The 72089-nt window shown below is 40.6% G+C and overlaps 2 protein-coding genes across 5 annotated transcripts; both read left to right on the top strand.

Annotated features, from left to right (window-relative positions):
• The first annotated feature begins 5661 nt into the window (after positions 1-5661).
• LOC122554767 (uncharacterized) lies at positions 5662-15972 on the top strand. Of its 3 annotated transcripts, none has more exons than XR_015758038.1 (3): positions 5662-6420; positions 12833-15657; positions 15766-15972. XR_015758038.1 is itself a non-coding variant. In XM_043700139.2 (2 exons), exons 1-2 carry the CDS (start codon positions 5868-5870, stop codon positions 12997-12999), a joined length of 720 nt encoding a protein of 239 aa, XP_043556074.2. In that variant the 5' UTR covers positions 5662-5867; the 3' UTR covers positions 13000-15672. The 3 variants fall into 3 exon arrangements, 1 of the variants encoding a protein (XP_043556074.2); XR_015758037.1 differs by having other exon boundaries at positions 12833-15662; XM_043700139.2 differs by lacking the exon at positions 15766-15972 and having other exon boundaries at positions 12833-15672.
• A 22365-nt stretch (positions 15973-38337) lies between these two features.
• Positions 38338-49407, top strand: lurap1 (leucine rich adaptor protein 1). 2 transcript variants are annotated; one of them, XM_043699158.2, is made up of 3 exons: positions 38338-38416; positions 38527-38953; positions 45694-49407. In XM_043699158.2, exons 2-3 carry the CDS (start codon positions 38720-38722, stop codon positions 46288-46290), a joined length of 831 nt encoding a protein of 276 aa, XP_043555093.2. In that variant the 5' UTR covers positions 38338-38416; positions 38527-38719; the 3' UTR covers positions 46291-49407. The 2 variants fall into 2 exon arrangements, with proteins under 2 accessions (XP_043555093.2, XP_043555092.2); XM_043699157.2 differs by lacking the exon at positions 38338-38416 and having other exon boundaries at positions 38524-38953.
• Positions 49408-72089: the final 22682 nt, after the last annotated feature.

The following is a 72089-nucleotide window of genomic DNA, read 5'->3' as shown; positions in this document are numbered from 1 at the left end:
GCTCTTTCTGTCTGAGTCAAAAATCACATGACACCAGGTTATAGTCCAACAGGTTTATTTGAAACCACAAACTTTCAGAGCCCCTACTTCTTCCTCAAGCAACAAGCGAGAGAGAATACATTGGACACAGAATTTATAAGTAAAAAAATCCAAGGGTCATACAACTTATTTGAGAGTATTGAACAAATCTAGATGGCTATTAAGTCTTTAATCAGTTAAAATGGAGTTGCAGGTTTCAATTGATTAATATGTAAATCCCAGAGTTTCTTTCAAGTCACTGCCCCAAGATAACTTCAGATTTTATTAGAATAAAGGTGACACCTCTGGTCAGACAACATATTTTAAATGTGAAACCATGTTTCAAGTGTGCTTATATCTGTTAGTCTGGTTTTATTTCCAAAGTAGGAATTCATAAAATGTTACATTGACTGACCATTTACAGATCATGTGTTTTTTGAACAATGTAAAATGTATCTGCAAATACAAATCTGCAAATGTAAATTCACCCCATAGATTTATATGTCTGTGTGTTAGGGAGAGAGAGGGAGAGAGTGTAGGTGTGTTGGTGTGCGTGTGCTTCAGAGGGAGTGTGTGTTTGTGTGTATGTGTATAAATGTGTGCAAGAGCGTGTGTGCTTGACAGAAAATGTGTGCAAGTGTGAGGGAGTATATGCCTGTGAGAGAGTGTGAATGCAAGTTTGTGTGTATGAGGGTCTGAGTGAGAGTGTGTGTGTTTGTGTGAGAGAGTGTGTGTGTCTACATGTCCATGTGCATGAGTGTGTGTGTAAGAATGTATAGTGTGGAGTGACATGAACCTAAGATCCTGGTTAAGGCCGTCTTCATAGGTACCGAACATGGCTATCAGCCTTTGCTCGGCGACTCTATGTTGTTGCGTGTCCTGAAGTCTACCTTGGAGGATGTTTACTTGAAGATCTGAGGCTGAATGTCCTTGTTTAAGTTATATGACCGTTTGATCATATAAATTCTGTGTCTGATGTATTCTTTCTCACTACCTGACTGAGGAAGGAACAGAGGCTCTGAAAACTTGCAGTTTCAAATAAACTTGTTGGACTATAACCCAGTGTTGTGTGATTTTTTTTACTTTCTCCACCCTAGCCCAACACTGGTACCTCCACATATTTCTGTTTACAAAGAACAAAACTCAGAATTTTAAATAGCTGGCTTTCAGTACATACAGCTGCACCACACTATGAGCTGACTGATACACTTAACTTGGTTGTCAGCATAATTTTTAACATGTTTAGTGTTATTTAGCAAATATTGTTCAATTCTGGATTAACATATAATTTTAGTTTTGTAAGCATGGGCTTGTTGGATACAGACAGTACCCCGACTGTTGCAAACAATCAATGGGATTGTTGTTCCTGATGAAGGGCTTTTGCCCGAAACGTCGATTTCGAATCTCCTTGGATGCTGCCTGAACTGCTGTGCTCCTCCAGCACCACTAATCCAGAGTTTAATAGGATCAACCTATCTTTGGGATGTATTTCCTACATTCCTGAATCATACTTGCCTGAAACTCATGTATATACCACATCACTCATTTGTGTGATAGTTGGAATGTTGTTTTGGCTTGTGGCAACATACTATTCATGGCAAACATCACTCATGTTGCTTCTGCATAGTAGCAGCATGAAACAGTTAGCTTCATTCGTTACCTACATTTTTGACATATTTTACCCTTTTAGTGGAATCTGAAGTTTACTGGGCATTTTCATGCACTGGAAACCTTTGGTATATTTCCTTGTTGTGTTAGATGAGAAATCTGTCAAGGTGTTTTCTACTACCTACACAAATCTTCCTTATCTGGTTAATAAACAGAATGCAATTCCTACAGTTTTGTGTGCTTTAAGATCAGCCTTATGGCATCCTCAAAATATGGCCCATACAGAAGAGATACCTGTTAGGAAGGAAGATGTGTTGGACATTTTGAACAACTTGAGAATAGACAAGTCCCCCGGGCCTGACGGGATATATCCTAGGATTATGTGGGTAGCAAGAGAGGAAATTGCAGTACCGTTGGCAATGATCTTCTCGTCTTCACTGGCAACGGGGGTGGTACCAGGGGACTGGAGAGTAGCAAATGTTGTGCCCCTGTTCAAAAAAGGGAATAGGGATAACCCCGGGAATTACAGGCCTGTTAGTCTTACTTCTGTGGTAGGCAAAGTAATGGAAAGGGTACTGAGGGATAGGATTTATGAGTATCTGGAAAGACACTGCTTGATTAGGGACAGCCAGCACAGATTTGTGAAGGGTAGGTCTTGCCTTACAAGTCTTATTGAATTCTTCGAGGAGGTGACCAAGCATGTGGATGAGGGTAGAGCAGTGGATGTAGTGTACATGGATTTTAGTAAGGCATTTGATAAGGTTCCCCATGGTAGGCTTATGCGGAAAGTCAGGAGGCATGGGATAGAGGGAAATTTGGCCAATTGGATAGAAAACTGGCTAACCGGTCGAAGGCAGAGAGTGGTGGTAGATGGTAAATATTCAGCCTGGAGCCCAGTTACAAGTGGAGTTCCGCAGGGATCAGTTCTGGGTCCTTTGCTGTTTGTAATTTTTATTAATGACTTAGATGAGGGAGTCGAAGGGTGGGTCAGTAAATTTGCAGATGATACGAAGATAGGTGGAGTTGTGGACAGTGAGGAGGGCTGTTGTCGGCTGCAGAGGGACTTAGATATGATGCAGAGCTGGGCTGAGGAGTGGCAGATGGAGTTCAACCCTGCCAAGTGTGAGGTTGTCCATTTTGGAAGAACAAATAAGAATGCGGAATACAGGGTTAATGGTAGGGTTCTTAGTTAGGTGGAGGAACAGAGGGATCTTGGGGTCTATGTACATAGATCTTTGAAGGTTGCCACTCAGGTGGATAGAGTTTGTAAGAAGGCCTATGGAGTATTATCGTTCATTAGCAGAGGGATTGAATTCAAGAGTCGTGAAGTGATGTTACAGCTGTACAGGACTTTGGTTCGGCCACAGTTGGAGTACTGTGTGCAGTTCTGGTCGCCTCCCTTTAGGAAAGATGTGGAAGCTTTGGAGAGGGTGCAGAGAAGATTTACCAGGATGTTGCCTGGAATGGAGAGGAAGTCGTACGAGGATAGGTTGAGAGTTCTTGGCCTTTTCTCGTTGGAACGGTGAAGGATGAGGGGTGACTTGATAGAGGTTTATAAGATGATCAGAGGAATAGATAGAGTAGACAGTCAGAAACTTTTTCCCCGGGTACAACAGAGCGTTACAAGGGGACATAAATTTAAGGTGAAGGGTGGAAGGTATAGGGGAGATGTCAGGGGTGGGTTCTTTACCCAGAGAGTGGTGGGGGCATGGAATGCGCTGCCCGTGGGAGTGGTAGAGTCGGAATCATTGGCGACCTTTAAGCGGCATTTGGATAGGTACATGGATGGGTACTTAATCTAGGTTAGAAGTTCGGCACAACATCGTGGGCCGAAGGGCCTGTTCTGTGCTGTATTGTTCTATGTTCTATGTTCTATGTTCTATGTTCTATGTTCTATTTGCCTGTCAAAGCCATCCTGTGAGATAATGGCTACCTTGATCAGATCATTTCTCTCTATATATTGGTCAGACATGAGAATAGGCTTAAGGATGCTACAATTGCTACATGAACGTGTTAAGAATTATGTCGACAATGAAATTAAAATTCTCAGGTGGGATTGCAGTGCAGTGCAACTGTACACACTGGAAGCTATATTTGTTAATACACAGGGCTCTGCTGTGAGCAGACACAAAGAACAGCACATACATTGTACCTGCTTGAACTTAACAAAATAAACAACTATTTTCTGGTTCATACCGCAGTGCAATGTCTTGACCAATTAGAGCCAACCTGTCTAATTTAAATTTAAACAAATCTGTTAGTTAACTGTTAGTCATCATCTAACTAGTGTAACGTCCTCAGTAATGTCTGTACCAACCAAAGCCGACTTGCTAACCGATCAGTATTCTCATCCAGTACAAAATGTTGTTCGCTTTATATTTATATTTCTTATAGGTATTCTGTTGAGTGAAGAAGAAAACTTAAACAAAATGTATCTTTTTCAACAATACTCATTATCTGAAGACTAACTGAATGATTAATGTTGTTCCCTTAATGTGGCAGTATGTTACATCTGTGGGATAGTTCAGCAAAACCTGAACATAAATTATTAGTGCTTCTGTATCACTTTTGTTTTAGATATTCCAGTTTCCTTTAACTGCCTTTCCTGCTTATGATATCACAAATATATTTCACTATGATTTATAAAAAAATTATTTTATTGATCTCTTACTTTTTTTAGTATCTCAAATATTTCCTTCACTCTGTATATTTGTAAACCACTCCCTTCCTCAAAAATAAGAAATTTGCTTGAGAGCTTATTTTTGAGGAAGGATGCTCAAAAAGATAAGATTGCAAAGGTATTGCTTTCAAATGGGCCACGGGTTTTGCTGTCAAGGCCAACATTTGTTGCCCATTCCTAATTGCCATTGAGCTGAAAGGCATGGTTAAGTCATTTCAGACAGCAGTTAAGTGACAACTACATTGGAGGTTATCAGTAATTAGGAATACAAAGGAATGCTGGTTCTGTCTCTGATTGAGATGATGGGGATATGTAAACCATGGGATCACATTACTTATGGACAGCAGCATTTATGTGGAGTGAAAAAAGTTTAAGAGAATCATAGAATTCTTACAGTGTGTAAGCAGACCTTTTAGCCCATATCTATCCTCCAAAGAGCATCCCACTCAGACCCACCCCATCACCCTGCATTCCCCATGGCTAGTCCACCTTGCCCGCATATCCGTGGACACTCTGGTCAATTTAGTATATCCAATCCAACTAATGTGCACGTTTGGATTGTGGGAGGAAACTGGAGCACCAAATTCCACACAGTCATGCAAGGATGGAATCAAACTGGGTCCCTGGCACTCTGAGGCAGCAGGGCTAACCGCTGAGCCACTGTGCAGAAAAGAAATGCAGTCAAGTGAGACAGAACCAACTGAGTTACCACACAGTTTGAAATGAGAGAGGATAAGGACATGTTCAGTGCTGCTGTTGACCAGGCAATAGCAGGAGAGTCAGATCAGGAGCAGAAACTGACTGCATGCCTTCCCCTTGCATTATAACTCATTAACCCCTCAGTCATCGGAGGAGACACACAGTTCAATTGGGATTGAGCAAAGGACACTTCTGGGCTGACATCATTAACATTTCCTAAACAACACCCACTTTACAATAGGTTCTCCGGCCACCTTTTAGTTATTTCGTGGGTCTTGATGCGCCGGTTGCTCTTCAATGTGACAAATCATAGGATTCAAACGACCCTGTGTAAAATTGTCAAGAATAGTTTGATATGCTACTGTGGGCCAACTCCAGGATGGGTAGACCGACTCTGACTTCACATCTGTATTACCCCGTTTCCAATCAGCGTGTAATGAGCATACACAGCAAGGTTATGGCACTCTGAAAGTTGGGCTAACTTTGTTAGTCTCATCTCCCGGTCCTTCCCCCGAATCACTGCAAGGATTTTCTCTTCAGGCCATTACCCTCCTCCCTTTTGAAAACCAACCTGCCTCCAGCACACTGGGATCTAACCGAACAGAGTGAAGGGAATTGCTTCCCCCTGATTAGATCTGAGCTCCAGCATTCCCGAGTCCACTTGGCTGGTGATAGTGGGTTTGTGTTGGAAGTTGTCCCCGCTTGATGTTGTCCTGCTATTGCTACCGGCTTCTGTCTGAAACCCCAGTCAGTACCAAACACTGAGCGGGATAAACACCAAAACGGATCGAAAGGCTCCCCTCGCTGGTAAGCAGCAGGTTAATGCTGACCAGCTCAGAGTCCTGTCTAACACACGCCGCACATGCACAGTCGGTTTCTCGCTGGGTGCCTGTCAGTCCGCGTTCAACACCAACAGGCAGAGAGTGGCCGGGGAGTGCGGCTTTCCCGCTCGGGACTGAGCCCCCAGCGCAGTTGCCTGTTGTTGTGGGGATTGGAAAGCCATGCTGTAAAGCTTGCCTCAGCCGTTTCCGCTCCCTTTGATGGCAGGATGAGCGTGTGTAACGGGACGGCGATGGGCTTTCTGTCTCGGCTTGTTCCCGCCGTGAACAGGACGGCGAGTTTGCTGCAGAAAACCGCGGGGGCGACCACATCGGCGGTGGGTTGGCTGGCTCCAGAGGGGGGCGATTACCATCCCGCTGGGAATGTGACCAACTCCACTGGCGGCACGGAGCACCTCTTCCAGTATTCTTTCTCCGACAACGAATTGCTGTACAAGGAGTACAAGCCCCCGGCTCGGGACGCCATCCCTTTACCAAAGGCTGTGCTTTACCTGTTGATGGCAGCCTTGGTGGTGGTGGCTGTGGCTTACGCTATTGTTGGACATCTTATCAAGGACCTTGTCCACGACTTTGTGGGTGAGTAGTTGGGTTCATGACTAACCGATACAAACGGAGTATTTGTACAAACCAACATCGAGGTGTCTTCCATAGGCGTCCCTTAAACCCACAAATGGATAGGTATCATGTGGAAAGTTTTTGGAGTGAACTTAGACGCGGTTGTTATCTTTATTTGAATGTCTATCCAAACCGACCGTGTGGCTTGTAATAATTGAGGCTGCAGTTAAAGTATCATGAATCCAACTATTGATGCCAACTGCAGTGATCCCTCTTGGTAATGTTAGTGATTTCTGAACGCTCTCAACAATTTACTCGGAACTAAAAAAGGTCATAACAACAAGTGAGACCGTGAATAATATGATGGATAAGATTTATTAACAAACACAGAAAGCTTTAAGGATTAACTAATGTAATCATTTTAAGTTGTTTCATTTGCCTTTGGAATTCAACACATTCTGGTACAAGGAGTTTGATACTTTTTGACTTCATGTTCCTTGCTGTATCGGCGATGATATAACAGCCTTACGAGATTAAATGGACACATTCTCTTTTAGTTATCATCAAACATCGTGCGTCAGAACCTACATTATTTCAGCAGAACACTATCTTCGTTACTTAAAAGCTTACACAGAATAACAAATGTATCATCAAAGTCAGACCACTGAAGAAACATTAGTTACATTAAAATAAATCTAAATACACTTCTGTCCATCTGAAATAAAGATCAAATATCATTTGCAAGCATCAGGGAGGACCCGGAAACACTGAACAGCTCAAACGAAAGGAGTTAACTTGGTAACGAAATATATTCTATAAACCTCTGTTCTCCAATAATATAAGCAACGCAATGTGTTATTTTACCCACTAATATGTACATTGTCAAGAAAGCTGAGTGTTTGGATCCGGTTGACATTATTAGAAAAAAAAACCCAAAGACCTGCGGATGCTGGAAACCAGAAACAAAAACAAAAACAGACAACACAATAGGTCTGGCAGTATCTGTGGAGTGAGTAAGGGTCACTGGGCGCGAAATGTTAACTCTGATTTCTCTCTCACCGATCTGCTGAGTTTCTCCAGCAATTTCTGTTTTTGGTTTTTATTTTGACACCATGAGGAATAATATATTTGAAACTTGAAATATACGTTCTAGAACAAGGTTCTTAACATGATTTAAAAACACAATGTAGAAAAGAGGCAGCAAGCGAAATGCTAGCCACGTTGTAGTTGCCATTTGACAAGTCAAATATTGTGGGTAAATATTAAGGAGATACAATTCAGATTGTTCATAGTTAAAGAAATATAGCTTTTAAGGGGGGGGGGGGGGGTTATGTCATTTGAGGAGAGAAAAGTCATTATGATGCCATGAGAACAGATCATATCTTTTAGATTTGGCACATTAGCTCTGAATTTTAAAATTCCACTTCCACTTGTAACACATTCCTTACAAAGTATGGTGCACTCACCAGAGCAAGAAATGTTCAGAGCTGTTTTATTTTATTGAATTTGGAGGCATTTGTTGAACATTTTTAACTCCAGTCAAGTCAAGAAGAATATATTTTAAAACACATTTTGTGGTGAAATATAGCCAACTTTATCAGAGTTTGTTCTAAGTTCAAGCTACAATAAATTCAAGTACTTGACCCATTTTGCCTTTAAAAAGTAGAACAATTCCATTACTGACTTCATCAACACACAATCCACTTGACCTCCCATCTGTTAGCATTATTGCTTAAAGTCATTAGATAGTTGCTGGGAGAGATTGTGTCTTATACATTTAGTACAACACTAAAAATAACTTGAAAATTCTCTGACCACATAATGATGGGAGGGAGAGATGCTTACCTATTCTCCATTGTTTTTGAGGACTGACTCTTTTGAAAAAAACAAACAAATTGCTTAGTACTGTTTAAACTCAATCTAGCCTCCAGTGAAAGTCTGTAAAACCTGTATTTTCTCCAATATAGAACATGTTTGGATTTGGTAGTTTAGTAAATATTGTGTTGCACTCATTTAAATCTGTTGTGCCAATTCCAGAATTGATATGTTTCTGAAAAGTGACAGTAAAATATTTAAGTTTGAAATGTAACTACTAGAGTCATCCAGTACGGAAACAGACCCTTCAGTCCAATCAGTTCATACCAACCATAAACATTGAATCTCTACAGTCTGAATACAGGCCACTCGACCCATTGAGTCCCAGATCAATCCTCCAAGAGCATCCCACTCATACCCACCTCATCCCTTTAACCCTACATTTCCCATGGCCAATTCAGCTAGCCGGTACATCCCTGGATACTATGGGCAAATTAGCATGGCCAATCCACCTAATCTGCACATCTTTGGACTGTGGGAGGAAACTGGAGCACCTAGAGGAAATCCATGCAGACACGGGGAGAATATGAAAACTTCACAGACGGTCACCCGAGGCTGCAATCAAACTGGGGTCCCTGGTGCTGGAGCAGCATGATAAACGCTGAGCCACCATCTCACCGTAAACCTAAACCCTACTCCCAAACTAAACTAGTCTCACGTGCCTGTGCTAGGCCCATATCCCTCCAAACATTTCTTATTCATGTACATATCCAAATATCTTTTAAATGTTGTAACTACCCACTCCCTCTGGCAGTTCATTCTATGCATGAACCACCCTTTGTGTAAAACAAATTGCCCCCATATCTTTTTAAAATCTTTCTCCTCTCACAATCCCTCACCTAGAGAAAACACATTTGCTATTCACCTTATCTAAACCCCTCATGACTATATAAACCTCGAAATGGTCACCTCTCGATCTGCTATGCTCCAGTTTGAAAAATTACTAAGTAGTTATCACTCCTCAAATTCAAACAGTTTCTTTTTAAAAATATTGAAATGGGCTATTTTTTAAAGTAAGGCATATTTGTTTGAGTCTATTTGCCAGTAAGATGTATTATGATGGACATTAATGGCCAGTGCAATCCTTGTAGTCAAAAGAAAATCAACCATTACAAACAGTTCGTGGATATATTCACATTGATAATCTGCAAATGATTTATAATGAAGAACAAGTTTAGATCCAATTTTCAGAGCTTATTTGTCAACAAGGGAGTGACTTGATTGACTAAAATTTTGCTCAGCTTCTCATTGGTTTTAACTGTATGATTCAGTATTTAATACTGTGCACAGCTAGTTGCAGTTATTATTTGTGCAAATAAGACACAGATTAGGACATGGTTAGTAAACAGGGTGAATGATGAGATGATCTGTTATTTTGAAGAAGTACCAATAGAATTTTTACATTTCTTAATTCAACATGAATAGGAAGACAGGTACTAGTTTTTAACAAACTATCTGAAATTTGGCAACTCCCTTCAGGCTGCACTAAAATGTCAGACAGATTATGTTCTTAACTCCATAAAAAGACATTACTTAGGATAAGCAATGCTTTATGTTAATCGGTATAAATAGAATGCCTTGAATCTGCTGGTAAGTCATAGTCTAAAATTAAACAATAATGAAGATAATCATGCAATACCATCAATAACAGATCCTCCAGATTTGTATAGTATGGAAAGAATCCTTAAAATCGTGCAGTGGTATCATCCATGGACTGGTAATCTTGAGGCTCAGATTAATTTTCTGGGGATTTGGTATGTTTAAATCCCACTATGAAACATTAATAAATTTTGAATTAAAAGCTAGCCTCAGTAATGGTAATCATGCAATTATCATTGATTGTTATTAAAATCCATTTGATTCAATAATATCCATTAGGGATGGAAGTTTGCCATCCTTACCCAGTCTGATCTACCCATAACTCCAGGCCAATAAGAATACAGCTGACTCTTCTCTGTCTCTTGAGATAGTCTAACAAGCCACTCCGCTCCAGACAGTGACATCTACATCTCATCAAAAGAGCAAAAAATGCAAGACCCTTGATGAGATGTACCCTTGAAACACTGTATTTTAAGATACTTCAAAATGAGTAAAAATTAGCAAATTGATTCTTTAATGGTACAAAATTGGAAAAAAATACACATCTCTACTGAAATACAAACATTTAGAGAAAGCTGGTTATTTGGCAAATCAAACTTTTTAATAGATATTTTAACCTACAAAAAGTGAAAGGTGACTAACAGAAAGACCACATAATTCCGCATTTGCAGCTTTGCCCACCTTTGCCCTTATGTCTCCTTCATAGCTACTAAATTAGTTATTTATGCCTTCATTATCAGTTTCGCCAATGTTCTCCATTGGACTTTTGAACTTTATCTATAAAAGCTTCAACTGATCTAAAATTTCCCACCAAACCACTGATATGCCATTCCAGACAATGTATTACTCCTATATTCCCTCTGTTCTTGTCAATTTCAGTTGGCATTCACTTCCTAATGTCTTGAATTTAGAATCCTTATTTATAATTCCCTGTACATTCTTGCCCCCAGCTTGACTCTGCAATCATTAAACATGGATTTTATGGTTTGCTCCAGGTAATCAAGCCAATCTATTAGCTTGGCTCAGTTGTAGCAGTCTTGGTTTTGATTCAGAAGGCTTTGAGTTTAACCCCCTTTCCATGTGCTTGATTAAGAAGAAAGTCTGTGCAGTTACATGTGCCATTTCTTTGGCTGAATCACTAACGTAAGGCCCCATCTATCAATTTAAGCAGCTGTTTAACGTCAATGGCACTACCAAAAGAAGAGTTGGTCAACCTTTCTAGTGGCCTGGCCAAGATTCTTACCTTGACTTGCACATTTTAGGAATTATTCATTTTCTCTCCAGCATTGTGTTACATTTAAATGCTGTCATTAAGTGCCAAATCAATTTTTATATATTTAAAGACAAATGTCTCTTCATAGGTTTCAGGTATTGAGATATTTATTACATCAAGGATATTTGTGTTAACTTCCGGTTCTTCTTAAAAATAGAATAATGAAATATTTTATATAACAGTAAATGGGCCTCAGCTAAATATCTGACAGCCAGTGCCTGTGATAATTTTGCACTGGAAATGAAACCTAGATTTTTGTCCTTAGGTCTTTAAACTAAGATTGAATGCAGAACCATCAAACTCTCAGAGATGAGAGCACTGCCAAATGAGCCATAGTTAATAAGTGGAGGAAGAGAGACAAAAGAATGGAGAGAGGAGCAGTCAGGTTCTAGCGAAGAGCAACAAAGAAAGAGAAATAGTGAGAATAGGGAATTGTAGCAAGAGAGAAGAGAGATTGAAGAAACAAGACAACAGGACAAGCAAAGGAGAATAGCAGAAATGATCACGTGGACATTCCAGAAAGGAGGGAGAATGAAGAATAAAATGTGGGCAAAGGATTTATGCTGGACAAGTAAAACATAGCAAATTCAGTTCAACAAACCTGGTATTTTGTGGGGTTAGCATCAAAGAAAATTATTGTGAAAGGTTTTGAATTGTTGTAAAGACCTCCTGTTTCACTGTTGAAGCCCACTACCCCTATTAGTTCATTTGTTTAAGACTTACCTTCCAGATGATGTGGCTGACTGTATTATTTCTTATTTTCTATTCAATCAGATTAACTTGTCTATTATTTTCAGTGTATTCAATTTTATTCAATTATTATCTCTAATTAACCAGTCCAATCAGTATCTCTTATTCGTCATGTAATCAATAATATATATCAGCTATTATCTGTGATCAGTCCCCTGTACTTTGTATTACATGACATCAGATCAGTATATCTGTCATATTCCATGGAATGAATCCTAGGATATCTGTTAATCCCCATATAATTAGACCATTTCATTGATTATCAACCATCTAATTAGTTTCACACATCTATTATCCTCTGTAATCAACTCTGCAGATGTGTTTTTCTATGTGAGCATTATTATGGATTTGTCGTTTTCCATCTAATTGCTGCCATTATGTGTCTGTTTTCAGAGCAATGTGGCACTGAATTGAAATTAATATTTGAATAGGAATTTTAAGATATATAGTATGTGCAACATAAATGTTTAAGGTGAAACTTACAGGAAAATGTATTCTGTTAGTTGGCCTTAGAAATTAAGTTAGAGGCTGAACAATTTCTGAATGTTATTTTCTGATCGATTTGATTTGCTCCCAACATTCCTGTTAATATTTGTGTTGGTTTTCTTCAGGTGCAACATGTCATCTGGAAAACTGTCATTCATTAATTTTCTAATTTAGATGGTAATTAGTTGCAGGGGAATGAATTGATTATGTCAGTTATTTAATGATTACTATTCTGTAACTGCTATCACATCAGGTCTTGCAGATACTGTATGTGAATGCGCTGCCTTAGTACAAATTATTGCTATTCTACTGGTATAGAAGAACCATGATAAGAAATATGTTTCTGCTGGTAACATGTTCATGCTGGGGTTGAATCGTTATTACTGACACTGTCCTTTTATTCTTCCTTCTGGTTTCCTTTCTATACAATGTTCTTTCTTTCTTAAACAGATTGGTTATTTGGACCAACTCCAGATGACAGCAGCAATAAAAGCGATCTGAAATGCATTTCCAGTAGCTTGAATGACGTAAATAGCCAGAACCATGGAGGAGGTGAAAAACCAGATGAACTGGTGATTTTCATAGAAGATCATTTATATTTACCTCAGGACACATAAAAAGTGACTGAACTATCAAAGCAAGAACACCATGTCATAGGAATACAGATTATTCTTCTTTAATTAACTAAATCATCAAGATAAACTGAATTCAGCTTTCTGTATCCCTCCGCATCTCAAATACGGAACAAACTTGGACATGGTAATGACAAGAGAAATGTTAATTTCTGCATGGCTGCCATCAGAATGTTAATTATGATTAATGATATCCGTAGCTTTGGACTTGGTAATTGAGGATTTTTTTATATTCAAACATTTTCTTGTCGTTGCTCTTTTTCCCACATTCATGTGATATACAAAAGCAATGTAATTTACTTTCACAATTAACAAGGGGCCTCCTCCCAAAGGAGTTGCCATCTCAGGGACTAATGTCCCTTCAAAATTTCAACAGGAACATGAACTGTGTAAAAAATTATTCTAATTGAATTAGAATATAGTTGGTGATTCACAGGAATATGAAATATGCTGTCATATTTTCATTTGAACCATTCTGTAGAATCTTTTTATTTACAGGTTTCAGCTGAATTATTTTTGAGATAAGAATGTATAGAAATGAACATTGATCTAGCTTTTTTTTCAAGTTTTGTCAAAGTAACTTGTATTGTTACTGGATATACTGTTTATGTGGTCATTATAATGTCTGTCTTCAAATTCTGAAATGAGCAATTGATAGAAAAAGATTCCTTCTCATTCACTATGTTACTTATTTCTCAACATATCCCTAGGCAGCAGGAAACATTTTCACCCGCTCTACTGTGAACAGAGAGCTTGCAGTCAGAACAATGTGAACTGCAATGTGAACCTGGATCAAATTTCTGGTAGATTTAATAGCAAGATTCCAATATTAACTAACTACAGCTGTCTCTATACTTGGCTAATCTTTTGGTAAAGTGCTTTCTGTTACTGAATATTTTGACAGTGAATATAAGGAGTTTACCTTGTGCTTGATAACAGTGTTTGTGATGTTTAACGTACCTTCTATCCCAATTCTACATTGAAGAAGTCAAGAAAGGCTGCATCAGTGCCTGAAAACATTGAGCATAAAACATATATTTTACTTATGAGCTGATTCAAAGATGTTGTGCTTTTACATCTCATTAGTAGTTTGTTGTAAGTTTAAAATATTAAAATAGATCTATTTATGGCATAATCGTAAACTAGAAAACCATGACAACAAATTAAAATATATTTTGCATTTATATTTCCTATTGGAGAAATGTTTACAGAGAAAATCCAGACCCTGAAATTAAAGGATGTGTCCTGTCTTTATTCACAAAAATTAGCCATTTTCATAAAGTACAAGAAATAGGATTTCACTATAAAAATACATTTGTTCACTGTGATGAGTGAGCAGTGGCTGCTCAATAAAAAGAGACAAGCATGATGTGTTGTACGGTTCTGTGTGATGTGGGCTATGGTGATATTTGTAGCAGAATTGGGTGCAAAGTGGTAAGGCCCATCGTGACATTGGGGGCAGCTTGCTCTGGCTCTTATATTTTTGACAAGCCACAAGGTGAGTTTCTTGCGAGGCTGTGATGAGTTGCAAATTCAGGGGGAATTATTGATTGTTATACGTCTTGCTAATGGACCAACTTACTTCATTAATATTCAGCTTCCTATCTTACCAAATGTGCCAAACAAGCTAGACATTGAAAAGTCTCAAAAACTGGAAACTAGAGCAGGTACCTGATAACTTCATCTCACTGCATGTAACAAAGTGCCTCCACGATGCATGTGACTAAACTGCATCATGGGACATGATCCACAGAGAAATGTACAGCCACTGGTCAGAAGACTGGGCACTTCTCACTGTGCGGTTAGGTCACTCAAGCTCAGTACATTGGATCTCTCCACTGAACCTAAGAGAAGAGAACATTGGGCGTGAAAAGTGGGGCAAGGTCAGCCACTGATCTGGGTAGGAGACTCACAAGCTATCCTTTGAGGTTCTGGCTTGGATGGGAATGGGAAGGGGGATGACAATTGTGGTGGGGGACAACAGTATCTTCAGGACAGTAAAGCATAGATGAGATGGGAGTCATATGGGGAGGCGTGGGAATTGGGGGAAGTGTATGACCTCACTCAGTATGGTTGTCTCCTTTGCTAGAGCCTGTGTGGGATTGGTGGGCAGGTTCATGTAGACAGTCTGGGTAAGGACCTGAGGAGGGGGAAAGCATATGGAGTTTATGGTAAGTTCTAGCAGGAAGTGGATTTGGATGTCTTGGGCCGCAATAATATTTAGAGACAGAGGCTGCAAGCCCATTGCCAAGGAGCACTCACTATCACCTTCTATTGTGCTGGAAATTGAAAATGCACAATGGGGGAGAAAATGGCTGAGACCGCACTGGGAGTGGGCAGGGTACTTAACTTGGCCTGTGAGCAATGGGCTATCGGACGCATTGATGTCAGGACTTTTAAAAGGAAAGAATATTGAAACAGACTGTTTCACTATACAGGACACAGAGCTACAGGGACCCTACTCATTGGGCAGTTAATGCAATGCCCCATTTGTGCACTTCTCCTTGTTACCCTTTTTGCTAGATGGTGCAGGAGGCTCTCACCAGAGACATCAATCCATGAAACATCATGTGTGCTGATCAAGTTGTACCTCATGTTGGAAGAATGACATTCAGGACTACACAGAGAGATGGACAGCCAGATGTAAGGTGAAAGCAGTGACATTCATAAATAAGAGCAAAATAAGATATAGTACATTGTTACTCGTGCTTCAATAAGTTTTTCTCTATCTTTCCCTCCACCATGCCTTAGCATACTCCCTGGTTTTGCAGCTGGGGTGAAGGGAGCGTGCTCAGTAGTGGAGTTCATTGATCCTGGACATTTGATGGGCTAACCCCCAGGGATCTTCCATCTGGATGGCCTGACATGCTGAAGGTCTTCTTATCAGATGCAAGCTGACCCTAAAACAAACACAGAAAATGCTGGAGAATCGCAACAGATCTGGCAGCATCAATGGAGAGAGAAACAGAGGTAATGTATCAAGTCCAATGTAGTTTCCTAGTTTCATAGTAATAGAAGCAGGAGAAGGCCATTTGGCCCATTGAACCTGCTCTGCCATTCATTAAGATCATGACTAATCTATCCATCGTCTCAGCTCCTCCTACCTGCATTATCCTCATAACCCTTAATTCCCCTATCATGCAAAAGCACATCCAACTGTGTCTTCAATATATTTAATGAAGCTGCCTCTACTGCTTCCTTGGACAGAGAATTCCATATATCCTCTATTCTTTGGGAAAAGCAGTTCCTCCTTATCTTTGTCCTACATCTACTCCCCCTAATCTTGAGACCATGGCCCCTAGTCCTAGTCTCATCCATCAGCAAAAACAACTTGCCTGCCTCTATATTATCTATCCCTTTCATAATTATATATGTTTCTACAAGATCCTCTCTCATTCTTTTAAATTCTGGTGAGTACAGTCCCAGACGGCTCAACCTCTCCTCATAGGGTAACCCTCTCATCTCCGGAATCAACCTGGTGAACGTCCTCTGCACCACCTCCAAAGCATGAATATCCTTCCTCAAGTAAGGACACCAGAACTGTGCACAATACTCCAGGTGCGGCCTCACCAACACCTTGTACAATTGCAGGAGAACCTCCCTCCTCTTAAATTCAATCCCTCTAGCAATGAAAGCCAATATTTCATTTGCCTTCCTGATTACCTGTTGCACCTGTAAATCGACTTTTAGTGATTCATGTACGAGCATTCCTAAGTCCCTGTGCAAAACAACATGCTGTAATCTTTCACCACCTACTATTTTTACTTCCAAAGTGGTAACCTCACATTTACCAACACTGTACTCCATCTGCCAGATCCTTACCCACTCACTTAACCTGTCTAAATCCCCCTGCAGACCCTCCACATCCTCTGCACAGTTTACCTTTCCACTTGATTTAGTGTCATCAGTAAATTTGGATACATTACACTCGGTGTCCTCTTCCAAATCATTTGTACATATCATAAACAGTTGCAGGTCCACCCCTGTGGCAACCTGCTCACCACTGATCTCCAACCAGAGAAACACCCATTTGTCCCAATTCTCTACTTTCTATAAGTTAATCAGTCTTCTATCCATGCTGGTACATTCCCTGCAACCCCATGCATTCATATCGTATGATTTGGAGATGCCGGTGTTGGACTGGGGTGTACAAAGTTAAAAATCACACAACACCAGGTTATAGTCCAACAGGTTTAATTGGAAGCACACTAGCTTTTGGAGCAACGCTCCTGATGAAGGAGCGTTGCTCCAAAAGCTAGTGTGCTTCCAATTAAACCTGTTGGACTATAACCTGGTGTTGTGTGATTTTTAACTTCATATCTTATGGATGAGTCTCTTATGCAGCACCTTGTCAAATGCCTTCTGAAATCCACATATACAACATCCACCTGTTCCCCTCCATCCACCGCGCTTGTTCCTTCCTCAAGAAATCTAGTAAGTTTGTAAAACACAACCTTCCCTTCCTGAATCCATGCTGTGTCTGCCTGATGGAATCCTTTCCATCCAGATGTCTCACTATTTCTTCTTTAATGATAGCCTCCAGCATTTTTCCAACTACAGATGTTAGCTAACTGACCTATAGTTACCTGCCTTTTGCGTACATCCATTTTTAAATAGCAGCAAGACATTCGCTATCTTCCAGTCTGCTGAGATTTGTCCGGAGTCAAGTGAATTTTGGTAAATTACCACTAATACATCTACTATAACTTCTGTCATTTCTTTCAGCGCCCTCGGATGCATTCCATCAGGACCAGCGGACTTATCTATAATTAGACACTCATGTATGCTCGAACATACCAATATGACTTCTTCAAAACTAAACCTTCCTCAGCATGAATGTACAACAGTCAGAGGTCAGCAGTGAGGATGGAGGTGGAGGGCTGGACCATCTCTGGAGTGTCCCAATAGGAGACTTCTGAGGGGTGGCTCCTCCTCTGTCTGGGTGTCTCATGCCATTGCATTATCTTCATGTAAGGAAGGGGCACATAAGGTGTATGCCAGGTTTCCTGTTCTCTTGTTGCCATGACTTCAATCTTGAGGACCAATGACTGGAGTGGTGGAGTCCATGGTGGGCTCCTCCTTCGCAGGTCCTGAGGGCTCTGGACCTGGCTCTCTATAGCAGCCACCAACATATTCAGGCAGACAGGCAGTCTCAAAACTTGCTAAACTACTACATTCTTTGGAGGTCATTATGTCCCAGATACCCTGTCTGCTGCTTCTGCTTAGCCCATGTGCCTGACTGCTGACACTATAGGGTCCTCTCCTGCCTGGTGTTGAGAAGGTGCCTGGACTCCAGCAATCCTCTGAGTGCCAGGAGCCTATGGTGTTTCCCTCATTCAGCTGCAGAGCAATCACCGTGAGATGATTATCAGAATGTGCCCCCACACCTTAACTGAGACAGTGTTGTGGAAATCAAGATTTGCTATTCGTGGAGTCATCACAAAAGTTAAAAATTTTATAAAAGTTTGCAAAATTTCCCAATTTACCTGTCTTTTAGACCTGTCATTTAGACCTGAGCTGACAGAAAGCATGAACCAGTTTTCTGTACTTATTTATTACAAACAAATGCATTCCAGTTACAAATAAGCAATTGTGAACTCCCTCTCCCCACACATAACACAGAGACACAAAAAAGAGGGTGTCCAGGGTGGAGGGAAAGACTGAGAAGACAATTCATCACAGAAACGATCCTTTTGGCTTGTCAGGCCTTGCTGCTCCTCAATGTTTATTATTGAGGTATTTTGACTTGTTTGCAGAAGGCACAGGGTGGCTGGTTCACAGTTAGCAAGGCTCTGACTTATTGTCCAAGGGCCATGGCTTATATTAACTGAAGAGGGAAATAAACTTTTTTTTTCCAAATTTTAAGTGTTTCTTAGTGCAGAAAAAGCTCCTTCCTTGTCGGAGATTCGATAACTTCTGAACAAACATTTTTACCCACAAGTTGTTCAGTCACCTGGGGGTCAATCTCACAGCTATTGGCAGGCAGAAGACCCTTTGCCATTGATAACTGGCCACCACTCACAGATTGTCCGGCTCCTTATTGCTGGCGGAATCTCCCTTCGTACATTACCCTTGGCTCCAGCTCGTCTGTAGTAACCTCCTCCATTGCATGAACAAGCAGCAGTGTAAACAGCACTTATAATGAGTGTCAGGGAACTTGATTGTAAAAAATGCAGTAAATATTTCTACAATCCTTGGTTTCTAAATCAGTCCATTTCCCATTTCAGTCCTAATCAAAAATACAAAACAATAAAAAGGTATGGTCTTTAAATTCTAAAGAGTAAGCATCCCACTTTAGATCAACATAGACTGCTGTTTTTCTGCTGATTAGTCCTGACTGCTTAATAAAATATGGCAATTCAAAAAGAAAATTGCTATATTGTGGCCTCCTCCATTAGGAGCTACTGGTTAGATGACAAATTGGGAGAGATGGGTGTGCAGCGGGGCCTGGGTGTTCTTGTACACCAGTCGCTGAAGGTGAGCATGCAGGTACACCAGTTAGTAAAGAAGGCAAATGGTATGTTGGCTTATTCAGACGAATAAACAGGGGGGAATCTCATAAAGACTTGTAAAATTCTAACAGGATTATACAGGGCAGATGCAGGGAGGATATTCCCGATGGTGGGTGTGTGCAGAACCAGGGGTTACAGTCTTAGGATTCAGGGTAGACCATTTAGGATGGAGACGAGGAGACATTTCTTCATCTAAAGAGCAGTGAGCCTGTGGAGTTCATTACCGCAGGAAATAGTTGATGCCAAAACATTGAATGTCATCAAGAGTGGCTAGATGTAGCACTTGGGACAAATCAGATCAAAGGTTATGGGGAGAAAGCAGGATTAGGTTATTGAGTTGAATGATCAGCCATGATCGTGATGAAAGGGCTGAAAGGCCTCCTCCTGCTCTTATCTTCTACGTTTCTATGTTAAAATAACAGAATCTAAGCAGAGCATTCCATGCCTGCGGCATCCATGCCTTATTACACATTGCCCTGCCAGTTAGCGTTTTGGTAGTTCGGTCACAGCCAAAAACTATCAGTCTTACTGTATTGATGAGCTCCTTTGTGCAGACATACAGACAGGGGTGGCACAATGGATAGCACTGCTACCTCACAGCACTAGGGACCTGGGTTCAATTCCAACCTCGGACAACAGTCTGTGTGGAGTTTGCATATCCTCTTGTATCTGTGTGGGTTTCCTCCCACAGTTCAAAGATGTGTGGGTTAAGTGAATTGATGATGCTAACTTGCCCATAGTGAAAAGGGATGTGTAGGTTAGGTGCATTAGTCAGGGGAAATGTAGAGGAATGGGTCAGAGTGGTTAGTGTGGACTTTTTTGGGCCAAGTGGCCTGTTTCCACACTATAGGGATTCTGTAAGAAAGATGTGTGCTTGTGCTGCTTGTGTATACTTGTCACCCTCATCAGGGAGATGGGTAGTACATCAAGACATCAGTTTAACATCTCCAGTGTGCCAGCTAACTGCACAGCAAACACTGCATGCTTATTCAACCAAATGGCTGTGTCAGAAACTGGGTGAGGGCTCGTCCTCAGTCAAGTCAAGGGGGGAGATTGTTGTCTGTCAGGGGAGTCTTTTACCATCAGTCATGGGCACAGTCTGGACAACTGTCAGTCATCAACTTGGAATATTCACTGTCAGGGTTCTGCCCAAATGTAGACTAGGGAATGGGCAACAGTCAGTCATGTAGAGCCAGCAGTCAGGAGCATTGCATCTTGTCTGTCAGGAGCTGCAAGGATATGGAGGTGCTGGTGTTGGGCTGGGGTGAACAATGTTAAAAATCACACAATACCAGGTTATAATCCAACAGTTTTATTTGGAAGCACTAGCTTTTGGAGCGCTGCTTTTTCCTCAGGTGGTTGTGGAAAGACAAAGTTAGGTGTCAGTTCTGTCGAGGGCCTGCTTGTTGAAGTCGTTCTAAGGTTTGGGAGCAATATAGTCCTGAGGGCATGTCTTTTGGTCATTAAGGAGAATTAAAGTGGGGGGGCTATAGGGAAAAGGGAGGAATTACTACCAAAGGAGTGGGTTATAAAGTCTGGGAAAGGGGTAGCAGAGGTATTTGTGGAAATGGGAACACAGCTGATCATGGCGGGGGGGGGGGGGGTGGGTGAAAACTCAAGGGAAATGGTGACGATATGTGGAACAACATAAATGTTTCACAAATCCAAGAACCTATACTTTCTAAGGTCTTGTTACCTGCAGATTTCTATCCAAATTTCCCTATTTGGAAAAGTCACAAGCTAACCTCTTGAGCTGAGATGACTGCTTCCTGAAGCCCTTCTAGGAAAGAAACTAAGCTTGCTCTTGAACTCAATTCTGGCACATTATGATTTTGAAATACGTTCCATTCTAGATTCTTCTGAATTTAAGCAGACCTAATTGCCTTCAGTACTTACCTCTCATAAGCCAAACAGTATAAACATCTTACCATTAACACCACGGGTCAACAATTACCTGCTTTCTGACCAACACTGGATGTCGGTCACTTCCTGGACCTTTCGTTGAGAACCCTCACAGAAGTAACCAACACCCATCTGCTCTATTTTGAAATTCAAACTTCCAAAACTGGTATTAATAAATATAGAGTATAAACCTTTCATTTTGATGTGAAACATTTACTAAAATGAGAGATCTTAATGCTACACAATGGAGTTTTCTTTTAAATGTTCAAATTATGTACTTACTGTCAACACAAAGAATTCAATGGCCAGAAAAATCATGGATTCATTAATAAAGGGTGTGAACCCCAGCACACTGAATCATAGTTTGCTGATTTTAGTGTTAAACCCAATTTCACCGGTAAACAATGGTCCACTATCTGCCAAGAGAAGTTTGAAATATTAGAGTTAAACATGATCAAATATATCAATAGCAGACATTAGCAACTGTATCAGAAATTTCTATACCTTTCTTTATATTAGCAGATTATCCTGGGCATGGCTTGCACTGAGCCAAAGATGTTATAAGGACAAAGGTGCTTCACTGAGCTGTATTACCAAGAAAACTAATCCATCGTCATCAGAACGGCTTCATACCTGACAGTACCGAGACAGGTCACTGGGAGGAATAGTTTATTCCCCACCCCCCAACCCCCAACAGTAGCTACATTGTAGGACAGAATATAAATCTAGAAACAATGGGGGCTTGTGGGAAAGGTACTGCAATATTTGTGAACAATTTTAATCTTCAGATTGTAGTCAACTCATATTGTCAAAGACAATCTTGAGGACAAATCCGTACACTCTTATTTTGAACTATTTGTTAAACAACACACAGTGAAACCAACAAAGGAACAGATTATTTCAAATCTTGCAGGAAAAAGTGATAGCAACATGAAAAAGTTTGAACTCAGTCTTAAGTTGATAAGCTTGGTTCTGAAAGTAACTTTTTAAATGTAAACAAAGACAATTTAATAGGTTTACAACCAGAGTTGGCTAAAGTAGTCTGGGAAAATAGATTAGAAGTTAAAATTGTCACGAAGCAGAAGCAGACAGAAAAGGAGAGATTAAATAACTTTCACCAAAGATACATTTCATTGAAAAAGAAAGACATCATGAGATGAATGCACCATTTGTGGCTAACTAAGGAAGTGAAGGATGATATCAAATTGAAAGAAGAGTGCACAATACTGTGAAGATTAGTGATAGGAAAAAAGGTTGGGAAAATTTTAGAATGCTGGGATCAATTATTGTAGGATGCTTAGAAAATGATGGCATAATCAAGCAGAGGCAACATAGTTTCATGAAATGGAAATCTTGCCAGACAGATCCATTCTTTAAGGATGTAACCAGCAGAATGGATAAAGTGGAACCACAGATATGGTGAAATCATATTTCAAAAACAAATTTAATAAGGTGCTACGTAAGATCATAAAACTACAAGATATGAGAACGGAAATAGGCCAATCTGCCCTTTGAGCCTGCTCTATGATTTGATCATGGCTGAAATGTTTCTCAATCCCAACCTCCTGCCTCTTCCCTGCAACCATTGACCCCCTTACTACTCAAGAACGTATCTATTTCTGTCTGAAATACACTCAATAACTTGGCCTTCACAGCCTTCTATGGCATTGAGTTGCACAGATTAACTACTGTCTGGGTGAAGAAATTTCTTCACATCCCCATCTCAGTGTCTTCACTCTGACGCTGTGCCCTTGGGTCCTAGTTTCTCATGCTAGTGGAAATATCTTCTCCATGTCCACTCTATCCAGGCCTCTCAGTATTATGTAAGTTTCAATCTGATCCCCCTCATTCTTACAAACTCCACTGAAGACAGACCAAGAATCCTCAACTGCTCCTCATATGATAAACCCTTCATCCCTGGGATCATTTATGTAATCTCCTTTGGATCCTCTCCAAGGCCAGAACATTTTTCTTCAGATATGGGGCCCAAAATTGCTCACAATATTCAAAATGCAGTCTAACCAAAGCTTAATCCAGCCCCAGCAGTACATCCCTGCTCTTGTATTCTAGCCCTCTCAAAATGACATGCTAACATTGCATTTAGCTTCCTACTGCCAACTGAACTTGGATGTTATCCTTCAGAGAATCCTGAACTAGGATTTCTAAACCCCTCTGTGCTTCAGATTTCCGAATCCTTTCCCCATTTAGTATGTAGTCTATGACTCTATTCTTCCTACTAAAGTGTATAATCTTACACTTTTCCACATTATATTCCATCTACCACTTCTTTACCAACTTTCCCAGCTTGTCGAGCTCTTTCAGATGACTCCTTGCCTCCTCAACACTACCTGTCCCTCCACCTATCTTTGAGTCATCTGCAAACCGACCAACAAGGCCCTCAGTTCCTTCGTTCATATCATTAATGTATAATGTGAATAGTTGTGGTCCCAACACTGATCCCTGCAGAACTCCACTAGTTACTAGCTGCTGTCCTGAAAAATACCCTTTTATCCACACTCTCTACCTTCAGCCAGTCAGCCAATCCTCTATCCATGCCAGTATCTTGCCCCTAACACCATGGGCTCTTATTTGCATCACCTTGTCAATGGACTTCTAGAAATCAAAATAGATCACATCTACTGGCTTTCATTTGTCTAACCTGCTCATTACCACCTCCAAGAATTCTAACATATTTGTCAGGCATGATGTTGCCTTGATGATGTTGTGTTGACTTAGCCCTATTTCACCATGCATTTCCAAGTACTCTGCAATCTCATCCTTAAAAAGGACTGTAAAATTTTAAAAACGACTGAGGCCGAGCTAACTGGCTCCCTGATTCCAGTCTTCTGCCTCCCTCCCTTCTTATACAGGCATATTACATTAGCTACTGCTCATTCCTCTTGTTCCCTCCCTGAGTCCAGTGATTCATGAACGATCACCACCAATGCCTCCATAATCTCCTTAGCTGTCTCCTTAAGAACCCTGGGTGTAGCCCATCTAGTCCAGGTGATTTATCCACCTTCAGATCTTTCAGCATCCCCAGGATCTCCTTAGTAATGGCCACTACACTCACCTCTTCCCCCAACTCTCTTGACGTTCTGGTATGCTGCTGGTGTCTTCCACTGTGGAAACTGGTGCACGTTGGCACCAACGACATAGGTAGGAAGAGGGGTGGGGAGGTCATTCAGGGGCTCAGGGAGTTAGGCTGGAAGCTAAAAGCTAGGACGGACAGAGTCGCCATCTCTGGGTTGTTGCCGGTGCCACGTGACAGTGAGGCAAGGAATAGGGAGAGAGTGCAGTTGAACACGTGGCTGCAAGGATGGTGTAGGAGGGAGGGCTTCAGGTATTTGGACAATTGGACTGCATTCTGGGGAAGGTGGGACCTGTACAAGCAGGACGGGTTGCACCTGAACCAGAAGGGCACCAATATCCTGGGAGGTAGGTTTGCTAGCACTCTTCGAGGGGGTTTAAACTAATTTGGCAGGGGGATGGGATCCGGACTTGTAGTCCAGCAAGTAGGCTAGCTGTTTGTCAGGATGTCCAAGAATGTAGGGAGGCTGTGGAGAAGGTAGCACTGACAGGGAGTACTTGCAGACACAGAGATGGGCTCAAGTGTGTATACTTCAACGCAAGAAGTATCAGAAATAAGGTGGGTGAACTTAAGGCGTGGATCGGTACCTGGGACTACGATGTTGTGGCCATCACGGAAATGTGGATAGAAGAGGGACAGGAATGGTTGTTGGAGGTTCCTTGTTACAGATGTTTCAGTAAGATTAGGGAGGGTGGTAAAAAAGGAGGGGGGGGGGTGGCGTTGCTAATTAGAAATGGTATAACGGCTGCAGAAAGGCAGTTCGAGGGGGATCTGCCTTTGGAGGTAGTATGGGCTGAAGTCAGAAATAGGAAAGGTGCAGTCACCTTGTTGGGTGTTTACTATAGGCCCCCCAATAGCAGCAGAGATGTGGAGAAACAGATTGGGAAACAGATTTTGGAAAGGTACAGAAGCCATAGGGTAGTAGTCATGGGCGATTTCAATTTCCAAAATATTGATTGGAAGCTCTTTAGATCAAGTAGATTGGACGGGGTGGTTTTTGTGCAGTGTGTACAGGAAGCTTTTCTAACTCAGTGTGTAGATTGCCCGACCAGAGGGGAGGCCATATTGGATTTGGTACTTGGTAACGAACCGGGACAAGTGATGGGCTTGTTAGTGGGTGAACATTTTGGTGACCACAATTCTGTGACTTTCACCTTGGTTATGGAGAGAGAGATAGGTGCGTGCAACAGGATAGGTTTTACAATTGGGGGAAGGGTAAATACGATGCTGTAAGACAGGATCCGAGGAGCATAAGTTGGGAGCATAGGCTGTCAGGGAAGGATGTCGTGGAAATGTGGAACTTTTTCAAGGAACAGATACGACGTGTCCTTGATATGTATGTACCTGTCAGACAGGAAAGAGATGGTCGTTTGAGGGAACCTTGGTTGACGAGGGAGGTTGAATGTCTTGTAAAGAGGAAGAAGGGGGCTTACATAAGGTTGAGGAAACAAGGTTCAGACAGAGCATTGGAGGGATACAGGATTGCCAGAAGGGAGCTGAAGAAAGGGATTAGGAGAGCTAAGAGAGGGCATGAAAAATCTTTGGCGGATAGGATCAAGGATAACCCCAAGGCAATTTATGCGTTTGTGAGAAACATGAGAATGACGAGAACGAGGGTAGGTCCGATCAAGGACAGTAGTGGGAGACTGTGTGTTGAATCGGAAGAGATAAGTGAGGTCTTGAATGAGTACTTTTCTTCAGTATTTACAAAGGAGAAGGACCGTATTGTTGAAGAGGAAAGTGTGAAATGGACTGGTAAGCTAGAGGAGATACTTGTTAGGAAGGAAGATGTGTTGGACATTTTGAATAACTTGAGGATAGACAAGTCCCCCGGGCCTGACGGGATATATCCTAGGATTATGTGGGAAGCAAGAGAGGAAATTGCAGAGCCGTTGGCAATGATCTTTTTGTCTTCACTGTCAACAGGGGTGGTACCAGGGGACTGGAGAGTGGCGAATGTTGTGCCCCTGTTCAAAAAAGGGAATAGGGATAACCCCGGGAATTACAGACCAGTTAGTCTTACTTTGGTGGTAGGCAAAGTAATAGAAAGGGTACTGAGGGATAGGATTTATGAGTATCTGGAAAGACACTGCTTGATTAGGGACAGCCAGCACGGATTTGTGAAGGGTAGGTCTTGCCTTACAAGTCTTATTGAATTCTTTGAGGAGGTGACCAAGCATGTGGATGAGGGTAGAGCAGTGGATGTCGTATACATGGATTTTAGTAAGGCATTTGATAAGGTTCCCCATGGTAGGCTTATGGGGAAAGTCAGGAAGCATGGGATAGTGGGAAGTTTGGCCAGTTGGATAGAAAACTGGCTACCGGTCAAAGTCAGAGAGTGGTGGTAGATGGTAAATATTCAGCCTGGAGCCCAGTTACAAGTGGAGTTCCGCAGGGATCAGTTCTGGGTCCTCTGCTGTTTGTAATTTTTATTAATGACTTGGAAGAGGGAGTCGAAGGATGGCTCAGTAAATTTGCAGATGATACAAAGATTGATGGAGTTGTGGATAGTGAGGAGGGCTGTTGTCGGCTGCAAAGGGACTTTGATATGATGCAGAGCTGAGGAGTGGCAGATGGAGTTCAACCCTGCCAAGTGTGAGGTTGTCCATTTTGGAAGGACAAATAAGAATGCGGAATACAGGGTTAACGATAGGGTTCTTTGTAAGGTGGAGGAGCAGAGGGATCTTGGGGTCTGTGTTCATAGATCTTTGAAAGTTGCCACTCAGGTGGATAGAGCTTGTAAGAAGGCCTATGGTGTATTAGCGTTCATTAGCAGAGGGATTGAATTCAAGAGTCGTGAAGTGATGTTACAGCTGTACAGGACTTTGGTTAGGCCACATTTGGAGTACTGTGTGCAGTTCTGGTCGCCTCACTTTAGGAAAGATGTGGAAGCTTTGGAGAGGGTGCAGAGAAGATTTACCAGGATGTTGCCTGGAATGGAGAATAGGTCGTACGAGGATAGGTTGAGCGTGCTAGGCCTTTTCTCATTGGAACGGAGAAGGATGAGGGGTGACTTGATAGAGGTGTATAAGATGATCAGGGGAATAGATAGAGTAGACAATCAGAAACTTTTTCCCCGGGTACAACAGAGTGTTACAAGGGGACATAAATTTAAGGTGAAGGGTGGAAGGTATAGGGGAGATGTCAGGGGCAGGTTCTTTACCGAGAGAGTGGTGGGGGCATGGAATGCGCTGCCTGTGGGAGTGGCAGAGTCAGAATCATTGGCGAACTTTAAGTGGCAATTGGATAGGTACATGGATGGGTGCTTAAGCTAGGACAAATGTTCGGCACAACATCGTGGGCCGAAGGGCCTGTTCTGTGCTGTATTGTTCTATGTTCTATGTTCTAAAGTACCAATTCAGTTCCTGCGCCACCTTTTATACATTTTTTAAAAGCTCATGCAATCTTTGAGTCATAGAGATATACAGCACAGAAACAGACTTTTCGGTTCAACTCGTCCATGCCGACCAGGTATCCCAAACTAATCTATTCCCATTTGCCAGCACTTGGCCCATATCCCTCTAACCCTTCCTATTCATATACCCATTCAGATGCCTTTTAAATGTTGTAATTGTGCCAAACCACCACTTCCCCTGGCAACTCATTCAACCCTCTGTGTGAAAAAGTTGCCCCTTGGGTCTCTTTTATATCTTTCCCGTCTCACCCCAAAACTATGCCCTCTAGTTCTGGACTACCCCAGCCCAGGGAAAAGACCTTGTCTATTTCACCTATCCATGTCCCTCATGATTTTATATTATATTACTAGCTAGCTTACCCTGATATTTCATCTTCTCCCCCCCTTATTACTTTTTAAATTATCCTCCATTGCTTTTAAAGGCATCTAAATCCTCTAGCTTTTCACTGATCCTCACCACATGGTGTGTACTTTTTGTTTTTATAATGTCCCTCTCTTTCCTTGTCAGCCATGGTTGCCTCATCCTCCCCATAGCATGTTTTTTTTCCCTGGGACAATTTTCTGCTGTGCCTCCTAAATGACCTCAGAAACTCCTGCCAATACTGTTCTACCATCTTCCCTGCTAGGCTTCCTTTTGAATCACCTCTGGCCAGTTCCTCCTTCTGTCCTTATAGTTACCTTTACTCAACTGTAATACCATTACATCTGATTCCATCTTCTCCTCTTGACCTGCTGCATGAATTCTATCATATTATGGTCATTGGCCCCTAGGGGGTTCCTTCATTTTAAGCTCTCTAATCAAGTCTGCCTCATTATGCATCTCCTATCCAGAACTGACTTTTACCTTCTGGGCTGTACCACTAGCTGGTCAAAAAAACATCTTGTAGGCATTTCACAAATTCATTTTCTGGGGATCTGCAACCAACTTGATTTTCCCAGTCTACCTGCATATTGAAGTCCTGATGAAGAGCTTATGCTCAAAACATCGACTCTCCTGCTTCTCAGCTGTGCTTTTCCAGCACCACAGTTTTTGACTCTGATCTCCACATCTGCAGCTCTCACTCTCTGTTGCATATTGAAATCCTCTACTGTTATTGTAACAGTGCCTTTCCTACATTCCTTTTCTATGTCCTGATTTATTTTCTGCCACACATCCTGACTACTGCTAGGAGGTATGTATATAGCATAAATAAATTTCCACACAAGGTAAGAGTTCATTGTGTTGGGGGTAATATATACGCATGGCATACCAAATAGGAAACAGAAAGCTGGGCTAAGTAGGTTATTTTCAGGTTGGTAGGCTGTAAATAGTGGAGTGCTGGGTGCCTGAACTATTTACAATCTATATTAATGACATGGATCAAGAAACAGAGTGTATGGTAACCGAATCTGCTGCTAATACAAAAATACAAGGGGAATCAAGTCATGAGAAGACACAGAGAGTCGCAAAGGTTTACAAATAGGTTAATTAGCTGGGTTAAAATTTAAGTAATGGAGTATGATGTGGGAAATCATAGAGTTCTCCATTTTGCTGGGAAGAATAGAAAAGCAGAATATTTTATAAGTATACTTAGCCAAATGCTCAGTACACAGAGATCTGGAAGTATTCATAATGAATCATTAAGTTTTGGCATACAGATACATCAAGTAACTAGGAAAGCAAACAGGATGCTAGTTTTTATTGCAAAGGGGTGGACTATGAAAGTCTTGTTATAACTGTATAGGGTATTGTCGAGACCACCCCTGGAATATTGAATACAGTTTTGCCAGGAATATATTTACATTACTGGCAATTCAGAGAAGGTGCACCAGGATGATTCCTGGGATGAAGGGGTTAGCTTATGAAGAATGGTTGAATCTGTACTTATTGGAACTTAAAGGAAATGGAAGGTAAACCTATTGAAAATTTAAGATTCAGAGGATGCTTGATAAGGCAGATACAGAAAGAATGTTTTCCCTCATGAGGGAATCTAAAATTAAGGGTACAGTTTAAAAATAAGGTGTCTCTCATTTAAAAACAGATTATAGAAATTTCTTCTCTCATGGCTATTAATATATGGCATTCTCTATCACAGAGTGATTTGGAGACTGTGTCATTGAATATGCGAGATCACAGTTTGTGCAGGAAGATGGAATTCAAAGCAGATTAGATCAGCTACGATCGGATTGCATGGTAGAGTAGGCTCAGGGAGTCAAATGCCCTTTTCTCAATTTCATTTCTGATTTTAGTTTGAAATTGGTGACAGGTGCAAACATATAACCATTGACTACAAATCCTGGACCTGTGTATAGTCATTCTTCAATCGTTAAATATTGTCTCAAGTGTTAAAGGGTGCCATCTTGTGGAAGACATCAATGCTTTTCACAAAAGCTCACTGGGGGTCAGTATTGTATTGGCAAAGTACTGTAAAATGTGCATCTTGATGACACACACAATTAACAGAGTCTTTGGGAGCAATAAATAATTTTCTATGCGTCAATGACTTCATAGGTATAAAACCACATTGGGAGCTAAACATCATAGGTATCAGATCTCAGTTTTAAAAATTCAGATGTTTGGATTAACTGATTTAACAAACACAATTAAAATGCTAGATTTTAAGAAAGCTGTATTTCATAAAATCAATATACACAATATATAATTGAAAGCCCTCTAACACAATCAATTACATTCATAAGGAATGTAAGGTTGTAATGAATAGAGGAGATCTGATAAATAAGGAAATGGGACTGAGTAAGAACAGTGTTTCATCTTACAGATACATAGCCTTGTCTATGAAAGTAGTAACAACCATTTAGGAAGATATTCCACCATTTTTGAGGCAGGTTTTGTCTCTTACAGGAAAAAGTTATTATTAATAGCACAAAGGAAATAAGAATATGAAAATAAATTATTTCCTCCTTTTCACATTTTATCAAAGTAATTATAAATTTCTTGGTAGAATGACGTCATGCATCATCTTTCAGTAGTCCTCAGGAGACCCAACATATGTGTTTCAAAGGATTTTGATGTGTCGTTTGGCTGACACCAGCAAGAGATTTCTGTCAGTGAATAGCTCCATTAAGTTACTGATGCATCAGTGCAAATATTTTAGGTTATGCAGTAAAGCTTTAGAATTGTGCAATTTAATCATTTTAAGACTAAAAATTAATCACTTGACCATCAGCACTAAATTAAAATTTATCCCCATTGGTCAAACAGTTTTAAAGCAAACTGTTATGAATGTTACTTTTGAACATAATCTATATTTTAGAAAGGAATATTTGATGTTTCAAATTGTGAAATTACGGAAAAAAATTAGAAGCTCAAAAATAATTTGCATTGACTAAAGTTAAATACTAGTGAAAGGTTACACAAAAATTAAATATAATTTGTACAATAAGATGCAAAATCAATGTTATTAAAAAAGAGTGCAGCAGAAATATGCTCAATTTTTTTAAAACAGAAAACATGGCACTGTGAAATCCAGCAACAAGCCAAATGTTTATTGAAGTGAAGATTCTGAATAGAGTTTGATAACATTTTTGGATAATAAATTCATGGATGTCAATGGCAATCTGAGTCAAAAGTCACCAAGTCATTTTTGTGTGTCATTCCATAAACAAATGTTGATGATCCATTTCGGGCTCCTCCCATGATTCCCAGCATCATAGATACCAATCATCAGCCAACTTGATTCATCCTATATGACATCAAATTACAACTGAAGGTGCTGTATACTGCAAAGGTAATGGGCCCTGAAAATATTCCAGTGATCATACTGAAGATTTATGCCCAAACTGGCCATGCCCTTAGCCAAATTGTTTCAGTACGTTTGCAATACTGACATTTACCTGCAGTGTGGGAAATTGTCCAGATATATCTTGTAGACAAAAAGCAGGACAATTCCAACCTGGTCAGTTACCACCTCATTGATCTGCTCTCAAACATCAATAAAATGATGAGGGTGTAGTTGACAGTACTATCAAGTGCCAGTTAATCAACAATAGATCGCTCAGTGGTTGGACTCATATTGGTTTTGGCCAGACCCCACTCAACTCCTGCCCTTGGTCCAAACATGGTTTAAAGCCCTGAACTCAACAGGGGTAGGGAGGGTGACAGCCCTTGATATCAAGTCAGTCCCTGTGTGGCATCAATGCACCCTAGAGAAACTGGAGTCAACTGGAATTAGGGGGGAAACTTTCCACTGATTGAAGACATATGTAGCACAAAAGAAGATGGTTGTGGTTGTTGAAGATTAGTCATCTCAGCTACAGGTTATTGCAGCAGGAATTCCTCAAGGTAGTGTCCTAGGCCCATCCATCTTCAGTTGCTTCATCGATGACTTTTCCTCTAACATAAGGGAGGTTCACCAGTGATTGCACAATGTTCAACATGACTTGTGACTACCCCAGATACTGAAATAGTTGTGCCCGAATGCAGCAAGATCCGAATAATATCCAGACTTGAGCTGATGTGTTGCAAGTAACATTTGTGTTACATAGTGCCAGGCAAGACAAGAGAGAATTTAATCATTGCCTCTTGACATCCAATGCCACTACTATCACTGAATTTGTTACTATCAACATTGTGGGGTTACCATTGACCAGACATTGAACTGAACCAGCTGTATAAATATTGTGATAAAGGCCAAGTATTCTGCAGTGAATACCTCACATCTTGAGTTCCCAAAGTTCCTCTTCAGCTGACACATTATCTTGAGTTGAAACTATATTGCTGCTCCATCTCTGTTGCTGGGTCAAAATCCTATAACATCCCCCTTATAAGTGTTGTGGGTGTCTCTACACCAAATAGGCCACCACTTGGTTAGCTGCATCAAGCTGAACCAAACTATCCACAACCTTAGCATCATACCTGAGCCCACCTGAGCTGATTTATGCTATATTTCATACTATACAACCCCTATGTTATTCATCGATTAGACTGCAAGCTTCCATCTCCATAACGTTGCTCATCTCTGTCTTGCCTCAGCCCATCTGCTTCTGAAATCTCCATTCATGTTTTCATTACTTCTGGATCCAACCATTCATGGCTGTTCTAGCTAGCATCTCAGCCTCCATAAATGTGAGATCACACAAAACTATGTGGTCTAACCACTAACTTAATTTACATCCAGTCCTGTTCATCCAACATGCCAGTGGATGCAGACTTACATTAGCTCCCAATCCTCTGACATCTCAAATAGCTAATTCTCATTTTGTGTTCTTTGGCATTGGTGTGCAGGATTTTGTGGTGTTATCATTGGTGAAATTTCTCCCGGGATTTGAGATGTATTTTGTGTCTTGTCTGTCTCTCTGAAGCACATAGGAATGTAGATAACTACTGCCTCATACAATGGACTCAATGCCAGGTTTGAAGTCTTTATTAGCAAACCCTTGGTTATTCAGATAACGAAAGGCTGTGCTGGCACACTGGAGGTGATACTGAATTTCATTCTTAATGTATGTTCCGGTGAAAGAAGGCTCCCAAGGCACTGTATAAAAATTGATTCTTGTTGTCTAGAGGCTTGCCATGGGTCTTGATAGTCGCATTAAGGTCAGGTCTAGGTCTAGGTCTAGTGACAGTCCCGTACAATGGGAACACGTTGGCAGAGGACCTTCGGATATTTAGCCTAAGGCCCATTCTCTTATATACTTCTGTGAATGCATTGACAATGGTTTGGGGTTCAATATTTACACAACATTAAGAGAGGTTGTGTAAAACCTGCATTCAGTGAATAGTACTTTGAGGTTAGTTAAACTATATATTAATATTAGGAGCTGTAATACTTGACAATAGCCTTTGTGTCATAGTGTCAGCTCCATTGCCTGTCTCAGGCATCACATAGCTTCACTCACTGGATTGCAACTCCTATTAATTGTTAAGCATTGGTCCTAACTGAGGAGTGCTCTGGAATGTATCACCTGAAAGAATAATGGAAATTAATTCAGTACAAAACTTTCAAAAAGATATTGGCTGAATATTTTGAAGTGAAAATATTTGGAAAAGAGCAGAGAAATTAGATAACCTGAACAGCTTTACTCTGGCACATGCATGATGGAAGTTCCATTGTGGAGCATGAAACTTATCACAGAGGCTCCTCATTGAAAGACATCCTGTGCCCATTTGAGAGAACTGAAATTGGGAAGAGCGTACCCATAAGAAACCACCACCCAGTCACTGTCAACCTCTTCCTGCCCCCAGCTGGTGCTTTCCCGGACAATCTCATCCCAACCCTCTAACCTGGCTGAACAGAATCTATTGTCAATCCTCTGGGATAAGCCGACTGCAATACTGGCTGCAACCACTGTTCTCAGTGGCACTTTTTAAAGAGAATTTCTGTAGAGCACATCATGTCTGGATTTTTAATAAGGTAACAGAGGGTTCTTGAGGGCAGTGCAGTGTATGTGATGTGCATACACTTCTGAAGAGACAGTTCAATACAACAGATTTGTGAACAAAGTTAGTTCTCAAAGAATGAAACTGCATCAACATGGATACAATACTTGTCGGTAATATAAAGCAAAGAGAAATGGTTAATGGATGAGTTTCAGGCTGGCTGTAGTTTGTACTGTTGAATCCCTGGTTTTCCTGATATATATTAATGATGTTGACCTTCATGCAAAGGGCACACTTTCAAAGTTTGGTGATGACATGGAACTCAAATGTATGGTTCATTGTGAGGAGGATTATATTGAAGCTCAAAAGGACATACACACATTGATAGAATGCAAAGAGAGGTGGCAGATGAAGTCCAATGCAGAGATATTAAAGATGAAGTAACAAGAGTCCAGAGGTAGTATATGCCTGTTAGTGTGAAAGGAAAGGCTGGTAGATGTTGGGAATGCTGGATGACTAAAGAAATTGAGGGTTTGGTTAAGACAAAAAGGAAGCATGTGTAAGATATAGACAAGATAGATCGAGTGAATCCTTAGAAGAGTATAAAGGCAGTAGGAGTATATTTAAGAGGGAAATCAGGAGGGCAAAAAGGGGACATGAGATAGCTTTGGCAAATAGAGTTAAGGAGAATCCAAAGGGTTTTTACAAATATATAAGGACAAAAAGGTAACTAGGGAGAGAATAGGGCCCCTCAAAGATCAGAGCTGAAAATGTGTTGCTGGAAAAGCGCAGCAGGTCAGGCAGCATCCAAGGAACAGGAGAATCGACGTTTCAGGCATAAGCCCTTCTTCAGGCTTATGCCCGAAACGTCGATTCTCCTGTTCCTTGGATGCTGCCTGACCTGCTGCGCTTTTCCAGCAACACATTTTCAGCTCTGATCTCCAGCATCTGCAGTCCTCACTTTCTCCCCTCAAAGGTGGCCTTTGTGTGGAGCTGCAGGAGATTGGGGAGATACTAAATGAGTATTTTGCATCAATGTTTACTGTGGAAAAGGATATGGAAGGTATAGAATGTAGGGAGATAGATGGTGACATCTTGAAAAATGTCCATATTACAGAGGAGGAACTGCTGGATATCTTCAAAAGCATAAAAGTGGATAAATCCCCAGGACCTGATCAGGTGTACCCTAGAACTCTGTGGGAAGCTAGGGAAGTGATTCCTGGCGCCCTTGCTGAAATATTTGTATCATCGATAGTCACAGGCGAGGTGCCAGAAGACTGGAGGCTGGCTAACATGGTGCCACTATTTAAGAAGGGTGATAAGGACAAGCCAGGGAACTATAGACCAGTGAGCCTGATGTCGGTAGTGGGCAAGTTGTTGGAGGGAATCCTGAGGGACATGATGTACATGTATTTGGAAAGGCAAGGACTGATTAGGCATAGTCAACATGGCTTTGTGTGTGGGAAATCATGTCTCACAAACTTGATTGAGTTTTTTGAAGAAGTAACAAAGAGGATTAATGAGGGCAGAGTGGTGGACATGATCTATATGGACTTCAGTAAGGCGTTCGACAGGTTCCCCATGAGAGACTGAGCAAGGTTAGATCTCATGGAATACAGGGAGAACTAGCCATTTGGATGCAAAACTGGCTCAAAAGTAGAAGACAGAGGGTGGTGGTGGAGGGTTGTTTTTCAGACTGGAGGCTTGTGCCCAGTGGAGTGCCAAAAGGATCGGTGCTGGGTCCACTACTTTTCATCATTTATATAAATGATTTGAATGAGAGCATAAGAGATATAGTTAGTAAGTTTGCAGATGACACCAAAATTGAAGGTGTAATGGACAGCAAAGAAGGTTATCTCAGATTACCATGGGCTCTTGATCAGGTGGGCCAATGGGCTGAGAAGTGGCAGATGGAATTTAATTTAGATAAATACGAAGTGCTGCATTTTGGGAAAGCAAATCTTAGCAGGACTTATACACTTAATGGTAAGGTTCTAGGCATAGAACATAGAACAATACAGCGCAGAACAGGCCCTTCAGCCCTTGATGTTGCGCCGACCTGTGAACTATTCTCGGCTCGTCCCCCTAAACTATCCCATCATCATCCATGTGCTTATCCAAGGATTGTTTAAATCTCACTAATGTGGCTGAGTTAACTACATTAGCAGGTAGGGCATTCCACGCCCTTACCACTCTGAGTAAAGAACCTACCTCTGACATCTGTCTTAAATCTCTCACCCCTCAATTTGTAGTTATGTCCCCTTGTACACGCTGACATCATCATCCTAGGAAAAATACTTTCACTGTCTACCCTATCTAATCCTCTGATCATCTTGTATGTCTCTATCAAATCCCCTCTGAGTCTTCTTCTTTCCAATGAGAACAGACCCAAGCCTCTCAATCTTTCCTCATAAGACCTTCTCTCCAGAACAGGCAACATCCTGGTAAATCTCCTCTGCACCTTTTCCAATGCTTCCACATCCTTCCCGAAATATGGTGATTAGAACTGTACTCAATATTCCAAGTATGGCCGCACCAGTGCTTTGTATAGTTGCAGCATGATATTGCGGCTTCGGAACTCAATCCCTCTACGAATGAAACCTAACACACCATATGCCTTATTATCAGGCAGTGTTGCTGAACAAAGGGACCTTGGAGTGCAGGTTCAGAGCTCCTTGAAAGTAGAGTCACAGGTAGATAGGATAGTGAGGGAGGCATTTGGTATGCTTTCCTTTATTGGTCAGAGTATTGAGTACAGGAGTTGGGAGGTCATGTTGCGGCTGTACAGGACATTGGTTAGGCCACTTTTGGAATATTGTGTGCAATTCTGGTCTCCGTCCTATCGGAAAGATGTTGTGAAACTTGAAAGAGTTGAGAAAAGATTGACAAGGACGTTGACAGGATTGGAGGATTTGAGCGATAGGGAGAGGTTGAATAGGCTGGGGCTGTTTTCCCTGCAGTGTCGCAGGCTGAGGGGTGACCTTATAGAGGTTTAAAAAATCATGAGGGGCATGGATAGGATAAATAGACAAAGTCTTTTCTCTGGAGTGGGGATGTCCAGAACTAAAGGGCATAGGTTTTGGGTGAGAGGGGAAAGATATAAAAGAGACCTAAGGGGCAACTTTTACACGCAGAGGGTGGTATGTGTATAGAATGAGCTGCCAGAGGAAGTGGTGGAGGCTAGCACAATTGCAATATTTAAAAGGTAACTGGATGGGTATATGAACAGGATGGGTTTGGAAGGATATGGGCCAGGTGCTGGCAGGTGGGACTAGATTGAGTTGAGATATCTGGTCAGCATGGACTGAAGGGTCTGTTTCCGTGCTGTACATCTCTATGACTCTATTTTGGCAGGAAGAGGATGAAGAGAAAATATAAAGAGTTCAACTCCAAAGGGAGTGTGTATGTTCATTAAGGGTAGTAGGACAGATTGAGAGGACAGATAATAAAGCAGACAGAATCGTGAGTTTTATTCATAGGGGCCTAGAGTACAACAACAAGGTTAAACCTATACGAGATGGTTTTTCAGACTCAGCTGGAGTCTTGTGTACAAATCTGGACGCCAGACATTAGAAAGGATGTGGAGGTACTGGACAGTGAGCAGAAAAGTTTGAGGTTGTAAAAGTAGGAACTGTTTTCTTTGAAGAGACATTGAGAGGAGATTTGATTGGAAGTATTCAAAATTATGAGAGATTTTGGACAGAGTAAGCAGAGAAAAAATGTTCCCACTTGTGAAGAGACAAAATAATTGGAAAAAGCTAAAGTGCTCACTGCTTGAGAATGTGATGAGGGTAGGTTCAATCAAGTTATTCATAACTGAATCAGACAGCTACTTGAAAAGCAATAATATGCAGGATTACGGGGAGAAGGCAAGAGGTTGGCACTATGAGACGTCCTTTGGAACATCTGGGGTACCCATGATGGGCTGAATGGCGCTGTAACCCGAAATCTGCGAATTGCTGTTGTTGGTGGTGTCCTTTTCCTACCTCCTTGAGCTGCAGTTACTCAAGTGGAAAGGAAGAAGAATCGGTGGTGACGCTGGGAATGGAACTGTGGGCAGATTGACGGCGGTGCTCGGTCTTGGTCTCCTGCAAACATTAATCCCGGGGAATAAACCTAGGTTGTTGCACTGCCAGGACAGCATGAGTGTTATTCCGGGGGAGGTTGGTATTGAATGGCGCTTTGTTTCAGTGTATTACGGTGGGGGCGGGTGGCTGAGCCAGAGCTGGTTTCGCCGCAGTCTCTTCATTCATTCATTCATTAATGCCTGCAGGTGGAAATTGGTGAGAAGCGACCCCGGGGCCAGGAAATACAGAGCACCCGTTTCGTTCCGAGTCCCTGCGAGGAAATGTAAAGCCTGCAGAGGGTGTCTAGCGGGGAACACCACTAATCTGCTCGGGTTTTTAAGCCGGACTGTGAATCCCTTTGGAACAACACATCCATTTATATATTTAGCTGCTCTTGCCATGGAAGAAAGTGCGAGCGAATTACTGCCGGATCTGAAGGATTTGGAGAATAAGGTGGGACGCAAGACGCCCGAAGGCTTGCTGCGGTGGTTGCGGGAGGACACGGCGCGGCTCGCCGGGGAGAAGGTGGACACGGCCGGGGCGAGCGGGGACCAGGCAGCGCTGTTCCCCGGGCAGAACAAGAGGCTGCCCCAGGGGCTGGCCGAGAAGATCCGAGTGCTTCGGCTGGAAATGGTGAGCGGCGGGAGGGGGTGGTGAATTTAAAAGGGTTGCCGCCTGATGTCTGCAGGTAAATTCTGGGCCAGTCGGTTGCAGAGTAAGTCTCATTTCCGCTGGCAACACCGTTCACAAGGGGATTGCAGTGAGTGGATATTCCGGATTTACTGTCGGTAGCACTGTCTTAAACCTATGGAGGTGCTCCCTCATTGACTGGCTGGTGTTTGTAAACAATTAAAACCCCAGGCGGATGTCACCTGAGAAATCTTCACATTTACCCCTTCATTCATTACAGGACTGTTGCTAAGTAACTTCACACCCGCTTTTTTCATTGGTAAAACTAATTTCACTTAGACTGATTTAAAGAAAATGTTTATCAGGTTAAAGTATCACTTTAAAAGGAAATACTTCATGACTGGGGACAGTATCTGGACCCGAAGTAACCAAGTCCTAGGTGGTGGGGGCTTCTGTCCTTAACTGGGTCTCTGTGCAGTAGTTTGAACACTTGTTGAGATAATGGGACTTGCTTGCTATTCGAAATTTTCCACAGTATGAGTTTATTATTAACTACTTTGAATGCGACGTTTATCTATTTTTGTTGAAATATTGTGTAAGGTTATGACGTTTGAAGAGGTCTTCGGGTTAAATCTTCATTCAAGCAAATTTATGGTGCAGACTGATGTAAAATAAAAGGTCAGGTGCACGGATAAGTGATCTGAATCAGCTTTAAGAATACATACTGTATTAAGTTGGCGAGGATCTCTGTCAGTTATCAACTCGCGACTTTTGAAGCTAAACCACGCCCTAATCTGAGTTAACCCTCGACTCTCGGGTCAACTTCCACCCAAGGTCTGAACTAACGCCAGCACTGGAGACTACTATTTTGTACATAAATTACTTGGCTTTCCCATTGCGATTTGTAAAGTTAGAAAATCCTACTCCACCTGTTTTGTTTCATTTTCCTTCCAACTGGTCCCTCCCTCTATAAATTTCATTGAAGAATTATGCTAACATTTCGAATAAAGACCTAACTGCAGGCGTAGACCATTTTGGCCTTGTGAACCTTTAACCGTAAGATTATGCCTGATTTTTGATCCACTCCGGATCTTCCCCTCCCCCACACCGTTTATAACCCTGACTTTTTTTGAGGATCAAAAGTATTTCTAACAACCATGAATAAATTTAACAACTTGGTCTCCACTTCCTGTTTTCCAAAGATTAAGACCCTCAGAGAGAAGAAATTCCTCATCTCTCTTGAAACCCCTTTTAATCCAAAGTGCCTATTTTAAAACAGATTTTAAATTCTTTAGATTCTTCCCACAAAGGGAAACATCCTCCTGGTATTTATCTTATCAAACACCCTTTGAATCCTGTATGTTTCAATAAGGTTCTCAGTTTCCAAACTGTAAGTCTAACCTGTTCATCTTGCTGCATAAAGCACTCGTTCTTATTCCAGGTGTCAGTGAACCTTCTCTGAACTTCATCCAACGTAAAGTTAAATCTCCCTTCAAAAGGAAAGCAAACCTGTGTGTGGTATTTTTAAATGTTCTTACCAATGCTAGTTGTTCAAACCAAATGCATTGTTTTTGGAGAAGACTGGTAGTGTCTGATGTGCAGGAGGACAGGATATATCTGAAGTTATTGTAAATGAATGTTGGAGGAGGGACTGGGGTGGACAAAGCTGTAGTCCAACAGGTTTATTTGGAATCAGCTTTCGAAGCGCTGCTTCTTCATTGGGTGGTTGTGGAGCAGAATCACAAGACACAGACTTTATAGCAACAGGATTGCAGTGTCATGGAATGTAATAAGCTAAATATGTTTAACATCTTTCCATTGGTAGGAAAGGCTAGGACCTGGGGGCACAGCCTTAGAGTGGTGAAAAGGAGAAAACTCTTCAGCTAGAGAGTGGTGAATCGGTGGAATTCACTGCTACAGAAGGGTGTGGAGGCCAGGTCATTGAGTGTATCTAAGATGGAGATAGGTTCTTGATTGTCAAGGGTTACAGGGAGAAAGTGGGAGAATGTGATTGAGAAATGTATCAGTCATGATTGAATGGCGGAGCAGACTTGTTGGGCTGAATGGTCTAATTTCTGCTCCTATGTCTAATGGTCTTAAATGAAAGAATTTACAGATTTAGAAACAATGGGTTTTGGAGGTTGATAGATACAAAATTATTGGGAGATATAGGAGAACTAAAGTGAGATATTTACCCATTCCTTATCCCTGCTCCCACCCCTGGAACACCACCCTCCCTTACTGTTAGAAGTTTAATGTTTCTATTACTATAAAATACCATTTTATAGGGATATTTGAACAGGAGTAGGCCATTTACCTGTGCAATGCCAATACCCCTTGAAAATTATGCAAGTATTACGAGTATAATATACTCCTAAATTATTGCATGTAATGCTGTGAGAGCTATGTATGATTGCATAGATCTGTATGCTAGGGTATTAAAACTGGTGGCATTCCGTGTCAGGATATCCTAATGAATTGTGGGGAGGTGATGGGCTGTAAGAGCGCAGTATTATTAAGAATCTATTAACATGGCAGGGTGCAGGTAATGCTAACATAATTTGGTTGTCAGTGGGTGAATGACCTGCAGGAAGGTGCAAAGTATCTTCTTGTGTTTTTCCAGATCTGTTGCCACTGTTGGTAATATTCTGATTGTTTGGTGTCTTACATACTTAGTCTGTATTAATTGTATTTGATTTTAATCAACAGGAGATGCAATATTTTGCTTCATAGAGGGAGATCTATGAGAGCTTGAAAGGGGCAGTGTTTAATTTTCCAGGTTCTAGTCAGAGTATGTAAAAGTTTGAGTTCGTAGGGGTGGTTATTGAATCTTATCTTCCAGGGGTGGGTGAAATGTATTAACTTCAGACAATGTGAGGTTTTATGGTGGAGAAGACCAGCTCCAAGGGAGCTATGCACTGGATTATAGCTTCCTAGATGAAATGATAGACTGGAAGAGACTGTCAAGTTGTGTTAGGTGATATAAAACTGGCTGACCAGCCCGTGCCAAAAAAAACTATTCCATTGGATTCAGATGGTATTCTATCCACGGGATTCAATCACATGGAGCAATTTGAATATTTTCCCCCAAGTAATGTGTATCATACAGTTTCATAGCCCTGCTTCTTAAATTGCCAACTGAAATACGTTACAAATAAGCTGTTAGCAAAAGCAAGAAGTAATCAAAGCATGACCTTATGTTCTAGTGACCTTAATGCTCAGGGAAGTGTTGCCTTTAAAAATGTTCATGTCTTTAGGTCTAAACAGAAACTGCTTAACAGAATCGTTATTATTCAATACATATGCAAATAGTGTGTGATACAATATGTTACAAATAGCCTGGTTAAGACTTCATTTTTGACATTAAACATCAACTATCTTTAAGAGATAGAAAGTTGGGAAATTGCTAGGTAGATGAACAGTGAACCAGATCTGTGGGTGTACGTATTTCGATGTTAGAACCATGTAACACTTGTATTCACATTCAAAGGTGCTTACTAAATGGACTGTGACATGAGACCAGTAATGGCAAGTAAAAGTAGCTTCCCCTTCACAAGGGTAAGAAGGGTAAAAAGCAACCTGGGTTCTCATGATCCAACTTGTTTATACTTGAATAGCCAATTAAATGAGTTGCCAGAGAGCGACTGGTGTCAGTGAAATTGTAATTTTAAGCTTTGATCTCTTTTGAAAAGGAATCTTTAATTTTCTATCAGCAAACTAGAGATTTCATGGACAGGTGTATTTCAATCCTGTGAATTCCTGCAGTATGATCCAACAGTTTGTTCAAAGTGCAGTGTGATTGTTGGGTCTCTTTACATCAGAAGAAGTTTACCACATGGTGGAGCTACCTCATGTACCACTGATTGAGTAGTAAGTGCATACTCTGAATCATTTTCTGTTTTGAAAGGCATAAAACAAGAATGTGAAATGGGCCTGGTTATGCTCCGCTGTGACAAGAAAAAACCCTGCATTTGTGTAGCAATTTTATAATGGTGAAATGTAAAATGGAGCTTCATTGGAGCATTATCAAACAATTTTATGAGCCACATAAAGAAATATTAGGTCTGATGACCAAATGCTCTATCAAAAATCATTCTTGAGGAAGGAGACAGGAAAAGGAAAAGGAAGAGATTATGGAAAGAATTCTAGAGTTTAGGACCTTTACCAGCTGAAGGTGTGGCGGGATGTGCAAGAGGGTAGAATTGGAAGAGCACAGCTATCTTATATTCAATTCCCACTATGGCCTTGTCTCTAAGGATGAGAACCATTAAGTGGGTGCTATTGTAGGTCAGTGAACATGTGACTGGGTAAATGGGCACCGTTACAGCTGGAAAATATTCAGCTGAAAGACAAGGGCATTAACAACAGTGAGGCTGTTATCCATGCTTGTGTTCCATTGAGTTGGAATGTTGTTAGAATAGAGAGCAGATAGTTGAAATTATGGTGGTTACAGCAAATTAGCTAACGAAGACATTATGGGACACTGAAGATTCACAAAGAAGTACAGCCTGCCCTTGGGGAAAGTCCTGATCATGCCCAGATACTGGTGGCTTGTAGGAGCAAAGCATTTTGTGTATCACCATGGTAGTCAGATGTAAAAGTTGGAGCAGTTAGCAACATCAGAGGGATCAACACATGATCCCAAAGGAGCTGAAAAATGTGTTGCTGGAAAAGTGCGGCAGGTCAGGCAGCATCCAAGGAGCAGGAGAATTGACGTTTCAGGCATAAGCCCTTCTTCAGGATCCCAAAGGAACCTTGATATGTGACTCTTGTAGCAGAAAACGTGTTTTCTACATTAGCTTAAATGGTAATCAACACGTCATCCACCATGATCTCGTTCTCCTCTTGGCTGATGCCACCATATTTGTCAACTAGGGACCCACCACCATAATCATTGGTCAATGTATGGGTGATAGTGACGAAGCATTATGGAGATACATTGCTACTATTTTTCAGGAAGACAATCCCTTGAGTCTTTTAATAGGTCTGTGGCTCAGTTCTAGAGTCAGAGGGCTAGATTTCACAGGGAACCGCAGTTCCCATCCTCACCTGAAGCTTAAGTTGCGGGGAGCCAGCTCATTGTGCCAAAGGTAACTCCACAGCAACCTGGGAGTGACATCAAACACTTTAGGCTGAGACCTTCATCTTTGTCTTGGGAGGAAGTCCTGCTTTGGAAAGCTTCTAGCTGATTGGATTAACCAGCAAATCTGTCATTTCACCAACACCAATGGGAACAGTGGCAGAAGCTATGACCACTGGTGGTCGAACATACCAAGCATCTGAGGTAAGGAAGTGGTTTCAGATAGGCATGTGAAAGGGTTGGGGTTGGTTCAAGAGGCCAGATAATGGGTATAGATTGGTGGGAGGTTGCAGGGGGTGGGGAAGATGATGTGTGTGCCTCCAATGGGCATGGGCTCGAAGAAGGCAAGTCCCCTGCTTCCTCCCCTCCCCCAGCACCTTGTGCAGCAACAGCACTTGTTGCTATATCCTGCATTGCCCACCCCCTGTTGCTGGTTAAGTACCACCAGAGGAGGGATTAGTTGTCAATCAATGTGACTTAAGGATCTCAATAGGCCCAAGGATGGGCTAGTTGTCCAATACTGCCTCTGCTTGTAACATTTCAAACAGACTTGGAGCAGCAGACTGGCTGCAGAAAGGCCACTTTAGTCACCCCTGCCCCTGCCAGCAATAGCCTTCAAAGCTGACCAAAGCTGGTTGTTTAGTGGTTACATTACTGGAGTAATAATCCAGAATATGAATAAGTTCCAAAATGGTAGTTGACCATTTTGAAATCAGTTTATTTTTAAATTCCAGATTTTTCAGAGAAACTGATTATAGGTTAAGATTGTCATAAAACCCAACTGGCTTGCAGATATCTTTACACGAACAAAAGAATTGGTTGGAAGGGGGAGTTTTTCAGCAACCAGAGCAAAAATCTGTAACTGCTGATTTAATTAAAGGTTTTACAAATTGCCCTATTTAAGAAAATAGTTTACAGGATATTTCAGGCTGTAGGAAGCAAATTCTTCACATCACCTGGACTCCTGGGTTTGTAATGATCTCCCTAAAGTAATTATTACTGTCAGATCAGTGGAAACCAGTCTCTTTGAGTCCTTGGTTAAAATGCAGATAAATTACAATGCTGAAATAAATTCATTAAACTGGAAGTATGTTCTCTTTAATAAATGTAGGTTATTTGGGGCTTTGGGATTTCTTTTTAACCCCTTAATCACAAGGACCATAAATGCAGGTGCAGTCAGTTTGAATAACAGATTTATTTCCCAGCAGCACAACATGCTAACTGTTGTTGCTGTGGCACAGAGCCTGTCTCAAGATTCAGAACTTTGTGCTCTCCAACAGAGGAGAAAAGAAGCAGTGAGCAAAATGTATTCATTTCTAATGAATACATTTCAACAGTAGCAAATTTAGACTTGGTAAGTAAATGAGGTAATGCAGGAATATAAATGAAGAGAGAATACTTGGAATGTTAATTTTCTAATTTGAATGTTTCTTAGGGTTGATGTATACCAGAAGTAAATGTGTGTCATGAACGACTGTCATTTAACATGAAGCTATTAGACTAGATATTACTGTATAAAGAATGTTGCAATATGGAGTTGAAAGCATACACTATTCATAGGATTTTTACTTGACAATAACCTGATTTTATTTATTGAAAATAATATTGGTCTGAAAGGTATTAAATCTGACTGAAAACAGTTTTTTTTCACTTTTACCATTAGGCATATCTAAGAACGATTGATATCAAGATTATGCACCAACTGATGGCTGTTAATGAAGGGATTGAGGCAGTGAAGTGGATTTTGGAAGAAAAAGGCACTCTTGCCAGCAGGTGCAGTAGTCTGACCAGCAGCATGTACAGCCTTGTGGAAAGCCAGGAGACTTCAAGGAGAGGTAGCTGGAACAGCCTACAGGATCCAAATGATAAATTGGATGGCATCTCTATTGGAAGTTTTTTGGATACTTTGGCTGATGATATGGATGAATATTGTCAGACCTCCACTGATCCTTTGTCTTCTACACCCTCAAACCATGGAGGCTCATTCACTACAATGGAGAAGGAAATATATACCAATGAGATGCATTATCAACAAACCAACTTGGCTAATGGCTTTTCAGAAAAGGAAGGAAAAAATGCTTCTGATTGCAATGTGGAAAGTAAATTCTGTCATGATAAACCATGTAAAGATATTGGGAAACTGAAGATCCAAAAAAATGGGAAAATAGATCATGATGGTTGCAAACGAAATAAAATGCATATTGAGTATGATGCCCATTGGCATTGGGTACAGTCACAAGATGATGTAACGTTCCTGTGAGGGCTGATACTGTTAATGATCAATGCAGTAGTACTCAACTCCCCCACAATCGAATCCATTACAATCCAAATCTGAATTAATAATATTAGCACTAGATGAGTACATGTGGGCTATTTGGAGCTTTAAGATTTTTTTTTTAATCCTTGATCAAAAATTTTTAGCAGTAACCGAGCGTGCAAGTTTCAAAAGATATTTGGTCCTCAAAAAGGTTATTCTGCTCTGTTTCATTTCAGTGATGCGTGACAGTAACAAGCCATTTGCTTTGGCTGCTTTTTTTTTATTGCAGACTGAAACTGTCAGGTTCATACATGTGGGTGGTTAATATGACAAAATGTAGAAAAAACACATTGGAGGTATTATAATAAAAGCCAAATGTTTCAAGTGTCAGAACAGAGCAGTAATGTGAGAGACTTGACAGTTTTAAAGATTTGGAGAATGAGTTGGTTTTTAATTGCTGAGATTACATTTAGATGGGAATCATAGTTGGTACAAACAGTTTGTAACTCTGTTCTTTTGTTGTAGTATAAATGCAGCCTTAATCAGGAGACCAACCTGACATTGGAGCAGAGCACAATTACGTTGGATCACAGTTCTGGATTTACACCACAGACAGATAGCACTGATATGAAATAGAAACTATTTCACACTGTAAATGCATTCTAGATAAAGCAAGCTATTGCTATTATAAAAATTAGAATTCTAAAATATATTTTGGTTATGACAAGTAATGGGGAAAATAAAAGTCTGTATTCTGGCTCTGACTAGCTAAATATGTTTTGAGCTGCAGGTTGAGTACCACATAATGCAAAGGATTAGGATGATCCTTCAGTAAATAGTATTCTTACACGCCACATCAATAATTATACTGTTTTCCAACTATTGCAAAAATTAGGTAGCATGATAATTGTAGTGTAATGAAAATTAATTGAGTGTATTTTCATTTGCAATATTAATGAGGTTTGGTCTAGCAGATGAAAGATTATACTTTTGTATGTGGGAGTAAGCACTTAAATTAGTAAATTTTGATTTATCTGGGAAGAGAAACATTCCAAGGTTCAACGGGTTTAAATATTTGCAGAGACTTAAAATATTTGAGCCATTCATGAGTTAGTCATTTCTTGTGTGGATAGTTTTGAGATGCTAATTTCTACTGGGGTTACCTGCTTCATGGGCCCTGTCTTCATCCTCTATGTAGCTTTTAACATGGAATATGTTCGTGCACACATTCATTTTTTCTTTTGGTAGAGAGAAATTCTGATTCATGTTTAAATGGCAGGGCAGCAGTAAGCTAGTTAACCTCTCACTATGGCTGGGAAACCTTTTATCAAATGTCATTCAGTTCAACACATACTTTTCGTTTTATGAGGGAAGATATTAGGTCACAAAGATTTTTTAAATCTAGCAAAAGGGAGGCATCATTATTGTATATCTGAAATGTGTGCAGAAATAATCACTTTATGTAGTTATTCAAAGAAATGTTTTAAGATATGATGCAGGATTCTTTTGATGCAAACACAATTGCCTTTGGGAAGGTATCACATTTTCTTTCCCCCCCAAGAGAATGTTGAATGACAAACCAGCAGGGATGTTTGAAAACCGCAGAGAATGTTTCTTGTTAAAATACCTAGTGTTCTGCAATTTTGGAGTTGTAGTTTTGACCTGGTTTATTCAAACTCTTCTGGAGTACATTTAGTTATTAGACTTCAAATCAAAGGCCAACTCTGCTATTCATTCGAAAACGTGTAAAATGTTAAAACTGACTGTTGAAGCTGCTGTAGAATGGAGGAAAAGAAAGCCTTTTTATTGTTTTGCCGTTAATGCTGAACCACCTTTGCTATTCCTAAATTTAGCATTAAGTCATGTGTACAACTTCAGATAGTGAAGGTCATCAGGAGTTTTCAGAGGTTCAGGGAACCAAAGTTCATCCTCTAATAAGGTTAAAGTTTGCCTTAATCCTGACCCTAACCACCTAGTTTTGAATTTTTAAGCATTTCTTTCTGTGGGCATGCATCCAGCCAAAGGAGTGTGCTGTTTAATTGAACCACTTCTTTCTGATTCTCTAAGTAGGAAGCCATTTTAATTGAAAAACATCTGATCAAAGTTGGACTGTGCTGATGTATTTTTTTTTAATTCAGGTGATTTGGCATGCAGTTACAGGAGATCTAGTGAGCAAACATTAGCTTGTGTTGAGGTAGGCATGTCTTCTAAAAAATTGAATTTTAAAAGCCAGGCCAACCATTGGTGATTGAAGTGTTGAATTCATGTGTTTATATTAATGTTGTTTTGCAACTTCAAGGTTATAATGCATTTTTCAGAAAGTAACAATATATGAGAACAGACATGAACCAGAAAAATGAAAATCATATCATTAGCAGTGAATCAGTCTAATGGGCAGTTTTGGAATTAAAAGGGTCATCTAGTTTGGATTCACCATGTAAAACCTTTTTGATTATCTAGTTTGCTTATGGTGGAAGATAGGTCTAGGGAGAAAGCATATTTGGCTTAATAAGTTATGGATAAACCAAGTCTCTCTCTTTTTATGCGGTACTCAAAATGGTTCTTATAGACCGGAGATATTGATATTTTTGCTGAAATATAAAGGTTTTAAACAAAGGTTTGAAGGTGATTGAAGCACCTGCCAATAATGAAAACAGGAAAAGAAATATTCTTTAATAAAGCAACACAGTGCACTAAAGTCTTGAAGTAAGGTGATTGCCAAACGATGAACATTTCTATTTGTGTAACATGTATATGTGTATAGTATGATGTGTCTGGATATTATAGAATTTGTCAAATTTAACTTGTTCATTGATAAATCCTGGAATCGATCCCGTGTGTTTGGGACTTCCACTCTCATCCTAACTGGACTAAGATTTGAAGTAAGCTGCTTCATTCCATTAACTGTATTTAATACATTCCTTGGTTATACATTTTGTATTTTACTATAAAACTTAGTTTTATGAATAAAATATAATCATGATAATATGCTTGTGAATGTTACAGCTATCTAAATTACAGATTGATGCAGTGACAGCAATATTAAACCCTTCTGTATACAAAGTTAAATTGTGTGTAAATATTTTGAATAATGTCTGGTAAAATATTACTGGAATCAGACTCATTTGTGCTTTTCCTGTTTAAATGACCTGTGTCTTTGCCTTAGCAATTTGTTCATTTATGATGCTGGAGGTTTTAACATATCTTATAAACTAATGAAGACTACTAGTTGAGGTGCACTGCAATCTGAACTGTTGATCAGTGATCTAGCATTTTTGGGATTGTTCTTTTTAATACTTGCCTTATGGGGACACTTTCTGCACCACAGTAGGCCTTCAGCTTCCAGTTTTTATGTATATACAATGAAAAGATTTTGTAGACCTTTTGGCACCTTTTTTAAATGGAGTTCCTGACCTTTGTATATCAATTTATTTGCTGTTTTATTCCACAAGGAGGGTTGAGTTGTGTTTTGTTGTGTTGTTACATGGATAGGATGCTATTTTGTGTTTAAGCCCAATTAATATTATGTTCTTGTTTTGTTTAAGGAAACTTTGAACTCCAAATTTCAAACACTTTTTCTCCTGTAGAATCCTCCCACAATTGCATTCCAATCTTACCCTCCTCTAACCCCCAGGAACTATCTAAATTATACAAAGTATTTCTAAATCCAGATTATCCATACATTTAGTGTGCTGCACTTTGTCTATTTTGGGCATCAATGTAACAAGAATGTTAATCTGTTTATTAATTTCAACAATTGCATTCATTTCATCTCTGCAAAGCATTATTGAAGAATGCATTTGAGTAGTCATTTATGAACATTAGACTAACAAGCACAACAGGAGATAATTACAAACAGGGTAAAAACAGTTATGCAAAAGCAGAGAGTCATCTGATTGCTACACTCCAAGCTCAGGTTGTGGACAAAAGAATCAAGGGCACCTTGGCTGCTTCATGCTCGAAATGTTTCCCACTTGACTTTAAGGTAGCTTTTTGTAGTAATTGTACTTCCTCCAAGAATAGAGACACAAGAGGCACTTGCATTTGTCATCTTTCCGCTTGAAGTTACAAATCTGAATTTTATTAAAGCAACATTACATGTGCAGGCCGCAATTTATAAAATGACGTCTATGAAATTATCAATCTGGTACAAGCTGATGTGAATAAATTTAAAAGATAAGTCATAAGATGTCTAACATCAATTCCTTTCCATCAATCCATTGTGTAATCCTGTGCAGACTGAATAAAACTGATTTTGATATTTAATAATTATATAATAAAAAGATGTATTGCTGCCAAATGATGTACAAACAGCAGTGTCATAGCATCTTTGTTAACACACCACAAAGTTAGTTTTAAAAAAAACAAGTCGTAATAGTAAAAGATTACGACTTGGCAGGAAATGGTTAATGTTACTATAAGAAAACCATAGAATTAGAAACAAGTGAAACCTGGCAACTTTTTAATAAAAATGTAAAAATATGGATCAGATCTGAATTGAATTGTCATAAAGGCTAATGAAAGTTATCCCAATGCTGTTTATCTTGAATTGGTTCCTTTATTGTCTTTATTCCCATTTTTAAAAGGGTCCTTTCAAGTCCACCAAAGCAATTTTTATAGTCAAACCTTGCACACATTAAATCATTTCAAATACCTAACAGATGCATTAGCTGAAAGGATGCAACCACAAAAGAAAAACTAGAAAAGTCAAATTTCTCTCCATTTCAAAATCTCAGTGATATCAGTCTTTATCACAACAATATATTAATTGTGCCCTGATTAGTTCATTCTCATTGCATCTTTTCCTCTGGTTCCATATGCATTTCATAGAGTATACAAGTATCTGTAGATGCAGATCCTTCTAATTTTGAATCACATTGATCTACTTCATAAAGAGATAAAGTCCTTTTATCTCTTGTCCATAAAAACCCACAATATGCCATCAGTCTGAGGAAAGATGTTCTAATATCTAATCCCGTGTGGAATTCTTCAGTATTTTAACCTTTATCAAAGCTGCAGATTTCTTCTTTTCACAGAAATTTGAAGGTATTGTGCATCACAATTACCATAGCATCGATATTAACTCTGGAATCTTGCCATAAAACTTGGTTTGCTTCTGCCATCATTGTTTGTCACTTTCTCACTGACAATCAGAAATCAAAAGACTAGATAATATTACATTTGCTGATGTTGGGCTGGAGATGGACAAAGTCAGGAATCACATGACACCAGGTTATAGTCCAACATGTTTATTTGAAATCACAAGCTTGTGCAGCACTGCTCCTTCATCAGGTGATGTGACCCTTTCCAACTTAATATCCTTCCTATAGCAGGGAAACCAGAATTATACAGAATACTCAGTGGCATCACCTGTATGACTTCAACCTGATGTCCCAACTCCTGTACTCAATGGTCTGCGCAATGAAGGTAAGCGTGCTAAATGCTGCCTTTAACTATCCTGTCTACCTGTGACTCCACTTTCAAAGGACTATGAACCTGAACTGCTAGGTCTCTGTTCTACAACACTACTTGAGGCACTGCCATGAACTGTATAAGTCCTGCTCTTGTTTTTTAATCAAAATGCAATATCTAGTATTTAAATTAAACTCCATCTACCATGAGGAGGTTTGGAAGACAATGAAGAGCTATTTCTTAAAAGAAAAAAATGACAGTTTTACTTATCCACGTGTGGAGGTTGTATATGAAATTTAAGGTGGAGAGAGTTTTATAAAGTTTTGAATATCTGCATTATCAAAAAGATAGACTGGCTGAGAAATGCTTATGGTGAATTGTTTTTTGCTGTTATCCAGGATTGATTCTTTTTTCTTTGTTTTTGCCATTGAAGAGAGAGATTACTGACTGGCCTGGTTCTTGTTGATGTAGTGGAGTCAGTCAGTGGATGTTTTTAAAACATTGCTCCAATATAGTTAGAGGCATATTGACCTTGCAAGTATGAGTAGGGCATATAGCCCTTCTCATATTCAGTAAGATCATGGCTGATCTGGTTGTTGCAATTCCTGTATGTCCCTCATAATCCATGATGTTAAGATTGTAAAGGACAATTACATAATGTTAGTGATAGGGCAACATTGGCATATAAACAAAGGAATTAAAAATTCAAATATTGAATTGTGTTTAGCACTGTCATTTGGACAAGTTTCAAATAGAAACCAGATTATCTGTAATTACTTTTGAACTTTACCAATTGCATGTGAAGATGGCATCTGGGGTGAGCTATTGCATTGCAGTTTAAATACTTCCATTTAAAAAAAAAATCAAGGATTTCTGAATTACATTCAGGCATCTTATACAATGTGAAGCAATGAGAAATGGAGACTGGGGGTGGAATAGAATTGCCAGTGAAGTAGCGTTTTTGAGTTGAGGACCAGCTTTGGTATGCCTTTTAGCTGAAGGGAATAGTGGTTTATCTTGGCCTGCAAGTCAGTCTAGCTCCAATAACCAGAAACAAGTGTAAGAGACTAGTTAAGACAGGCACTATAGGCTCACACTTGTATGTAAATGGTGCAGCCTTATTAAAAATTATAAATATTATTTAAGCACTTTCTTGTAGTTGCTGATAATGTTAAAATATTATCCAATGTAAATCTCTTGATTTTTGGGCAGATACATTTGTTGGATGATAGAGGGATTCGACCGCTGTTGTTCATGAAGGGAGTACTGTTTGTTCGGCTGAGTTGCTGCTTACTGGGCTGTATGGGGGAGAAATCATCAGAATTGACCAAAGAATGGAGTTACTACTTAACAATTCAAAGTTTGTGCAAAGAGTTGTAGCTCGGGTGCTCGTTGTTGTGGTTCTGTTCGCCGAGCTGGGAATTTGTGTTGCAGACATTTCGTCCCCTGTCTAGGTGACATCCTCAGTGCTTGGGAGCCTCCTGTGAAGCGCTTCTGTGGTGTTTCCTCTGGCATTTATAGTGGTTTGAATCTGCCACTTCCAGTTGTCAGTTCCAGCTATCCGCTGCAGTGGCCGATATATTGGGTCCAGGTCGATGTGCTTATTGATTGAATCAGTGGATGAGTGCCATGCCTCTAGGAATTCCCTGGCTGTTCTCTGTTGGGCTTGTCCTACAATAGTAGTGTTGTCCCAATCAAACTCATGTTGCTTGTCATCTGCGTGTGTGGCTACTAAGGATAGCTGGTCGTGTCGTTTCGTGGCTAGTTGGTGTTCTTAGATGCGGATCGTTAGCTGTCTTCCTGTTTGTCCTATGTAGTGTTTTGTGCAGTCCTTGCATGGGATTTTGTACACGACATTGGTTTTGCTCATGCTGGGTATCGGGTCCTTTGTCCTGGTGAGTTGTTGTCTGAGAGTGGCTGTTGGTTTGTGTGCTGTTATGAGTCCTAGTGGTCGTAGTAGTCTGGCTGTCAGTTCAGAAATGCTCTTGATGTATGGTAGTGTGGCTAGTCCTTTGGGTTGCGGCATGTCCTCATTCCGTTGTCTTTCCCTTAGGCATCTGTTGATGAAATTGTGGGGGTATCCGTTTTTGGCGAATACATTGTAGAGGTGTTCTTCTTCCCCTTGTTGCAGTTCTGGTGTACTGCAGTATGTTGTGGCCCTTTTGAATAGTGTCATGATGCAACTTCTTGTGTGTGTGTTGGGGTGGTTGCTTTTGTAATTCAGGACTTGGTCTGTGTGTGTTCTTTCCTGTATACCTTTGTGGTGAATTCTCCATTCGGTATTCTCTGTACCATCACGTCTAGGAATGGGAATTGGTTGTCCTTTTCTTCCTCTCTCGTGAACCTGATTCCTGTGAGTGTGGCGTTGATGATCCGGTGTGTGTTCTCTATTTCTGTGTTTTTAATGATTTACAAAGGTGTCGTCCACATATCTGACCCAGAGTTTGGGTTGAATTTGCGGTAAGACTGTTTGTTCTAATCTTTGCATACAGCTTCTGCTACGTGTCGAGAGATGGGTGAGCCCATGGGTGTGCCGTTGATTTGTTCATATATATATTGTCCACTCTCAGACAACAACTCACCAGGACAAAGGACCCAATACCCAGCATGAGCAAAACCAACGTAGTATACAAAATCCCATGCAAGGACTGCACAAAACACTACATAGGACAAACAGGAAGACAGCTAACGATCTGCACCTAAGAACACCAACTAGCCACGAAACGACACGAGCAGCTATCCTTAGTAGCCACACACACAGATGACAAGCAACATGAGTTTGATTGGGACAACACTACTATTATAGGACAAGCCAAACAGAGAACAGTCAGGGAATTCCTAGAGGCATGGCACTCATCCACTGATTCAATCAACAAGCACCCAATATACCGGCCACTGCAGCGGACAGCTGGAACTGACAACTGGAAGTGGCAGATTCAAACCACTATAAATGCCAGAGGAAAGATCAAAGAAGCGCTTCACAGGAGGCACCCAAGCACTGAGGATGTCACCTAGACAGGGGATGAAAAGTCTGCAACACAAATTCCCAGCTCGCCGAACAGAACCACAACAACTACTTGACAATCCCAAAAAGCTGCTTGGTGGAACTTGTTGATCTAATGACAGCACCATTTAATTCCAGACCACAGCATGGAGCCTGGACTGAATCATGAGCCTTTCCACAATCAGCCACCTCTTATGTGTAAGCAGAGAGTTGCGAGAGGTGATGGTGGCTTGTTACAATGTTAAAGTACCATAGCAACTGCTGGTGAACATACACCAGCTGCAAGTTAATGGAGTGATCAGACAAGGGGGGGTTGCTATTGTGGCATAATGGTCAAGTCCCTGCCTGAGCCAGGAGGCTTGGGTTATGGTCCCACCTGCTTCAGAGGTATGTAATAACATGGCTGAACAGGTTGATTAGAAAAGTAAAATACAGGGGGATTGTCAGTGCTGTCAATATCAATGGATCTGGGTGATGTATAAATTGTGTAGGAAACCAAGAGCACCCAGGTTTCTGCTCTTCTTTGGGGAGGTAATGGAAGAGTTTTCTCTTTGTCTGCCTAATACAGGTGTGGGCTGCTGCTGGTGATATCTCTTTTTTTTAGCTGGAAAGATTGTGGGGAAGGTGACCTTCTTTGCAACATTTGATGCTGTCATTAGCCGTTTTTGGTTGCTCTGACAGCATCCTAAAGAAGTGTAACCTGATGCATTACTGCTCAGAAGTGCCGGTGTGCCGTTCTGAACATATGTATGCTTGAAGCAAGCTTGCTTCTTTACATCTGGTCACCTTGCAACTGAAGTTGTCTTTCTCCAGTTATGGCTGCTCACCGCCAATAACAGCAATTTACATTTATTTGGCACCTTTTAACATATTCCTTTTGAAGCACAGTAAAATTGGCACCAGACCAAAGCAGAGACATAAAAAGGAGGAATGACTGAACAGGCTTGTCGTGTTGAAATCAGAAAGGCTGATTCCTTTGAAGAAAAGGTGTTTCCAAAAAAAAACTCCAAGATGATTATCATGCCATGACAAATGCTTTAATATTCCCCTAGATGCCAAAAACTATTACAAAAATGTTTCACAAGTTGTCGCAGTATTTTTATGCAAAAAAAGGTGAGGATCCCTTAGAGCAGTAATAGGCATTCTCAGCCTGTACCACAAATTGTCTGTAGGCAGATTGCCAAACATTTGTTTGACATACATGACAAAAGTAGCCACTATGCAAACTAATTATTCATGGGACATCTTGGGACATTTATGAAGCATAATACAGACAGACATTTTATCCTTCATATTTCTGATTGCTTTATCTTGCATTTCCCACCGGCTTAATATCCTGCTTTCTGTCTAAATTCCCGCCTATTCAACATTGATACAACTTCACAGTATAGAGAGTGCATTTATTGACTTATGTGCTGCTGAATTCACAATCATAGATTGTCACAAATGGTTGATGAAGGAGTCCCTTGTAAAATGTATATTGCATTTTTGGGAGTTGTGTATTTATGGGTGTTTGAATTTCCCATTTGAAACATGATTCTCATTCATGTGAAAATTTTCTCTTGTGCTAACCAGTAAAAGAATTTGAAAAAAAGCATTAGAAGAATCAATTTGCAGTTGATGTGCATATTTTCTACTCATTTGTCATATTGAGTTAAATGGATCTATTCATCTAATTTCTTGATAATTAGTAAAATACAAATGTCCTTTGTAAGATGTTAATCCATTATCTTGTATTTCATTCAGCATCATTTTTAATTGACACTCTGTATGCATCTCCCTCCAATGTTTGGAGTTTACATTTTCTTCTGGAACAATGGCCCTGGGAATTTTTATTTAAATTTTGCCAAATAGTTTAATGGACATTTAAAAAAAAAATTCAGCTGTTAGAATTTTGAGATTGCAGCAGTCCTTATAATCTTGAGGAGAACCAGAATGGAAAATGATAGCGTTATGCAGTATTCTCTCTCTTTATTTTGACAGACACCAGCTGGACTGGATTTATGAGCTTGCTTAAAACAAGAGTTACATGAAAGTATTCTGGATTAGCATATTTCACTTGGATATATGTTGATGTAAAGAAAATGATCTCTCCACAAAATCTTATACTAATCATTGTTAAAGTCTGTAATTGGATTACTAATTTGCAACTGTTGAAGTGTATTCTATGAAGGGGATCTCTGGTGATAAAGGAAAGATGACAATACTGTAGTCTAAACTGTCTACTATAGGGTGGACCCACATAAAATTTGACCAATAGACTTGTACTATTCTTTATTTTCAATGAAAATGTCTAGCACAAAAATAACACTTCAGAAAATTTGAAATTGAATGTCATGTAATACAATTTTCATTACAAAAAGCAGGGATACTTCTAGGGAAAACATACATTTAAAAAAAAAAGAAAATTACAATGATTCTAAAGATGACTAAGCTATACCTGGTCCAGGAAAGCATCACCAGACTAAAAGGACCCAACTGCTTGGTTTCTTTATGTTGTGTCAGTGAGCATATGTTGAAATGACCAGAAATTAAGTCTAGCATAAAAAGTCTATCAATAGAAGGAAAGGGGGTTTAGTACAAGGTAGGAATTAGACACAGATAAGAAAGTGAATGTTATAATGAAAAGTTTCTTTATTTAATGCACATCTTGCTAAAGAAAGAACTGGTCCATATATGTAGTGTAAAGATTTTATTAAGTCTAAAAGTATCTGTTTTCAGGTGAATAATCAACTGATTTTTATTTTAAAGTGAAGAGCATTTTAAACATTTTGGGTGGTATTGCAACTATTCAACACTATTGTTCCATGGTCAGGAAATGATGGGTTCAACTCTGCATGCAGTACAAGTAGATGATAATCAACACCCCTTGGTCGTTCATTGGCATTATCATTACTGAGTCTCCAATATCAATATCCTGTAGGGTTACCATTGACCAGAAACTGAGCTGGACTAGCGATGTAAATACAATGTCTACAAAAGCAAGTCAGAAGCTACTTACCCTATGAGTAACTTGCTTGCTGATTCTTCTAAGCTTTCCACCATTGACAAGGCAAAGGTCAACAGGGTGATGGGATACTCTCCACTTGCCAGAATGGGTGCAGCTCTGACAACACTCAAGAAGCTTGGCAGTATCTAGGATTTAACACCCTCTTGATTGGCACCATCTCCAGAAACCTTCACTCTCTCCACCACCATTGCTCGGGAGCAACAGTGTGTACCATCTTTCAAGATGCACTGCAAGAATTCATCAAGGTTCCACAGACAGCACCTTCAAACCCATGTCCACTTCTATCTAGATGGACCAGGCTGTAGAATGGTACTTCGTGGAAGTGGTGGATGTGGGTACAGTTACAATGTTTAAAAGAAATTTTGATAAGTTTATGAATAGGAAAGTTTGGAGGGTTGTGAGCCAAGTGCAGGTAGGTGGGATTATGGTCAGCATGGATTGGTTGGACTGAAGGGTCTGCTTCTGTGCTGTAAGACTGACTCTAAGGGCTGCAATTACATGGGATCATCTGCACGTATTCTTCCAAACCATTCTTCAGCCTGACTAGGAAATATCCTATTGTCACTGGGTCAAAATCCTGGAATGCTCTGCCTAGTTATGTTGTGAGTCTACCCACAAAAAAATAGAATGCAACAGTTCAAGAGCCACCCCACTACTACCTTGTGTGGTCAGCCATGATCATATTGAATGGTGGTGCAGGCTTGAAGGGCTGAATGGCCTACTTTGGCACCTGTTTTCTTTGTTTCTTCAGCAACGTTGTCCCACCAGTGATGCCCACATCGTGTAAATGAATAAGAAAAGCTAACTGTTTGTTGACTATCTATTGTAGTTTCTGCATTTTTCTTTCAACCTTAAATCTTTATCTCTAATAGAAAAGGATGTGAAAAATAGTGCTGTTTCTGCCTACAAAAGGAAACTCTTCAGTTAAGTAGTGTCAACACCTCCAATGGATAACCTGGTGACATGATGTCATTAAAAAATTGTAGTAATCTTTGGGGTGTGATGGATGGTAAGGAGACAACTGTGGAGGTCCTCTGCAAACCTGAGCTACAATTATATAAATAATTATTGATCTTACTGAATGGGACACTGGCAAATTTGACCATTTAAAGTGAAAATAGACCTAATTTTGAATGTAATTTTGACTTTTTCTTTTACTATAACTCTGTCGGTAAAGTTGTCTTTGAAACAAACTTTAAACATAAGGTGTGTAGAATGAAAACAATATTCTCTGTTCTTCTTGTGACTTAAGATAAAGCTTCTAATAGCTTGTTAAGAAATTATAGAGCATGATTATGTTTTTGTTAAAATAATCATTTGAAACAATGAAATGCAGCAGAATGATCTATCTGTAAGATATGCCTCAGGACTGTAATGGGATAATGGGTGGATGCAGTTCCAGCAAGACTAAAAAAACTTGACAATAACCAGCCTACTTGATTGCATCTTATCCACCACTTTCATTGTAGCAATCTGTACCAACTACAAAATGCAATGCAATAAGAGAGGGCATGAAAAATCTTTGGCGGATAGGATCAAGGATAACCCCAAGGCATTTTATGTGTATGTGAGAAACATGAGAATGACGAGAACGAGGGTAGGTCCGATCAAGGACAGTAGTGGGAGACAGTGTATTGAGTCGGAAGAGATAGGAGAGGTCTTGAATGAGTACTTTTCTTCAGTATTTACAAACGAGAGGGACCGTATTGTTGAAGAGGAGAGTGTGAAATGGACTGGTAAGCTAGAGGAGATACTTGTTAGGAAGGAAGATCTGTTGGACATTTTCAATAACTTGAGGATAGACAATTCCCCCGGGCCTGACGGGATATCTCCTAGGATTATGTGGGAAGCAAGAGAGGAAATTACAGAGCCGTTGGCAATGATCTTTTCGTCTTCACTGTCAACAGGGGTGATACCCGGGGACTGGAGAGTGGCGAATGTTGTGCCCCTGTTCAAAAAAGGGAATAGGGATAACCCCGGGAATTACAGGCCAGTTAGTCTTACTTCGGTGGTAGGCAAAGTATGGAAAGGGTACTGAGGGATAGGATTGGAGTATCTGGAAAGACACGGCTTGATTAGGGACAGCCAGCACGGATTTGTGAAGGGAAGGTCTTGCCTTACAAGTCTTATTGAATTCTTTGAGGAGGTGACCAAGCATGTGGATGAGGGTAGAGCACTGGATGTAGTGTACATGGATTTTAGTAAGGCATTTGATAAGGTTCCCCATGATAGGCTTATGCGGAAAGTCAGGAGGCATGGGATAGTGGGAAGTTTGGCCAGTTGGATAGAAAACTGGCTAACCGGTCGAAGTCAGAGAGTGGTGGTAGATGGTAAATGTTCAGCCTGGAGCCCAGTTACAAGTGGAGTTCCGCACGGATCAGTTCTGGGTCCTCTGCTGTTTGTAATTTTTATTAATGACTTGGAAGAGGGAGTCGAAGGGTGGGTCAGTAAATTTGCAGATGATACGAAGATTGGTGGAGTTGTGGATAGTGAGGAGGGCTGTTGTCGGCTGCAAAGGGACTTAGATATGATGCAGAGCTGGGTTGAGGAGTGGCAGATGGAGTTCAACCCTGCCAAGTGTGAGGTTGTCCATTTTGGAAGGACAAATAAGAATGTGGAATACAGGGTTAACGGTAGGGTTCTTAGTAAGGTGGAGGAGCAGAGGGATCTTGGGATCTATGTTCATAGGTCTTTGAAAGTTGCCACTCAGGTGGATAGAGCTTGTAAGAAGGCCTATGGTGTATTAGCGTTCATTAGCAGAGGGATTGAATTCAAGAGTCGTGAAGTGATGTTACAGCTGTACAGGATTTTGGTTAGGCCACATTTGGAGTACTGTGTGCAGTTCTGGTCGCCTCACTTTAGGAAAGATGTGGAAGCTTTGGAGAGGGTGCAGAGAAGATTTAGCAGGATGTTGCCTGGAATGGAGAATTGGTCGTACGAGGATAGGTTGAGCGTACTAGGCCTTTTCTCATTGGAACGGAGAAGGATGAGGGGTGACTTGATAGAGGTGTATAAGATGATCAGGGGAATAGATAGAGTAGACAATCAGAAACTTTTTCCCCGGGTACAACAGAGTGTTACAAGGGGACATAAATTTAAGGTGAAGGGTGGAAGGTATAGGGGAGATGTCAGAGAGTTGTGGGGGCATGGAATGCGCTGCCTGTGGGAGTGGCAGAGTCAGAATCATTGGCAAACCTTAAGTGGCAATTGGATAGGTACATGGATGGGTGCTTAAGCTAGGACAAATGTTTGGCACAACATCGTGGGCCGAAAGGCCTGTTCTGTGCTGTATTGTTCTATGTTCTATCTATGTTCTAACACAGTAAGAGTCCTTCAACAGCTGTTTACAAGCCAGTGACCACCATCACCTTGAAGGACAAGAGCAGTAGATATATGGGAACATGATCAGCTGCAAGTTCTTATCCAAACCGCACACCACCCTCACGTAAAACAACTGTATATCACTGTTCCTTTGCGGTCTCTGGATCAAAATCCTGGAATTCATTCTCTAAAGCAATGGGGGTGAAAATAAACACCAAATGGACTGCAGTAGTTCAAGAATGCAGCTCACCATCGCCTTCACAAGGACAATTAGCAAAGGGCAAAAAGCATTGCTTAACCATTGGCACCACAACCTATGAATAAATTTTAAAAGCCAGAGTTCTTGTTCTTCCTTTTTTTTTAAACTAGAGTTTTCCATGGTAATATGAGCCAACTGAAAAAGGTTGGGTGCCACAGATTGCACTCCCCTAATTTAAATATACAAATTAAAAGTAAATTACAAATGTTAGTCCCTAATGAGATATTCTGGCATTTAGTTATTTAAAAAAAAATGTTGAAATCCAATTTACAAAAATTTGGTGCTCTGGGAAGATCTCCAGCTCAGATTACAGAGATATTCAAAGAATGTGGTCACTAAGTGACTACTGCCGTTTTTCCCCTCATCACTTCATGTGTTTCATATTAAGATCAAGTTAACAGTCATTAATCTATCTCATTTTATAGGGATGTTTGCACTGTAACCCTTCAGAGTTTATCAAACTCTAAATTGTAATTGTTCTTGAAGTCTACACTCAATGGAATGGTGTGAAATTCTTCTGTTGTACTGCTGGCATGCATGTAAACCTGAAATATATTGCACAGATAGTGATTTAAGGTAAATTCTACTTTTGCAATTTGTTCTCAGTTAGTTCTGAGGAAAAATAAAGACATTTACTTGGTATCTTGATGATATATTTGAAGTGTTGTGATTGTTGAAATACAGATAAAGTTCATCTCTGGATAAAGAAGCAATATAACTTGTATAAATACTGTCTCTTTTTCATTAAAGTTGTCCATGTCCTCAGAATGTGACCATGGCTTCTCTAGAAATATCCAACATGACAGTCTTTACAAATGTATTGATATCATGATTATACAACGTGACTAATTCTTATCTTTATATATCCAACTTTGGTTTTAACATTTATTGATCCAGATAAAGACTCTGATTCCTACAAATATTTCTTACATTGAACAATAATAACTATTTGAATTTATACCATGCTCTTAATGTAGTTAAACATCCCAAAGTGTTTCACGTGTGTAAATGAGACAACATTTTACAGTCAAAAAGGAGATATCAGGATAGGTTTAGATCTAAAAGCTTGATCAAGTAGTTGGTTTTTAGGAACATTTCAAAGGACAGTGAATTATTTGTTACTGCTAAAGTTAGCTAAATTATTTAGTAATGTTCCTGCCCTACCTTTCCCCCTTTGTGTTATCACACGGCTGCCAACATACTTTTGGCATTTTCAGTATAACAAAAACAGAACACTATTACTGCTTCTGATGTAGCAGACAGCCAAAACTAGAGACTATTTTCTCAGACTGTTCCAAAAAGAACAGCTCTGCTGCTGGCAAATAGGAATGGTATTGCTGCTGATTATCAGCACAGGCCACCCATCCAGATCAAGAATGTGGCTGACCATTTGTCTGCATAAACGTTCATGAACATCACTCTCTTACTGCCCATCCACCCCACCCCCATGATGGAAGGTTTGGCAACGATACATGAAAGTCACAATTCAGGTTCTTAAAACAGTTGCATGTGTCCAGTTTCTATTCCCTCCATTGCTATTATGGAAACTGCTTACAATGTAAAGATGTGTTTTCTTTACAACTGAAAAATTCTGCATTGTGTCTACTTAGAAAGGTCCAAAAGCTGAATCCTCCTTCATTTACTCCACTCCAGGTCCAGAAGCCCCAACAGTTGACTTAAACTATAGAAAATAGTGAACATTTTAGATAATGGCCTTCCATCCATCTCCAATTTATTCCACATGAATTTAATTCACAAGTTAAAGATTACAAATTTCACCTAACATTCCTTCATTGTGAACTGCATGCATCTGTCTCCATTTCACTGCTCTCAGAACTTACAGCACTCCATTCTCTCAGGTCCAAAGCTCATATCATCAGAAGAAATGCTGAAAGCATCTGCAGGTTTCGTCTTGTGCACTAAAAACTGGAAAACTCCAAAGTATCACTTTAAACAATATAAAGGGAATAGCAAAGTGACAAAGAGTTTGTGGAAGTACAGGACAACCTCAATTATCCGAACAGGATGGGCAGGAAGTATTTTGTTCGGATAACAGAGTTCAGATAATGGGTTGTTCAGATAATGGATAGTGTTTTTACAGGACCTTGAGATTTTGTTCAGATAATTTAAAATTTGGATAATTGAGGTTATTCTGTACCACTATTAAGTTTCTGAGGTCAAAGTCATACAGCATGGATACAGACCCTTTGGTCCAACTTGTCCATTCTAACCAGGTTTCCCGAACTAGTTCCATTTGCCCACATTTGGCCCATATCCCTCTAAACCTTCCTATTCATGTACCTTTTTAAATACTGACATGGAATGTTCATTTAGTATCTCACCTATCTCCTGTGGTTTTACACATAAATGGCCTTATAGATCTTGAAGAGGCACTATTCTCTCCCTAGTTGCTCTTTTGTCCGTAATACACTTGTAGAATCTCTTTGGTTGCTCCTTAATCTTATCTGTGAAACCAATCTCTGAAATAGCTCCACAGAGGCCAGTATCCTGGTCACCAAGTCACTCTATATTTGCATGTGGAGAGTTCATAGAACATAGAAAAGTACAGCACAGAACAGACCCTTTGGCCCACTATGTTGTGCTGAGATTTAATCCTAATGTCAAATATAGTAATTTAACCTACGCACCCCTCAACCCACTGCTATCCATGTGCATGTTCAGCAGTCATTTAAATGTCTCCAATGACTCTGCTTCCACCACCACAGCTGGCAATGCATTCTATGCATTCACAACTCTCTGCATAAAGAACCTACCTCTGATGTCGCCTTTATACCTTCCTCCTAATATCTTCAAATTATGAATTCTAGTACCAGTCAATCCTGCCCTGGGGAAAAGTCTCTGACTCTTGATTCTATCTATTCCTCTCATTATTTTGTACACCTCGATCAGGTCTCCTCTCTTCCTCCTTCTCTCCAGAGAGAAAAGTCCGAGCTTATTCAACCTTTCTTCATAAGGCAAGCCCTCCAGTCCAGGCAGCATCCTGGTAAACCTTCTTTGCACCCTCTCCAAAGCCTCTGTATCTTTCCTATACTAGGGCAACCAGAACTGGACACAATATTCCAAGTGTGGTCTTACCAGGGACTTTTAGAGCTGTAGCCAAACCTCACAGCTCTTAAACTTGACCCCCCCCTGTTAATGAAAGCCAAAACACCATATGCTTTCTTAACAGCCCTATCCACTTGGGTGGCTACTTTGAGGGATCTATGTACTTGCACATCCAGATCCCTCTGTTCCTCCACACTGCCAAGAATCCTGTCTTTAATCCTATATTCAGCATTCGAGTTAGACCTTCCAAAATGCATCACTTTGTGTTTATCCAGGTTGAACTCCATCTGCCATTTCTCAGCCCAGCCCTACATCCTGTCTATGTCTCACTGCAGCCTGCAGTAGCCCTCTATACTATCAATGACACCTCCAGTCTTTGTGTCATCTGCAAATTTACTAACCCACCCCATAACCACCTCATTCAAGTCATTTATAAAAACTACAAAGAGCAGAGGCCCAGGAACCGAGCCTTGCGGGACTCCACTCAACACTGATCTCCAGGCAGAATACTTTCCAACTACAATCACTCTCTGCCTTCTCTCAGCCAGCCAATTCTGAATCCAGATAGCCAAATCTCCCTGTATCCCATACTTCCTGACTTTATGAAAGAGCCTACCATGGGGAACCCTATCAAATGCCTTGCTGAAGTCATATACACCACATCCACTGCTCGACCGTCGTCGACCTGTCTTGACACCACCTCAAAGAACTCAATAAGATTTGTGAGGCATGACCTGCCCCTCACAAAGCCATGCTGACTGCCTTTAATCACACTATGCTTTGCCAAATAGTCATAAATCCTATCCCTCAGAATTCTTTTCAAAACTTTGCTGATCACAGACGTGAGACTGACTGGTCTGTAATTGCCAGGGATTTCCCTATTACCCTTCTTGAAAAGAGGAACAACGTTCGCCTCCTTCTAATCTTCCGGTACGACTCGTGTGGAGAGTGAGGAGGCAAATATTCTCGCCAGCATCTTAGCAACCTCCTTTTTTGCTTCCCGGAGCAGCCTAGGATAAATCTGGTCTGGCCCTGGGGACTTATCAATCTTAATGTTTGCCAAAATTTCCAGCACATCAACTTCATCAATCTTGATCTGGAGAAGACTGTATCCCAGCTCCTCAAAGTTATCATTCACAACAAGTTCCCTTTCCTTGGTTAAAAACGAAGCAAAAAACTCATTTAGGGCTCCCCCTATCTGCTCAGACTCCACGCACAAGTTCCTTACGCTATCCCTGATCAGCCCTACCTTCTCCCTGATCATTTTCTTATTACTCCCATAGGAGTAAAATGCCTTTGGGTTCTCCCTAATTCTTCTTTCCAAGCCTTTTTTGTGCCCCCTCCTGGCTCTCCTCAGTCCAATTCTGAGCTCCTTTCTAGTAAGCCTGTAATCCTCTAAAGCTGTGCTAGATCCTTGCTTCCTCCACCTTATGTAAGCTGCCATCTTGCTTTTGACGAGAAGTTCCTTTGTTCTCGTCTTCCAAGGTTCCTTAATCTTACCCCTTCTTACCTGTCTCAGAGCCACAAATTCATGCATCACTCGCAACTGCTCCTTAAACAGTCTCCACATGTCTGCTGTGCCCTTTCTGTGGAACAATTGCTCCCAGTCTATACTTCCCAACTCCTGTCTGATAGCGTCATAATTTCCTTTTCCCCAGTTAAATATCTTCCCTTGGTAACTGCTCATTTCACTCTCCAAGGCTATGCTAAATGTGAGGCAGTTGTGATCACTTTCACCAAAGTGCTCTCCCACCGTGAGATCTGACACCTGTCCTGGCGTGTTGCAGAGCACCAATCCAAAATGGCCTCTCCCCTCATCAGTCTGTCTACATACTGAGTAAGGAAACCTCCTAAACATACCTGACAAAAACGGCTCCATCCAAACCATCTGCACTTAGGAGGTTCCAGTCGATATTGGGAAAGTTGAAATCACCAATAACAACAACCCTGCTACTTCTGCATTTTTCCAGAATCTACCCGCCTATGAGATCTTCAATCTCTCTACTGCTATTAGGTGGTCTGTAGAAAACCCCCAATGAGGTGGCTGTTCCCTTGCTGTTCCTAACTTCCACCCATACTGACTCAGTAGACAAACCTTCCTCAACAACCTTCATTTCTGTAGCTGTGATGCACTCTCTGATTAGCAATGCTACACCCTCTCCTCTTTTTCCACTCTCCCTGTTCTTTCTAAATGTTCTAAACCCTGGAACATCAAGCAACCATTACTGCCCCTGTGAAACCCACGTCTCCGTTATGGCCACAACATTGTAGCCCCAAGTACTGATCCATGCCCTAAGTTCGTCACTCTTATTTTGGACACTCCTTGCATTAAAACAGACACACTTTAAATCGATCCCTTTGTTTCATCGCGTGAGAAACCTTCCTGATAGATTCAATATATCCTGTCACTGTCCAGTCTGCAACTGAACCCCTCTCAGACATGTGGCTCTGATTCCCACCCCCCTGCCAAACTAGTTTAAACCCTCCCGAATCACACGAGCAAATCTCCCACCCAGGATGTTTGTGCCCCTCCAGTTCAGGTGCAACCAGTCCTTCATGTACAGGTCCCACCTTCCCCAGAAGCTAACCCAATGGTCAAGGTATCTGAAGCCCTCCCTCCTGCACCAGCCTCACAGCCACATGTTAAGCTGCATTCGCTGACTGTTCCTCATCTCACTATCTCGTGGCACCGGTAGCAAACCTGAGATCACTACTCTACTTGTCCTGCTCTTCAGCTTCCAACCTAACTCTCTGTAGTCACTTTTCAGATCCTCAATCCCTTTCCTGGCTATATCATTGGTGCCAATATGTACCACGATTTCTGGCTGCTCACCCTCTTTAAAAACCTCCCAAAATTCCTTCGCTCCTCCCTCGCACCTCTCGGCAAAATCCTTGACACAGATTCAGCTCCTTCAGAGCCAGCTCTCAGAATGAACAGCGAGTCTGACATACCTGTTCCTGTCAGCTTGGGCTCCCTGATTGGACCAGATTATCAGCCTTAAAGAGGGAACTCATATTCTGAGGTCCATCTGGCTGACCTCATTATAATCACTGCAGTTATGTTTTTGAGGAAATATGTAGCCCTGGTGCAGGATCACTAGCTAAGGGCCCCCTTAATCAGAAGGTGTCATTGTCAATTTAGAAATGTTGCTTTAAATGGTCAACAGTGCAACGATACCCTGGCTGAGCAAAGTTGAACAGGGAGAGGTACCTAGTATGTTGCATTTCCTGACCTACTTCTTGGGGCATTGTTCTGGGTGAATTAGTGGCAGGAATCTGTTTATCCCGCTTTCAATACCCCTTGGAGGGTCTGAAGTTCTGAATGAATTAAATTGTCTATTCTCCACTTCTGGAATTGTGCCATCCTCTGGTGCCCTTTGGGCACAGATGACATTTGAATGTTTATAGTTCTGTTCAAAAGGCAATAAAAATATTGGTCAGTCTTGTAGTGCAGTCATTTGAGAGCATTGAAAATGAAAAGCACTATGCCTGCCTTACTTTCTTGTTCGCCTATTTTCTGTTGAAAAACATGAACTGAAATGTGCAATTAAAAAGGCTGCAATGAAGTTGTTTGTTGGATAAGCTGCTTGTGCCAGGTTTACATCAATGCTTGTGCAAAGTGGATATGCAAAAGAGCAAACCCATGATGCTCGAGGCCAGTGACTAATACAGCATTCTTTTAAAGGTGCAACAGTGGGTTAAATCCCATTGAGAAATTTCTGGATCTTTGTTATTGCGACGTAGAGCATATAACAAAATAAAAAGTTCTGCTATCAGTTCATCTCCAATCCAGATGCCTTTGGAATGGGAATTGACAATTGCTGAAACAATTGTCTGCAAACAGGAAATAATCTGGGAGTTTAAATTTAAAGATATACTGTCAGGGAATTAGGACAATTTCAGGAAAACATATCCAAGCTGAGCTTACTGCATGTGAAACCTAATATCACTTATTTGTTAAAGGCCACACAGTAGCAGGTGTGAGACCTGACGAAGTGGAGAATACCTTTTGATGTCTGCTTTGGTGTGGGAGCCTTAGCAGCAGCCACAATCAATGATGAGATAATTTCATCATTAGTTTCATTTTGTATTTTTTTGCTAATTATTATGGTTACATGTGAAATGCCACTTTTCCAGCAACATTAGAGTGCTACTCTAAGAGAAATATTCATGGATCAACCCTTCACCTGTCTGGAATAAACAGGACCTCTCATTACTATAGCAGCTGTCTAAACAATCTGTTTAAAAACTGCACGTGTCCGTTCCCATATGTCTTCCACAGAGCTAAAATCATTTATACATATGGCAGTTGTAAGTTTTATACTGCACTTGATCTATCTGAAAGGCATTTCAATTATCTCATTGGAATACAGGCATTCTATGTGTGGGAGCTGGAGGGGTTTAGTGTGGGTGAGTGGAAACAAAGTTACTGTTGTCTAGCTTGGTCAGTCCAATCTTGCTGAAATGAGCCAGTGGTATAACTGATGTGTGTGTTGTTCTGAGTTGAATGAGCTGGATGTACAAGTTAAATCTGGTAATGTCGTCAGATTGGTTCGCACCTAGGGGTGCAGGGAAACAGGATCAGCCATTGGTGGGTCACTTCTCAGCTCTGTTTTAATTGCTAAACTGACTGGTCTCTGCTGGCCAAATCTGGTTAGAAAATCTCCCCAATATTTTTCAGACTTGAAATGTGTATGTAATTAGGGAAGGTCAAAAGTCACATGACACCAGGTTATAGTCAAACAGGTTTATTTGACATCAAAAGCTTTCAGAGCGCTGTTCTTTCATCAGGTGAACGTCACCTGACAAAGGAGTAGCGCTCCAAAAGCTAGTGCTTCCAAATAAACTTGTTTGACTATAACCTGGTGTCATGTAACTTCTGACCTTGTCTACCACAGTCCAACACTGGCACCACTACATCATGTGCAATTGGAGATCAGCTGTATGGTCAAATTGGAGCCAGGATCTGGATCTCTGAAGATAAAGGGGACACGTCTTGTTAGTTTGGAGGATAGCAATGTTCCTCATGCGTCTTTTTGAGAGGTTGTGCATGGTGTGTGCAGTCCAGTACACCCCACCTTGCCATGCCATGTCCTGGGGAGTGTTGGTGAACTAAGAGATCTTGGAGTGCAGGTTCATAGCTTCTTAAAAATGAAGTCGCAGGTAGATAAGATAGTGAAGAAGGCGTTTGGTATGCTTTCCTTTATTGTTCAGAGCATTGAGTATGGAAGGTCATGTTGCTGTCTTACAGGAAATTGGTTAGGTTACTTTTGGAAAATTGTGTACAATTCTGGTCTCCCTCCTATCAGAAGGATGTTGTGAAACTTGAAAGGGTTCAGAAAAGATTTACAAGAATGTTGCCAGGGTTGGAGGATTTGAGCTACAGGGAGAGGCTGAATAGGCTGGGGCTGTTTTCCTTGGAGCATTGGAGGCTGAGGGATGACCTTATAGAGGTTTATAACACCAGGAGGGGCATGGATAGGATAAATAGAAAAGGTCTTTTCCCTCGGGTGGGGGAGGTCCAGAACTCGAGGGCATACGTTCAGGGTGAGAGGGGAAAATTTAAAAAGGGACCTAAGGGGCAATGTTTTCACACAGAAGGTCGTGCATGTATGGAATGAGCTGCCAGAGGAAGTAGTGGAGGCTGGTAGAATTATAACATTTAAAAGCCATCTGGGTAGGTATATGACTAGGAAGGGTTTGGAGGGATACAGGCCAAGTGCTGGCAAATGGGACTAGATTGGGTTGGGATATCTAGTCGGCCTGGACGAGTTGGACTGAAGGATTTGTTTCCGTGCTGTACATCTCTATGACTATGACTCTAACTGGCTATCACTGCAGTATCCAGAGTCCTTGGCAGAGAATGCTACAGATCTATATGTCCCCTCAGGCATCTACCTTTAACTCTCTGAATTTTCAAATGAGAATTCGAGAATAGGCATGATTCCAGTTTCCTAAACCACTGTCTTTATTCTGTTGTGGCTTATTCATGATTTAAAAACAGCTACTATTGTCATGTTACATAAAAGCAACACAATTATCTTCTGTGATGTAATGTGTTCTGACTTAAACTGCACTAACATGTTCAAGTGCTTTCCAAATAAATTAGAATAATATGCCAAACAAATTTCAATGCCGACTGCATTATTTAACTTGAAAATATTTTAATATATTCTTTGAGTCATTCCTATCCTGGTCCCCAGTGCAGCAAAATTCACGTACTTAATATAAAAAGTTCTCTTTTAGAAAGAAATATGGGTGGAAAATTAATCATATATCCTTTTTTCCAGGCGTTAAATACGCAAAAATGAACCAATTGTGTGGCACAATACCTTTCACCCCAAGGGCTTCTGAGAAATGTCTGACCAAACATTGAGCTGGCTCATTTTTCAGGCATTAAATGCACCTGCCTAAAACAGGCTTTAGGCCCTTCATTGGCATAGAGAAGCAATCTAACCATACTTCTTTGGTATTTTAAGTTATTAATTGGACTGTTTTATAGGAAAAAGTACTTTTTTGAGATGTGTTTGATCATCAGTTTGATCATCAGTTACCACTGAAAAGGTCAGCAGTTGACAAAGGCGGCAGCAGATAATTGCATGTTTGTCTTTTGTGAGATACAGCACAGCAGCATTTATTCCCCACCCTTATTTGCTTTTGAACTTGTCATTTCAGAGGGCGGTTAAGAATTAACCATGTTGCTGAGAGTCAGGAATCACACACAGTCTAGATGAAGTAAGGATGGCAGATTTCCTTCTGTAAAGAACATCATTTAACCAGAGATATTTTTACAACAGTTATTGACAGTTGTCATGGCAACTTTATTATTGTTATTATCATTGACAGCAGTTTATATTCCAGAATGATCAACTGAATTTATATTGGACTAGCTTTCATATTGGAAGTGAATTCATGTTCCCAGAGATGGCCTCTGGATAATTAGTCCTGGAAGATTACCACTCTGTCATCTTGATCCCTCGAGTGAGCTCTCTATGAAAGCTTGATATGGACTGACACATCCTCATCATTTTGATGAGCTCTAAGCATCAGTTTCCTTGTGACCCTCAAGCCTCCAGTTTGGGAGTAAAATTTGTCTACATATCTCGCAGAGGTGACTACAGATCCAGTCTGATATCAGACAGCCCCATTTTTGGCAGGTTTGAGCTCTGTCCAGTCCCAAATGTTTCATGTCTGGTATTTTATTTTGAAATGCCTGCAAAAACCACAATTATTTATCTTCCTTGGCTCTGGGAAGAAACCACAAACCCCACACGCTTGATGTATAAGGTTCCTGTCCTGAGTGATGAGCTCCTGGCTTAAACCGGAATCATATTAATATCTAGACTCTATTTATAACCAATACAATTTGCTATTCATATAGTATCATGAGCTATGTGGCTGGCACCTCATAAACCACTGGCTTATAAATAGCAGGAAGCACAAAGAATTGACACAAAGGCTACCTCTACTTCTGGGGCTTGCTGTATATATTCAATTTTTATCACTTATTGTTGACAATTATTTTGGTTTATTATTTGAAATGCACATGTAGACTGTCCATGTTACTATCTATCATACTTATCTCTTGACGTTCATCCTATTCTGGTAAATAACTTTCTTTCCTTCCTCACATTCATTTGGAACGCAGAGGGAGTTCAAAAGGTCTATGATTGATTTATTATTGTCACATGTACTGGGAAACAGTGAAAAGTATTGTTTTGCATGCTATC

The sequence above is a fragment of the Chiloscyllium plagiosum genome, unplaced genomic scaffold (genome assembly GCF_037043375.1).
Source record: "Chiloscyllium plagiosum isolate Xiang-an unplaced genomic scaffold, Cpla_swu_hap1 HiC_scaffold_9, whole genome shotgun sequence".
Lineage (NCBI taxonomy): Eukaryota > Metazoa > Chordata > Chondrichthyes > Orectolobiformes > Hemiscylliidae > Chiloscyllium > Chiloscyllium plagiosum.
This window is presented reverse-complemented; position numbering and strand designations above follow the sequence as displayed.

What these genes read in the sequence shown, in the direction of transcription:
- LOC122554767 (XM_043700139.2), top strand. Translation starts at nt 5,868, where the DNA reads ATGCACAGTCGGTTTCTCGCTGGGTGCCTGTCAGTCCGCGTTCAACAC. An exon ending in CCTTGTCCACGACTTTGTGG is followed by an intron (nt 6,421 to 12,832) that starts GTGAGTAGTTGG and finishes TTTCTTAAACAG; the next exon opens with ATTGGTTATTTGGACCAACT.
- lurap1 (XM_043699158.2), top strand. Translation starts at nt 38,720, where the DNA reads ATGGAAGAAAGTGCGAGCGAATTACTGCCGGATCTGAAGGATTTGGAG. An exon ending in GAGTGCTTCGGCTGGAAATG is followed by an intron (nt 38,954 to 45,693) that starts GTGAGCGGCGGG and finishes TTTTACCATTAG; the next exon opens with GCATATCTAAGAACGATTGA.